At 44.8% G+C, this 72,089-nt stretch overlaps 2 protein-coding genes across 2 annotated transcripts; both read left to right on the plus strand.

Moving 5' to 3' along the window:
• The first annotated feature begins 11,400 nt into the window (after positions 1-11,400).
• Positions 11,401-24,051, plus strand: spon2 (spondin 2). Its single transcript, XM_033034785.1, has 6 exons — positions 11,401-11,635; positions 12,031-12,254; positions 15,260-15,483; positions 16,257-16,448; positions 19,222-19,399; positions 21,554-24,051. The coding sequence occupies exons 2-6, from the start codon at positions 12,065-12,067 to the stop codon at positions 21,730-21,732; spliced, it is 963 nt and encodes a 320-aa protein (XP_032890676.1). The 5' UTR covers positions 11,401-11,635; positions 12,031-12,064; the 3' UTR covers positions 21,733-24,051.
• An 8,071-nt stretch (positions 24,052-32,122) lies between these two features.
• LOC116981740 (transmembrane emp24 domain-containing protein 11-like) lies at positions 32,123-58,517 on the plus strand. The gene is made up of 5 exons (XM_033034795.1): positions 32,123-32,273; positions 36,521-36,621; positions 41,127-41,252; positions 45,330-45,476; positions 57,685-58,517. The coding sequence occupies exons 1-5, from the start codon at positions 32,144-32,146 to the stop codon at positions 57,832-57,834; spliced, it is 654 nt and encodes a 217-aa protein (XP_032890686.1). The 5' UTR covers positions 32,123-32,143; the 3' UTR covers positions 57,835-58,517.
• The last annotated feature ends 13,572 nt before the right edge of the window (positions 58,518-72,089 follow it).

The following is a 72,089-nucleotide window of genomic DNA, read 5'->3' on the forward strand; positions in this document are numbered from 1 at the left end:
ACTTACTGCAAATGGTGGCATGAAGTTGAAAGGCACTACTTACTGCAAATAGTGGCATGGGTGCATTGGCTTGAAGTTGAAAGCATTACTTACAGCAAATGGTGGCTTGGGAGCTTTGGTTTGAAGTTGAAAGGCACTATTACTGCAAATAGTGGCTTGGTTGCTTTGGCTTGAAGTTGAAAGGCACTATTACTGCCAATGGTGGCTTGGTTCCTTTGGCTTGAAGTCGAAAGGCATTACTTACTTCAAATGGTGGCTTGGATGTGGCTTGAAGTTGAAAGGCACTACTTAACGCAAATGGTGGCTTGGGTGTGGCTTGAAGTTGAAAGACACCACTTACTGCAAATGATGGCTTGGGTGTGGCTTGGGTGTGGCTTGAAGTTGAAAGACACCACTTACTGCAAATGGCGGCATGAAGTTGAAAGGCACTACTTACTGCAAATGGAGGCTTGGGAGCTTTATCTTGAAGTTGAAACGCACTATTACTGCAAATGGTGGCTTGGGTGTGGCTTGAAGTTGAAAGACACTACTTACTGCAAATGGTAGCTTGGGTGCTTTGGCTTGAAGTTGAAAGGCACTACTTACTGCAAATGGTGGCATGAGGTTGACAGGCACTACTTACTGCAAATGGTGGCTTGGCTGCATTGGCTTGAAGTTGAAACGCACTATTACTGCAAATGGTGGCTTGGGTGTGGCTTGAAGTTGAAAGACACTATTACTGCCAATGGTGGCTTGGTTGCTTTGGCTTGAAGTTGAAAGGCATTACTTACTTCAAATGGTGGCTTGGATGTGGCTTGAAGTTGAAAGGCACTACTTAACGCAAATGGTGGCTTGGGTGTGGCTTGGGTGTGGCTTGAAGTTGAAAGACACCACTTACTGCAAATGATGGCTTGGGTGTGGCTTGGGTGTGGCTTGAAGTTGAAAGACACCACTTACTGCAAATGGCGGCATGAAGTTGAAAGGCACTACTTACTGCAAATGGAGGCTTGGGAGCTTTATCTTGAAGTTGAAACGCACTATTACTGCAAATGGTGGCTTGGGTGTGGCTTGAAGTTGAAAGACACTACTTACTGCAAATGGTAGCTTGGGTGCTTTGGCTTGAAGTTGAAAGGCACTACTTACTGCAAATGGTGGCATGAGGTTGACAGGCACTACTTACTGCAAATGGTGGCGGGTGCATTGGCTTGAAGTTGAAAGGCACTATTTACTGCTAATGGTAGCATGAAGTTGAAGGGCATTACTTACTGCAAATGGTGGCATGAAGTTGAAATGCACTACTTACTGCAAATGGCGGCTTGGGAGCTTTGAAGTTGAAAGGCACTACTTCCTGCAAATGGTGGCTTGGGTGTGGCTTGAAGTTGAAAGCCACTACTTACTGCAAATGGTGGCTTGGATGCATTGGCTTGAAGTTGAAAGGCACCACTTACTGCAAATGGTGGCATGAAGTTAAAATGCATTACTTACTGCAAATGGTGGCTTGGGTGCTTTGGCTTGAAGTTAAAAGCCACGACTGTAAATGCATTTACTTCCTGTTTGCACTGTATATTAATTTTAGATAAAACGCTACCACATATGGCTGTGATTTTTGGCCATTTTACTCAGTCCCCCTCCGCTGAGCAGGTGCAGAGAATTCTTCCCATCACTGAAAATTAAAAGTGTTATTAGTTAAAAAAAAAAATGTTGAGAATCTCTCTCCTGTCAATCACTCCATGAAAGCCACACCTTTTCCGGTGGGGGGGGGGGGGAGGGGTTATAAAACCCGGAAATGTGGGTGTGGCTCAGTCTCTGCAAGATGGAGGAGGGAGAGGTCACGACTCGCTGTCTTTAGTGGCTTTGCACCCTACTTCAAATGGTATGAAACTGCACTTGAATTTGGTGGCCTTGCGCCCTGCTAGAAGTGGTAAGAAACTGCACTTGAATTTGGTGGCCTTATACCCTGCCTGAAATAGAATTTCAAGGATTAGCCGTGAGTCAACTACCAGCTCACCAGCCGTGAGTGAGTTGGCAACACAACAGGCTTGATTGACTGAGACGCCAGCCCAAGAATCCATTTGGCATACAATTTGCATACTAGCCCTCTGGAAACCAGTCCCTTCAGCCCACAACACCCATACTAGCACTCCAGAAAGCCCCCCCCCCCCCCCCCCCCCCAACTGGCCACCAATAATAGAATTGGTGGAGAGGTGGAATATTGCGTTGGATGACCAGCCCTCCTGTGTGATGCTGGGACCCAACGGGTCCCACTTAGTCTAGTATATGAATACAATTGTAAATGACTAAATAATACCATCTGAAATCCAAGATCATCTTTAATCAATATTCAAACTATAGCGGTACAGCAGGTTGTTAGTTGCTAGAACATCATGACTGCTTCCAAGACTGAGCAGTGCAGGAAGTGGGTGTTAATATAAATCGTACAGTAGGGTGGGGTTAGTGATGCTATTCTACTATGATTGGTTATCATGCATAAACCGGTCTACAACAATCAAGCCATTCAAAGCGCACAGATAAAGGATACGACATTTGATGCAGGATATTTCATTGAAGTCCGATAAAGCCTGATGAAAGATAATTCAAAGGTCTCCAATGAGGTAGATGGGAAGTCAGGACACTCGAATGGGCCTGTCCCACTTCCGCGACTTTTCGGCAACTGCAGGTACCCGTCATAAGTCGTTGCAGGTCGGCGAAGATTTTTAACATGTTGAAAATCCAGCAGCGACCAGAACAAGGTACGACTCTTTGGGCGACTACTCACGACCATACAGGCTTCATCCCGCGACATGTCGCCAGGGTGTCGATGTATGGTCGTGAGTAGTCTCCTCAGTCACCCAATGAATCATAGCGTCTTTCTGGTCGCTGCTGAATTTTCAGCGTTGAAAATTTTCGGTGACCTGCAACGACCTATGATGGGTGCCGGCAGTCGCGGAAAAAGTCGCGGAAGTGGGACAGGCCCATAACTGATGTGAGGACCGTTCAGTTACCTGATAACAGCTGGGAAGAAACTCTCCATGAATCTGGAGGTGTGTGTTTTCAAACTTCTGTACCTCATCTACGCTTGGTTTCATCAATGTAGAGCAGGCCACATCACGAGCATTGAATGATATAGACCATGATGGACAGGACCTGCACGTAAATCACCTGCAAGGGCTGTTTAGGTTCCTGGATGGTAATGAGGGAGGAGGTAAAGTGATAAGTGTTGCCTGATAAATCTATGGCCTCTCTCAGCTACCGCGACCATCAGATTCAGGAACAGCTTCTTCCCCTTTTATCAGGATTCTGAACGGTCCTTCCATAACCATAGGTACCGTCCGATTCACCTCTACGCCATTGTGGACATTGGACTTTGTCTATGGATCTGGTGTGCGACAATGCTGAGAACTATATTCTGCACTCTGTATCTCCCCCTTTGTTCAACCTACTGTATTTGAGTTTGGCTTGACTGTATTTAAGTATAGTAGTGTCTGATTTGACCAGAGAACACACAAAACGAAGCTTCATATGGTTCCTCGGTACACGTGGCAATAGTGAACATAAACCTAACCTAAAGATAATTTTTTAAGAATGACGAAAATGAGGAGAGTGAGGTGGAGTGATTCAAGGAGAGAATCCACCAGCTGAGAGCCGAGAAAGCTGGAAAGCATTACAAGCAATGGTGGTGCAATGAGAAATGAGGACACATGAGAGGCCAGAATCAGAGAAGCATTGGGATCATAATTTGTGAGAGTTGTGTGGTTATAATTAGATCAAAGGGTTCCACTGGCATTCTCCGTGATAGCAGTAAAGCTTGGACCGTTTCTGAATATCACCTTGTGCTGAGATCCAATTACAGGGTATAATGGGTACAAATGCATAATGTTCAACTGTTATCCTTTACATCATAATCATATATGAGTGGTTTCAGTTGAAGAAGAAAATTCAGATCATTTTATTCCAAAATTGCTTCAACAGTATTTCCCATGGTGAGGAACTAACATCTTATGTATAGTTTTATGGAGGAAATTGCATAAATGGATGTCTTGTGATCCTACACCTCACTCTAACATGGAATCGAGCACTCTAACATGGAATCGAGTCTACATCATAGGAGGGCTTTCTGACCTTGGTCCGAGAACACTGATGCAATTATCAAGAAAGCACATCAGCGCCTCTACTTCCTGAGAAGATTATGGAGACATCTCTGAAGATCTTTCCTGGTCCGAGCACACTGATGCAATTATCAAGAAAGCACATCAGCGCCTCCACTTCCTGAGAAGATTATGGAGAGTCGGTTTGTCAAGGAGGACTCTCTCTAACCTCTACAGGTGCACAGTAGAGAGCATGCTGACCGGTTGCATCGTGGTTTGGTTCGGCAACTTGAGCGCCCTGGAGAGGAAGAGACTACAAAAAGTAGTAAACACTGCCCAGTCCATCATTGGCTCTGACCTTCCTTCCATCGAGGGGATTTATCGGTCGCTGCCTTAAAAACGCTGGCAGTATCATCAAAGACCCACACCATCCTGGCCACACACTCATCTCCCTGCTACCTTCAGGTAGAAGGTACAGGAGCCTGAAGACTGCAACAACCAGGTTCAGGATTAGCTACTTCCCCACAGCCATCAGGCTATTAAACATTTGGCTCGGACAAAACTCTGAACATTAATAACCCATTATCTGTTATTTGCACTTTATCAGTTTATTTATTCATGTGTTTGTAGTCAATGTCTACTATGTTCTGTTGTGCTGATGCAAAGCAAGAATGTCATTGTCCTATCAGGGACACATGACAATAAACTCACTTGAACTTGATCCTAAAGCACTTCAAAACCAGTGACATACATTTGATGTATGATCACCGTACTTAAGTAGGGAACAGAGTTCTTGTTCATGATCACTGAAGTTCCAGAAACCACAATAAATAAATCACCTGATAATCCATTTTACTGATGTTGGTTGTGGGATGAATGTTGAATTGTGGTATTACCTGAGTGGATGAGCAGTGAATCCACAAGCTCTGGTTTTATGCATGCGCCAAAAGTGAAAATTATTGACAATCAATTCAGACACTTTCATTGTTGGAAAGTGCTCTTCTAGAGATACCATCTGATGTCCAGAGCAGTTACTAATGCTAACTAAATTGTGTGACAGCAAAGGATAGGAAAGGTTTAGAGGGGTAATATGGGCCAAACACGGGCAAGTGGGGCTAGTCTAATGGGGGATATTGGTCGGCATGAGTAGGTTGGGCTGAATCGTCTGTTTCCATGCTGTATAACTCTCTGACTGTTTTTAGCTATAACCATGTTGCTCATTACATTATACTTTGTCAACATTCTAGCTATTTGGTCAACATTCAATTGTTCAAATATACCAATCTTCATCCTTCCTTACTCAATTTAAAATATCTATATCTAACTAAAAGTCTCATCTTGTATATATGTATATATGTATGTATGCTCCCGAAATACAGCCAAAATGGTACATGATATAGCAACAATTTTAGGGGCGCCTTACTCGCCATTCGCCTAGGGTGTGCAGGAGCAAGTTTTGTTTGATTTGACAAAGTCATTCCCTTTATGAACTTTAATGAACTTTATTTTTTATCTAATACTTGACTGGCGTCACAAAGAGCACCCAACGGGTCCTTAACCACACCTGCACAGTTGGGGGAGGGTTGCCTTTGGCGATTTTCAGATCGCCATTTTTATCTCATACTTACGTGTGTACTTGATTGGCCTCACACAATTGGGACCCGACGGGTCCACGGGTTAGTTTTGTTCTATTTTACAAAGTAATTAGCTTTATAAACTTGAATTTACATTCTACCGTCAACGGCACAAGTTTGAACGCGGCAGTCGCACCTGCGCAGTGCGCTCCCACATGCCGGGCCCAACTTGCGCACCTACAACCATGGACATCTCTAGGCTTCTTTAGTTGCACGAAGGACTTTGGAGTCTTTTGCGTTTGTATTGTGGTTTTTAACTATTATGACCAATGATTATTGAGTGAACATTAACTATGTTTCACTCTCCATGGATGCTTCCTGACCTGCTGAGTATTTCCAGCATTTTCTCTTTTAATTTCGGATTTATAGCAATTTCCTTCTGCTTTCGAGGATGGATTGGCAGGAAGGATGCTGAGAGTTATTTGCTCAGTCTGAAGAATCTAGAACCAAGGTTTTGTCAGTAGGTGCATTTCTGACAAATGAATAGACGCTTGTTGACTCAGTAGGGAGGGGAAAAGGTTGGTGTTACTGGCCAAAAACATCTCATGATGGGAGATCATCGAGCAGGATCATTTCTCCTTCCACAGCATTTTCTACTTTTATTTCAGGCGGTATTTTTCACTTTAAATTGGCTAATCATGAATTGAGATTAATAGATTTTAGGACTTGGGAAATCAAGGGACATGAGGAAGTTGAATGAGCATAATAAATCAGTAATCAAAGTTAGAACAGTACTGCACAGGAACAGGCCATTTTAAGCCCACAATATCTCTGCCGAACATAATGCCAAGATAAACTAATCTCATCTGCTTGCACATGTTCTATGTCCCTCTATTCACTGCATATCCATGTGCTTAACTAAAAGCCTCTTTAATGCCACTGTTCTATCTGCCCCCCACCAACACTCGGCTGTGCATTCCAGGCACACTGCCATCTATGTAAAAAAACTTGTTCTGCACATTCTTCTTTCAACTTTGCCCCTTTCACCTTAAAGCTATGCCCTCTAGTATTCGATACGTTCATCCTAAGCAAAAGGGACTGACTGTCTACCGAATGCATGCTTCTCATAATTTAATATACTCAGATCTTCCCTCAATCTCTGGTGTTCCAGGGAAAACAATCCAAATGTGTACAATCTTGTCCAATAGCCGATACTCCCTAATCCAGGCATCCATCATTCTAGTAAACCTCATGACCCTCTACGGAGGCTACAGATCCTTCCTGTAATGGGGCAACAAGAAATGCATGCAATACTCCAGATGCGGCCTAACCAAAGTCCTATAAAACTGGATCATGACTTCCTGACTCTAACACTCAATGTGGACCAATGAAAGCAAGCATGTCATCTATCTACTTGTGTTGCCATTTTCAGAGAGTTATGGACTTGGATTCCAGGATTACTCTGTACATCAATGCTGTTGAGGGTCTTGCCATTAACTGTATATATTCCATTTACATTCAACCTCTTACTTAGCTATCAAGCCATCTGAAGTTTGATCAATTGGCCTTTAAACCACTCCCACGTGTCAGATGTGGACGTACCCAATAACAACTGCTACCAATGTGCCCTGTCGAACTCCTCCGGAATAACATTGTAATTTGCCTTATTCCAAATTAGTATCTTCCCACAAGATCCAGGCATGCCTAGTCTAGCAATCTTAATTGAATTGAATTTATTTGTCATTCAAAAACAAATAGAGTTGTGATCATTATCCCCAAAATGCTCTTCCACCGAAACACCAGTCACCTGGCTTGGCTCATTTCCCAACACAGCGCCCAGTCTGCTCCCTTCTCCTGTTGAACTAACCACATACTGTTTTAAAAAGCCCTTCAGGAAGCACCTAAGCAAATGATGCCCCTTCTATGTGTTATGCTGGATGGAGGGGGTGATTGAACATATCCTGCTCATGTCTGGCACATTCTCAACTCGAAGCAACCAAGAAGGTGAAACTGATTTGGGAATAACCATAACAAAATGCTGGAGGAGCTCAGCGGGCCAGGCAGCGACTGTGAAGGGAAACACCCGTCCTCCAGACATAATCCCGTCTAGATCAAGGGTCCCAACCCGAAACGCCGACTGTCCATTTCCTTCCTTGGGTGCTGCCCGGTCTGCTGAGTTCCTCCACTTTGATTTTTGCTCTGGACTTCAGTTTATTGGTTCTCCATTGGAACGATGATCAACCGTCTGCAACGCGATACATTTTTCTTAAATTCCTTCCGCCATGTGTATTTGCCTTCCAATATATCGGTTTGAAATTACAGCTAACATATTCTCAGAAGGACATTAATCTGAGGATTGTTTTCTTGGGCTATGTGTGAGATTCATGAGGGCATCGTGTGTAGCGTCTGAGGGAAACAAAAACAGTGTTTATAAACACTAATTTTATGGAAGGAGTCACGGTGGCTTCTTTCCAAGAGTTTAATTCGCCCGAAGAGTTTCCTGAGGTCGAGTTGGTGTAAATCCAATGTATAACGTCCGACAGAGACAGACTACTGGGGATAGACACAACATGCTGCAGTAACTCAGCATCTCTGGAGATAAGGAATGGGCGACGTTTCGGGTCGAGACCCTTCTTCAGACTGAGAAGACACCAGTCAGACTCCAGTCTGAAGAAGCGTCTCGACTCGAAACGTCGCCCATTCCTTCTCTCCAGAGATGTTGCCTGTCCCGCTGAGTTACTCCAGTTTTTTGTGTCTACCTACAGTTTAAATCAGCATCTACAGTTCACTGACAGGGCTACTGGGGTTGCTCTGAGAAATCGGAGAACAAGCAAAGATTTACAATCAGGTTAAAGGGCCAGGCGACCCCAAGCGATTTTCCAGCCAGCGGTGCTCCTCACACTGAAAGTTTACACAGAATAAATTAAATGTTCCGCCAAGATTTGGCTGGCGAACGGCCTCATGCGGCGGGAGCGCCAGATAGCCGCACTATTCCAGACTATTTCTCGCTGGCCGCGCAGTAAATTGTCTCGGATAAGTCTGTGTTAAAGGTTCCACAAACACAACGCGAAGTGGTGGATGAAGTCGGCGGGCCAGACAATGGACAGGCGCCGTTTTGGGTTTGGGATCCTTCTTTAGTAAAGGTTCTACAGTTACACAAAATGCTGGAGTAACTCAGCGGGACAGGCAGCATGTTTAAGAAGGAACTGCAGATGCAGGAAAATCGAAGGTACACAAACATGCTGGAGAAACTCAGCGGGTGAGGCAGCATCTATGGAGCGAAAGGAAATAGGCAACGTTTCAAATCGACAGTCAGCATCTCTGGATAGAAGGAATGGGTGACGTTTCTCCAGCATTTTGTGACTATCTTCGGTGTAAACCAGCATATGCAGTTCCTTGCTATACAGCAGGACCTCTGTGTTGTCAGTGGAGGGGAGTGGGTGGAGTAATCCAGAGTTTTGAAATAATGCTGGTGATATTCAGTAGGTCATACGACATCTGTGGAGAGAGAGAGAGAGAGAGAGAGAGAGAGAGAGAGAGAGAGAGAGTTCAAGTGAGTTTATTGTCATGTGTCCCTGATAGGACAATGAAATTCTTGCTTTGCTTCAGCACACAGAACATAGTAGGCATTTACTACAAAACAGATCCATTGTTTCAGTCTGAGGAAGGGTCCCGACCTGAAACGTCACCTACCCATGTACTTCAGAGATGCTGTGTGACCCGCTGAGTTACTCCAGCATTTTGTGTTTTAATGAAGACTCCTGTATATGTAGTTCCTCATGTTTTGGAAAAGCGTCGGTCCATTTCATCCACAGATGCTATCTAACATTTTATTAACCAGGATCCCAGTTCCTTGTCACTAAACCCCCCCCCCCCCCCCCCCCCAATCCCATTACATTAAAATCCATCGCTGTGAAATTGTGTCAGGAACACATTGTCTGCAGAAGTGTCCAGACCAGAAACGTCGTCAGTTCCTGTCCTCCACGGCTGCTGCCTGACCCCGTAGAGTACCTCCAGCACGTTGTGTTTTGGTCCAGCACACACATCGCCTCTTTGGCGGACATCCGCGGCCTGGACAATTGTGGGATGAATGGTCTCAGCACGGCGGGCCAGTCACTGTCAGATTCCAGCACTCCAGACAATGTCACCAGCGGACAAAGTCACCAAAGCGGCCGTTTTCTCTTTCAACATTATGGGGGATGACTGCATTATAAATGGGAGCTGGGCGGGTGAGACGTTGAAAATATACATCTCGCAGATACCAGTAAATCTATTAGATTGACACAAAATGCTGGAGTAACTCAGCGGGCCAGGCTCTTCATCCATTCCTTCAACCCAGAGAGCCTGTCTGACCCGGTGAGCTACTCCAGCATTTTGTTTCTATCTTCGGTGTAAACCAGCATCTGCAATTCCTTCCTACACCAGTAAATCTATTTACTTGGTCTGCGCCAACATTTCTCAACATATTCACCCCATGTCCACAGATTAATGTCAATACTGTACAATAATGATGTAGAATCATTCGATGCCGCAAGCGATGGCATTCCTGCTACCGAATATCTATTTGAAAAGAATATCAATGGCACAGTTCACAAATTCAGATCCAGCAGCCCAACCGTTTTCCAGGTTGTCCATATGGAGTTTGCACGTTCTCCATGTGTGACCGCGTGGGTTTCCTCCGAGTGCTCCGGTTTCCTCCCACATCCTAAGGACGTGCGGGTTCGTAGGCGTCTGTAAATTGTCCCTGGTGTACATGGAGTGGATGCAATAACATAAAACTAGTGTGAACTATTCCCAGTCAACCAATTGCGCCGAATTTATGTAACATCCAATTCTTTTAGTTGTTGCAGTTTTAGGATCATACAGCACAGAAACATGGCCTTCGGCCCAATTCGTCCATGCCGAACAAGATGGCTAACCTGAGCCTCTAACCGTACCTGATCATGACATTAAAAAACTAAGTATATATATAGTTCCCTATAACGTTCAACTGGTATAATAGGAATTTAATAGGAATGTGAAGGGTAACTTTTTCACACACAGGATGATGGGTGTATGGAACGAACTGCCAGAAGAGGTAGTTGAGGCAGGTACTATTGCAACGTTTAAGAACCAATTAGACAGGTACGAGGATAGGACATATTTAGAGGGATATGGGCCAAACGCAGGCAGGTGGGACTAGTGTAGATTTGATATGTTGGTCGGTGTGGGCAAGTTTGATCAAAGAGCCTGTTTCCACGCTGAATTACTCTATGGCCTTAGATGATCGATGGTCAACGTGGACATGGTGGGGCAAAAGGGCCTGTTTTCTTGCTGTGTCGTCCAATGAATCAATTAAACAGACGCTTCAGCCCAACTCGTCCATGACAACTAAGATGAATTTCTCCAGTATTTTTGTCTACGTTCCATACACCCATTCCGATTGTTCCAGCATCTGCAGTTCCTTCTTAAACAAATATGCTTCATCTAGTCCCATTTGCATGTGTTTGGTCCATTTCCCGCTCAAATCTATCCTATACATGTACCTGATAAACATGATTTGTTTAGCCAAAAAAGTACACATCGTTCCCTATCACATTTAACTGGTAGTACTGTGGAACTCATTAAGCCACATAAATGGCAGAGACAGTTCGCTAGAATCGTGTTACAACAGAACCATGTCAGATCGAAGGCGGTAACAAACTGCCCCAGAGTGGAAGATGATCTATTGCAGTAGGTTGATTTATGTTTTACACTCTCGTTTTTAAACCTATCACCCGCAAGGGTGTTTTAGACATTATAGAGAGAAATAAATAAATAATCATTTTCATGTCAACGCGCCGCGCACACCCTTAAATGCGAGGTCGAAAGGTTACAATAATTGTTTGAGTAACGAGGGTTCGGTGGAAGCATAAATACCAGGCAGTTACTGTCGATTTCTGCAGAGGTCCCGCCGCAGCCCTACCGAACACCTGCAAACATTGGCAGTTAGCAGACTCCACTAAAGCTCGTCATTCAGTGAGTATACGGTGCAGCGAGCGAGCGAGCCACGCGACCAGGCTCGGTTTGCAGAGAGCTGCATGCATTCACCAAATTTTCTGCTTTGCATCGTTTCTGCTTTTCCATTATTTACCAAAGAACAATAAATGCCGATAAGTCACTATTTACAAAAAAGGTCCCACTTGCTTCTTTGCATTTGCCTCGAGCTTAAACCACTTAATTAACATCAGCCTAAATAAATTGCGAATGCAAAGTTTGCATTGAGATAACTATCGGGTTTTATGTGTAAATGCAAACACTTTTTAAATAGTAACATGTAATTTATTTTTAAATGGTTGTAAATAAAAGTCAAAGGGGTGAAACGTTCTTTGAATAAGATACATTCACGTCGATCTCTTTTTTTTTTACCGCAGTACCTAAACATCTTCTCCAGAAACAGATACCACGATGTGCAAAGTTTGGAAAGTTTTGTGTACGCTGTGTGCCGCGGTGCTGGGCTGCGTGGACGGGGAGCCACTGTGTGCGGCGAAGGGCCGCGCCAAGTACAGCCTTATCTTCTCGGGCAAGTGGAGCCGCACTGCCTTCCCCAAACAGTATCCGCTCTACCGGCCTCCGGCGCAGTGGTCCCCGCTCATCGGTGAGTGTGCGCGCCCCTGCAAAACCCTCCTCCCACACTGAGTTACTCCATCATTTTTTTGGTCCCATTCCTTCTCTCCAGAGATGCTGCTTGTCCCGCTGAGTTATCTTCTATCTCACACTGGCTTGGTTTAATTGAACTAAACTGATAGCACCTCGCCCACAGCCACAAATGGACCACTGTGGGCATCGCCTTTCCTTGATTGCCGTTACTTTTAGCACATCTTTCATTAATTTGTTCTACATCTTTCTGTAGCACAGTCTATCTCTCGTTCCTTTCCCCCTGACTCTCAGGCTGAAGGATCTCGACTCGAAATTTCACCTATTCCTTTTCTCCAGAGATGCTGTCTGACCCGCTGAGTTACTCCAGCTTTTTGTGTCTAACTTCAGTTAATCGGGGTCGAGTTTGTCTGTTGTAAAATACGATCAATTATGCCCGAATGTCTCTGATCGTCTTGACTGCCTCTAACAATGAGTTACAAAGTGAAAACAATAACGTCTATTTTTGTTACAATGGAGAATGTTTCTTCCCAGTTCAAGCCGTTTTCAGTCGACTGTTGAAACTATGTCTTAAGAAGGGTCTCGACCCGAAACGTCACCCATTCCTTCTCTCCAGAGATGCTGCCTGTCCCGCTGAGTTACTCCAGCTTTTTGTGTCTATCTTCTGTTGAAACTATGGATCGCACTGCCCCCTGGTGGGATTTTTACCATCACCATTTCCCTCCCTATTTTTAATTTGCAGTATATGGGCATTGCAATAATATTCTCCCACCCTAATGCACACTGAAGATTGTTACTATTCACCTTGAATCGTTGTAGTCCCAGGAAAGATATTCCCATTGTGCTGATGGTTAGGGAGTACATAATAACATTTCCACATAAGAGCATAAGACATAGAAGTAAAATTCAGTCCATCGAGTTGACTGAATCAATCATAGCTGATCGATTTTTCTCCCTCAACCCCATTCTCCCTGTAACCTTTAACACCCTTCCTAATCAAGAAACTATCCATCTCCATCCTAAAAATACCCGATGTCTTGGCCTTCACAGCCGTTTGTGGCAATGAATTCCACAGATTCGCCACTGTCTGGCCAATGAAATTCCTCCTCATCTCCTTTCTAAAGGTTCATCCTTTTATTCTGAGGCTGTCCCGTATGGTCCTAGACTTTACCACTATTGGGAACATCGTATCCATGTCCATTCTATCCAGTCCTTTTGTTATTCAGTAGGTTTCAATGAGATCCTTCATCATCGTTGGTTAGAAATCTGTAAGCGTAAGGGACAATCCAAGCCATTGCTAGCTTTGTAGCACAGGTCTTCAGCGCTTGAGCGAGATGTTGTGCCGTGTCTGATGCTTACACATGGATTAAAATGAATTAAAGGTAGGCACAAAATGCTGGAGAAACTCAGCAGGTGAGGCAGCATCGATGGAGAGAAGGAACGTTTCGGGTCGAGATGTTTTGGGTTGAGACCCTTCTTCAGACTCAACCCGAAACGTTGCCAATTCCTTCTCTCCTTAAATGCTGCCTCACCCGCTGAGTTTCTCCAGCATTTTGTATCTAACTTCGATTTTGTCAGCATCTGCAGTTCTTTCTTAAAATGAATTAACTTGAGGGAATGTGGGAACTCAGAAGGAGACTCAATAATGGCATCCGCTTTGCATGACTGTCATACAGCAAGGAAACAGGCCCTTCGGCCCACAGAGACCACGGCGACCAGTGATCCCTGCACATTAACACTATCCTACATACACCAAGAACAATTTACAATTTTCACCAAGCCAATTAACTTACAATCCTGTACATCTTTGGAGTGTGAGAGGAAACCAGAGCTCCCGGAGAAAACCCATGCATATCCTGGGGAGAACGTACAAACTCCGTACAGACAGTACCTGTAGTCGGGATTCGGACCCGGGTCTCTTTGCGGTAAGGCAGCAACTCTACCGCTGCGTCACCGTGCCGCCCTTATGTTGGCATTCAAAAAGATTACTGATCATTGTCTTAAATATGTTCACTATCTGAGCATTCACAATGTCTGTAATCAATAATTCGCAAAACTCGCAACTCTCTGTTTAAATAAACTTCTCGTCTTGTCCCTCGAATTAAATAATATTTATGCACAAGATATTATCATGTGTTGGAAAGATATTTCGGGATTGGTAATGACACAAAGATAATACTCATGTCATGTCATGCCAATCTCAAAGGCAAGCTCACATTTTGGGTTGACAATTCAATGAGGGAGACCTGCATAATCGGACATTATATCTTTTGAACTTCTGCCTGCTCTTGGATGGATGCTAAAAAAAAAAGCAATGCTACTATTTGGGAGAGTAAAGTAAGTTGCCCTGTCGTCATTCAACCCCCATCCAAAATGATCGTTTCCATTGGCAGGAAGGTCAAGAAATAGTGGGTACAGGATAACCTGATTGGCAAAAGAATCGGACATGATGAGAAAAATTGTCTTATGCAGTTGGTGGTTAGGATCGAGAATGCAATGTCGGGGGAATAGTGGATTCAATTGTAGTGCTTATAAATGGGGTCACATGAATAATTCATAAGTTATAGGAGTATAATTGGGCTATTCTACCCCTCAAGGCCACTCCGCTATTCCCCATGACTGATCTATCTTTTCCTCACAATCCCCTTCTTCTGCCTTCTCCCCATAACTCTTGACATCCGTACTAATCAAGAATCTGTCAATCTCTTGCCTTAAAAATATGCATTTTGTCTTGGCCTCCACAGCCGTCTGTGGCAATAATAAATTCCTTGATGGGAAAGGAGCAGCTTTGGGGGAAGCAGGAATAACTGAATTGCTTTTGCATGGAGCCAAATGGCTTCCTGTAATGTACTGATAGTGGTGTAGTAATGGAGACTCTCCTTAATGTACAATTGTATTTCTGGATTCTGGTCATTGGACACATTTTTCTTTAGATGTTTTACTTTTGATTTGCATGAAAAACCCTAAAATAAATGCTCTTGAGCAACGTTTGTGATCTTTATTCAGTCGTCAGCCACAGCAGTGACTACCACATGTGGAGGGTGGGAGAATATGCCAGTAACGGAGTGCGGGAGTTTGTGGAGAAAAGTGAGGCCTGGACATTAATGCGAGAGGTTGAAGCATCGGGCGAGAAAATCCAAAGTGTCTACGGCGTTTTCTCAACTCCAGCTATCCCGAATGGTGTGGAACAGACTTCGACTGAATTTGAGGTGCACGCCAGACATTCTCTGGTGAGTATTTACTTATTTGTGTCAACCAACCTTCTCTTCTCTTGTAATTTAAACTGGATAATTTACAAACTTTTTCCCAAGAAACCAACTCATTCATTTGGATGAACTTTTGGATCATATCCATGCCAATATTAAAACACTATGACTGTATGCATGCAAATAGATTTATTTATTGAAATCATATTCTATGTCGCTCTTCCAGGGAGATGCTAACTGCATTTCGTTGTCTCTGTACTGTACACTGACAATGACAATATTAAAGTTGAATCTGAATCTGAATCTGAAAACAAACTAGTGGTGGCACAGAGGTAGAGTTGCTGCCTTATAGCAACAGAGACCTGCGTTCGATCCTGATTATGGGTGCTGTCTGTACGGAGTTTGGACGATCTCGCTGTGACTACGCGCGTTTCCTCCTGGTGCTCCGCTTTTTACCCACAGTCCATATATGTACAGGTTTGTAGACTAATTGGCAGTCGATACAAATTGTAAATTGTCCCTAGTGTGAACGATTGTTCTAGTGTACTGGAATCGCTGGTCGGCACGGATTCGGAAGGCTGAAGGGTCTGTTTCCACTATGAATCACTAAACTAAACTAAGCACAGGTTTCACCTGCACTTTACTACCCAGCCTAATGACTGCAAGGGAACCTCTTAAAAAAATCCCATAGAAATACTCGTACCTTCATTCTATTGGCATAGAGTGAGATCATCGCAGAACATTTTGGCACGCATTATAGTAATAGGATTAACCAAGTTCCTTGTGCTTATTTGCAGATGTCATTCATTGCTCGCATTGTGCCAAGTCCAGACTGGTTCGTGGGTAGTGACAGTTTTGATCTGTGTGAAGAAGACACTTGGAAGGAGCAAGTCTCTGTAGATCTGTATCCTTACGATGCTGGAACAGACAGTGGCTTCACGTTCTCTTCTCCAAATTTTGCCACTATTCCCCAAGACACGATCACTGAGGTAACAGCACAATGGAAAGCATCCATACAAAGTACAGCCATGGAAATCCTTCCAGTATGGTGTAAAAAGTTAATTTCCCAATATCTACCTGTATTTCCTAATGGCTTGGCAGATATGATATTGTACAAATCATGTGGTTTTCAACCTGCCAATGTCCACATTAGTTGCTGTGGTATTTGAAGGGTTCAGCTTGGTCAGAGTGCCACATGTATTGATGACAGCATTGAGCTTGACTCCGATGCATCTGTAGTCATGGAAATCATTGTTGAGGATATCTGATTGAGGCAACATTGTGGCTCTGAAAGTCAGTAGATGTGAGTGGCACTGCTCCCCATCGCAGAACAGTGCTTCGAGGAGCTGAGCTAGTGGGTAATTGTGGGACTGTACTGGCTGCCAGGAGATGAAAGTCAGAGTACATCTGAGGGAAATAAAAGCAGAAAATTATGGAAACACTCTTCAGGGTAGCAGAAAGAGAAACTAAGTCAGAACTAAGGGCCTCAGATCTGAAGCATTAACTGCTTTTTTTTCGACTCGTGCTGACTAAGATGCCCCATCTTCACGTCCCACCTGCCCTTTTTGAAGGGTGGCACGATGTGTGCAGTGGTAGAGTTGCAGCCTTACAGCGCTGGAGAGCTGGGTTCGATCCTGACCACAGGTGCTGTCCATACGGAGTTTGTACGTTCTCCCCGTGACCACGTGGGTTTTCTCTGGGTACTCGGGTTTCCTCCCACGCTCCAAAAACGTATAGGTTTGTAGGTTACTTGGCTTCGGTAAAAATTGTAGATTGTCCCTAGTGTGTAGGATAGTGTTAGTGTACAGGGATCGCTGATCGGCGTGGACTCGGTGGGCCGAAGGGCTTGTTTCCACATTGCATCTCTTAACTAAACTACTGATCCAACCTCACCTGATTTGTTTACAGCATTTTCTGGCTTTGTTTTGGATTTCTAACATTTAGTTTTTTTATTTTCATATACCTCCAGAATGCATTCTATAGGGTCAATACCATAGTCAGCAAGAACCAACGTGTATCCACAGGTCTATACTCTGACACAAGAGGAGAGTTTCCAACCACAATTAAGTAGGTCACCCTACTATAGGAAGGATGTTGTTAAGCAGGAATGAGTGCAGAGAAGATTTACGAGGATGTTACTAGGACTTGATGGCCTGAGCTATAGGGAGAGGTTGGGCAGGCTAGGACTTATTCCTTAGAGTGCAGGAGGTTGAGGGGTGATGCTACAGAGGTGTATAAGATCATTAGAGGAATCTATAGGAATCTAAAGGGTAATTTTTTTCAGACAGATGATGGTGGGTATATGGAACGCACTGACAGAGGGGATAGTGGAGGCTGGTACTATAGGGGGGTTGCACGTAAGGTAGTAAGGTCAAAGGGCGTGACGCACGGTGTAGCTCAATCCTTCCGGAGTACAAGGCAGCTTCCGGCATTCACTAGTAACACACAAAACACGTCCGTTCTTACCTGTTAAAAACTGCCAAAATGGTCAATTTTTACGCTGTAAAAAAATTGTGGAAATAGGTGTAACCGTGAGGGAAAACTGCCAAAATCACTGCTGCTCACTGACATGCGAAAGAGCAGCGTGCCGGCGGATTGAGGGCAAGTCTTGACAGCTAGGGCTTGGAGGGTGACCAAGCGACCGATGGAGCGCATCCCTCGGGACAGCCCCCCACTCTCCCCCCCCGGGTCAGCGCTGTCTGGCCACGGCTGCCCTCTGTTCCGTCTTCTGTGGGGCACACACACGGGGCCGGGTGGAGTGGGTTCGTGGCTCCGAGCAGCAGACACACGGGGACAAAAACTCAGCGACGTCCCCGTCAGCTGCAGCAGAGTTGGGGACAGTCTGGTCCCTCCGCCCACCCAGAGTCACTGACAGCGATGCACCGGCACCGGACCCTGACCCCCACCACGAGGTAATTCACCCACCCGACCCCCGGACTCCCCCCTCCACACGTGGTGATTCACCCCCTCGGACCCTGACCCACACACAGGTTGATTCAACCCCCCCGACCCACACACGGGTTGATTCACCCCCCTCCCCCCCTGACCCCCACACGGGGGGACAGACGGCCTGGGGTCCGTGTGTGTGGAACCAGTCAGCGTGGAGTCCGGATGCTGGGACAGAAGATGGGCCCGCTATACTGGCAGCCATAGTAAGTGCTTACCTGACGTTCACCGCTTGTACTCCAGAAGGCATTGCGTGTCAACAGTACGGGCCACGGGTCGTGACCTCGACTGCCGTGCAACCTCCCTTTAACAACATTTATGACATTTGGACAGGTACATGGATAGGCAAGGTTCAGAGGGATATGGGCCAAACGTGGGTAGGTGGGACATGTAGATGGGGCATCTTGGTCAGCATGAGCAAGGTGGCCGAAATGCCTGTTTCCATGTTATATGACTCTGTCTTGCATTTGTTTTACACTTACCATCTTGTAATTGTCCATTTATATCAGAATATAGCACCATTCTGTCTTAACACTAATTTGTGAGTTGATTCAGGATCATGCTTTCAAATGTGTATATATTAGAAATGAATGATCTATTATTTGACATCTACTACCTGACATCCAATATTTCTTTATACTTTTACACATGAACATGTCAAAATAATATAATTTAAATAAATCTCCATGATTTCAGAAATATTTTGTACATTACTTGCCCCCGATGTAGTTGTGTCAACATTTTAGTGATTGAGTGACAGATGTATTATTGCCAATAACTCTGTACGTACTTGTTGAATGTGTTTCCATCATTTAGATAACGTCGAGTTCACCAAGACACCCTGCAAACTCTTTCTTCTATCCCAGACTGAAGCAACTGCCGGCAATTGCAAGAGTAACACTGACGAGGCTGAAGGATAGCCAGTTAATTGGCATTTCAACAGTTCAGTCCAACCTTTTGCCCATGGGAAATGAAATAGATGATTCTGTCTCGGGTATGTTATAAATTGCTCCTAATGCAAATATAAGTAGGAAATAATTATCTACTGATCTGCTATCTGCGTGTACGGGATTGGCTCCAGCACTCATTGCAAATTTTGTTTTTCCATGTCTTTCTTCATCCATATTATTCACATCCAGCAAGATTATATACCCAGAGAGTGAATAATTAGGAGGCTTCATTCAAAGGGCTGACACAGGCCAAGAGGGCCGGATGACTTCCTCTTGGGCTGCATCATTCTAGGATTTATTTAAGCTTTAACTGCGGTTTCAGTTTCAAGTCATTGTTGTCAAGTTTATTTCAATTAATTCCACAACTACACTGTACCATTTTAAAATTTGTTTTAGCTAGATATTTATCTAATCAAGTCAACGAATGAAAATCTTGTTATCTGTGCTATAACGAGATTAGCCCAGAATTCATCTCTTTGTTTTTGGGAAGACTATATCTATACTCATTAAGGAATCAACTTTGCACGTAGAAATGGGAATGCTTTTTCAGATTAGAGCCTCATTGCTCCCTGCTGGGTGCTGTTCCAACAAAGAACTGTGCTTGGTGATTATAAAGCAAATCACTGTTAGAACGTCTCAGTACGTTCAATAGCAGTAATTTGCTAGTCAATGTCAAGCTACTTCCATTGGCTTCTAAAATTAGGAGGGACATAGATACAATTGTGCCTCCTCTATTTTTCCTGTGGTAGGGGCATTAATAACAAGAAGGTTTAGGTAGAAGGCAAAAGGAAAGAGTTCTAAGGGGTATTTTTAGAGTAATCGAGTGTGGAAACAGGCCCTTCGGCCCAACTTGCCCACACCGACCAACATGTTTCATCTACACTATGGGCAGCACGATGGCGCAGTGGTAGAGTTGCTACCTTATAGCGCCAGAGACCCAGGTTCGATCCCGACTGCGGGTACTTGAGAGTTTGTATGTTCTCCCTGTGACCTGCGTGGGTTTTCTCCGAGATCTTCGGTTTGACGATATACATTGTCGATACATTTGACGATATATATATGCCCTAGTATGGAACACCTCCTCCTGGGAGCGGAGGAATTGGGAGTAGGCGATAGAGTCTTTACAGGAAGCAGGGTGGAAAGAAGTGTAGTCTAGATAGCTATGGGAGTATGGGCAGTTATTCATGTTAGGCTAATCATGATAAACTGCTACACACCCATCATTGTGTAAACCATATTTGTGTCAATTATTTTCTTGTTCATAGGATCCATGAGGTGTGAGAAAATCGATGGTTTTAAAAGGCTTTTTGGCATAAAACAATTTGTACTTTGGTAAATTGTTGAGAAAGGATAGAATTTGATCCTTGTCATTTTATCAATTAATAAGCAATGGTTGTGTTTTGCATTTTATGTGTCTAAAACTTTTATTTCCTAATGCGGCATCTTTTTTGTTTGTGTCTAATGTTTGGGAAGTAGTGTGGCACAGCGGTAGAGCTGCTGTCTCACAACGCCAGAGACCCGGGTTTGATCCTGAACACGGGTGGTCTGTGTGGAGTTTGTTCGTTCTCTATGTGACCTTTTCGGTTTTCTCCGGGTGCTCCAATTTCCTCCCAGATTCCAAAGATGTGCAGGTTTGTAGATAAATTAGCCGCCGTCAATTACCCTTAAGGGTCTGTCCCACTGTACGAGGTAATTCAAGAGCTCTCCCGAGTTTTAAAAAAAAAATCAAATTCGTGGTGAGCACGTAGAATGTACGTCGGAGCTCAGGACGTCTCTTCGCGGCTCGTAACGCTAACGGCAGGTACTTGGGAAACGCAGTAAGCTCGTGAAGACTCATGAAGATTTTTCAACATGTTGAAAATTGTCCACGAGAGCCCCGAGTACCTACGAGGGGCTATTACCGTAATTCTCCGAGTACGAATCAGGGGAAACTCGGGAGAACTCTTGAATTAGTTCGTACAGTGGGACAGCCCCATTAGTGTGTAGGATGCAAAAGTGGGATAACATAGAACTAGATTATGGGTGATCGATGGTCAGTGTGTTTTGGTGGGCCGAAGGGCCTGTTTCCACGCTGTATCTCTAAACTATATAAGGGTGTAATGGTTAGGATTCAAAGAAAGCTTGCATTGATTGTTCATGCTTTTAGATTATTGAACCATAGAAAAAATAATTGTAACTGATTTCTGTGTTCATTACAGAGACCCCACTGGATTGTGAAGTTTCCAATTGGTCCTCCTGGGGCTTATGCATGGGGAAATGCACAGAGATGGGTATTAAGCACCGTACCCGTTACATCAGGTTGAAACCAGCCAACAGTGGTAACCCATGCCCAGTGCTGGAGAAAGAGGAGCAATGTGTTCTGCACAACTGTGTGTAACAGCACCACCGAGTGGTGACAGTGTATATCGTCAACCTTTATTGGATTTTAAGGGCTGAATCTTGTCAAAGATTGGATCACCATACAATACCAGTGATTTCAGATAATTGTTAGTAATTCCAGGTTTTAAATGCCGTCTGCATTGACAGTTTTTCCACACTAACCCTATTTTTATTCTGCCAGGTTTTGTCGTCTACGAAATGAAAAATTAAGTTTCTCTCCACCTTGTTTATCATCAGTAATTAGTGTAAGCCGTGATTCAAAACAGTAGTCATGGATACACAGCGGTAAACACATCTCATGAGCAAACTCATAGATTAGACTGCAGCTTGGAAGTCACTACCAGATCTTGCATTATTTATACTGTGCACCATTTTAATTTACAGGAACTTCTGGGTTCTATGCTGCTTTATGGTGTTGATGGCAATAATTAAATGCCTTCCTCTGTGATGGTATTTATACAAGGTGATTGAAGACTGACTGTTTAATAACGCTCATTTTACAATCTGAATTTAATTACCTGGCAGTACTGTGTGCAGTAGCTAGTTAGCGGTTCTAAGATAATAACCAAAGGAATTGATTTGAAAATAGGAATGTTAATTTGCCTTATGCCCATGTGTTCTTATTTAAGTCACACTGCTCCATAAATTTACCGGATGAGTGAGTGGGTCTTAAAGAGATTGCAATCACTTTTCTTAGGCAAACAACATACTATGTGGAGACCTTGAGCATTAACAAATAACAGTTCCCTGATTAGTCATGAAGAGTGATTACATTATTCACATGCACAACTTTCCCCTGAGAATGCATTACCTACAAGCACTTTTCAACAAATTGCAGTTTCCCTTTACCCAGTTCTATCTTTTGCCTAGATGTCCAACCAAAATGTTACAAAAATCAATATGGTGCTTGAATTAAAGGGCTGTTTCAACCCAGCTTTTCTCTTGTAAATATCTTTGTTGCAAGTTAAGGAGATTAATGTATCTTAATGCAATGTTTTACAAATCCTGTTTTTCATTAGAAGAGAAAGACATAAAAAGCTGGAGTAACTCAGCGGGTCAGACAGCATCCCTGGAGAAAAGGAATATGTGACGTTTTTGGTTTTTCATTCTTTGGCTTGTGGAGACTTTGCCTCCTGAATCGTTGTACTAGTATTCATTTCAAACCTTGCATTAGATTAACCAAAGTTACAAATTTCAACCAAAAGTTGGAATATGGAATTGAAATTGATTGCATTGGCAATACAATTGCTTCAGCTTTGAACATTTCAGAGAATGAAATAAAATCCGAAGCCAGAAAAAACAATATCTATATAACAAGATATATATACATTTATTCTTGACACATGAACAATTTAAGTATTTCCATAATCAATGACTCGGTCACTCAAACCAAAAATGCTCTCTGGAATTTACCAATTAACTAATGATTAAAATGTATAGATTTGGGTGATATGTTGAATGGACACTGTGGAGTGCAACAAAAGTGATAGGATTTGAGGTTATTTCTTAAGAAACTTGAATTAAAATCATTGGTTTATAATGCATTGTTTGTGGGCTAGTATCAAAAGTAGCAGTGATGGCTTTTCACTAAAAGGGAAAGAAAATCTGTCGAAGAGTCACCCTGAATATATGCAGTCTTATTGAACAATCATAGAATAAAATTAAGGAAAACAAAGTGCTGGAGTAACTCAAAGGTCCAGACCTGAAACTCCACCTATCCAATCCTTCCATAGATGCTGTCTGAACCATTGAGTTAATCCAGCACTTTACATTTAGCTCAAGATTCCAGCATCTGCAGTCTCTTGTGTCTCCATCGAATAGAATTAGTTGGGATACCATCGCTAGGCTTCCCCAGGTTGTTTTTTTTTGTCAGTAAATTGATAGGTCCCCAATTATTACCTATGTTGCTGACTTGTGAAGACACTTCTGGAGATTATCAGATGTCCACATTATTGTGTGACTGGAGCCCAATGTTGGGCAAACTGGGACAGGACAGCATAGTTCTGTTTCTAAATGACATTAGTGAACTAGTTAGGTTTTTGAATTTTTTTACCACATTCCTTGTGATTCCTGCTACCAAGAACATGACGGAAAATTGGTATATTCATTAAAGTCCCACTTCGAAAAAAGTATCCCATGGAAATTAGGCATTGTGAAATAATGAGGTATAAGGGAATTTTATTTCATTTGTTGAGAAGAGAACGTGTTGCTTACTAGCAACTGCTGGTAGGATAGATCATTGGTCTTTTAAACAAGTGGAATACATGTGAATTATATGCAGAGCGAAAAAAAAAAAAAACCTGCAGATACTGGAAATCTGAAACAAAAAGAATGCTAGAAACACTCGGCAGATGAGGCAGCATCTGTGGAAGGAAAAGCATTTAACATAGCCTTTCATCGGTGGGCCGTGAGTATAGAAAATGGGATGTTGTGTTACAGTTGTACAAGACATTAGTGAGGACACACTTGGAGTATTGGTGTTCAGTTTTGGTTGCTCTGTTATAGCAGAGATACCATTAAGTTGGATGGGGGCAGAGAAAATTAATGAGGATGTTGCCAGGACATGAGAACTTGAGCTATAGGCAGAGATTGGGCAGGCTGTGACATTCTTTCTTGGAGTGAAGGGTGAATTTACAAAGGTATAATATGATGAGACATAGATAAGGTAAATGCAGTTTTTCCTAGGGTAGGGTATTCATGAAATAGAGGATATAAGTTTAAGCTGGGAGGGGAAACATTTAATAGGAACCAAAAGGACAAATATTTACATAGTTCGGTGGCTATATGGAAAGATCTGCCAGAGGAAGTGGTTGAGGTACAGTAACAATTGTACCTCAACAATATGTAAATATTGTTTTATAATCTCCAATCTTATAAATATATGGTATGGTATTGTTTGATCCTGACTATGGATGCTTGTGTGTATGGAGTTTGTACGTTCTCCGTCTGACTGCGTGGGTTTCCTCCGGGAAGCTCCAGTTTCATCCCACGCTCCAAAGACGTACAGGTTCGTAGGTTAATTGGCTTGGTATAAGTGTAAATTTTCCTAAGTGTGTGTAGGATAGCGTTAGTTTGCAAGGATTGCAGGTCGGCACGGACTCGGTGGGCCGAAAGGCCTGTTTCCGCGCTGTATCTCTAAACCAAACTAAAACTAAACAACGTTTAAGGGACATTTGGACCGGTATATTGGATAGGGAATGTTCATAGTGATATGATTCACACACAGACTGGATTTGATGGCTATCTTGGGCAGCATGGACAAGTTGGGCTGAAGGGCTTGATTCCGTACTGTATGACCATATTCAGCTGATTTCCTCTTAAAATGCATTAAGGAGCTGTATTGTGCTCTGATTTGTATTTTGTGAAATGGGATGCACAAAATCAATTTGCACTTGCACTTGAGGGTTCTTAATTTTGAATTCTAGCAATGTGCAGTATTATTATTATTATTATTATTATTATTATTATTATTATTATTATACTGAAAGGACTACTGGAACATGCATAGCTACAAATTCTAATATCCTCTGCTTTTGTGCCACAATCTATGCTTTCAAAAGTTGCTAAGTTTATTGTTATCTAATTTCCCACTTTATTTCCAATGAACATGTATTTGTATATACTTGATTGCTTGTACATTGTTGTATTTAATTCTATCGTTGCCTAAACTGCATCTTTTATACTTGTTTAATAAATGTTCTGACTGCTTGTTCTAAATGTTGGGGGCAAGAAACACATGTTCTGAATAATAAAAAAAATTAAAAGCCAGAACTAAACTTGCATCATTCTTTGATTACTTTTACATATGCGTTACAGCCCTGCACCATCAGTCTTTGAGAAACTTTCAGGCCTAGTGGTGAAACTAACTAGTGCAGCACCGTGGCGCAGCGCTAGAGTTGGTCCCTAACAGCGCCAGAGACTAGGGTTCGATCCGACTACGGGTGCTTGTCTGTATAGTTTGTACTTTCTCCCCGCGACCTGTGTGGGTTTTCTCAGGGGTCTCAGGCTTCCTCCCACACTCCAATCTGCAGGTTTACAGATGTACAGGTTTATAGGTGTAATTGTAAAAATTGTCCCTAGTGTGCGTAAGATAGTGTAAGTGTGCGGGGATCGCTAGTTGGCGTGGACCCAGTGGGCCAAAGAGCCTGTTTTCACACCATATCTTTAAACTAAACGAAAGGTCCACATTTTGCTTCTATTAACATGAATGGAACCAAATTCCAAAGGTAACGTATGGTATACGATAGATTGTCAAGCACATCATGCAAGTAAATTAGGTCTGGAGCTGTGTTTCTGGTGATCCTTTGTAAAAATAGTGCTGGATGACTTCTCCATTTCATTAAAACAAGAAACAGAAGTAGAAGATCCTTATTTCTGTTCTGCTGTTAGATTGTTGTCACATGTACTAAGGTACAGTGAAAAGCTTTGTTTTGCATGCTATCCAAACAGATCAGATCTACAATATATAAATACAATCAGGTCAAACTCAAATACAATAGATGGAACAAAGGAAAAGATAGAGTGCAGAATATAGTTCTCAACATTGTAGCGCATCATATTGCAATATCCTCAATGAGGTAGAGGAAAATCAGACAATACCCTAGCTTCTGGAGGAGCCTGCTAACAGAGGGGAAAAGCTGTCTGAAGAAGTGTCTCGACCCAAAACGTCATCCATTCCCTCTCCAGAGATGCTGCTTGTCCCGCTGAATTACTCCAGTTCTTTGTGTCTATCTTCCGAAGAAGCTGTTCATGAGTTTGGTGGTGCGTGCTTTCAAGCTGCTGTATCTTCTGCCAGATAGGAGCAGGGAGAAGGAATGATTGGGGTGGACAAGTCTTTGAATATGTTGGCTTTTTCTATGGCAGTGTGAAGTGTGGATGAATTCAATCGCAAGGCAGCGTGAAGTGTAGATGGAGTCAATAGTGGGAAGACTAGTCTATGTAATGGACTGAGCTACACCCACAACTCTGCAATTTCTTGCTGTCTTGGACAGAACTGTTCCCAAATCAAGCTGTGATGCATCCCGACAGTATACTTTCTATAGTGCATCTGTAGACATTTTTAAGAGTCTGTTTTATCAAGTGTGTTTCATGGTCATATGTACTGGAATGGAAAAATGAAATTCTTACTTACAGCGGCACAACAGGTAAACACGGAACACAATAGATAGCATAATATATAAATAAAAGTTCAATAAGTAAAAAACTCAATATAGTGCAAAATTGTGTGTAGTGCAATAAAGTTTGTAGTTCTGAATTTGGTTGGAGTTCATAGCATTTAATAGCCTGATGGTTGTTGGGAAAATGCAGTTCCTGAACCTGGAGGTCATGGTTTTCAGACTCCGTTACCTTCTTCCCAATGGCAGGAGTAAAATGAGAGCATGGCCAGAGTGGTGTTACTGGTGTATGATTTTCTGCTCCGTTCATGATGCCGGTTGCCTTTTTGCGACGCCGCCGCCTGTAGATCCCTTCAATTTTGGAGAGTTCAGTTCCCGTGCTGAACTGGGCAGTGTTCACCACTTCTTGCATTCTCCTTCTTTCCTAGACCAGACTGTGTCGCAAGCGGTCAGTATGCTCTCTACTGTACTTCCGTGGATCATCAAGCGAGTATTCACCATACCAAATCTCCTCAATCTTCTAAGGAAGTAGAGGCATTGATGGGCTTTCCTTATGATTGCATTGATGCGCTGGGTCCAGGACAGATCTTCAGAGATATGCATTCCCAGCAATTTAAAGTTGTTGACCTTCTCCTCCACCTCCAGGTTTGTGGATTCTCAGCCTTCCTCTTCTAAAGTCAACAATCAGTTTGTTTTACTGCTGTTGAGATCAAGGTTGTTGTTCTGGCACCATTCTATCAGAAGATTGATCTCCCTCCTATACTCTGACTTATCATTATCTGTACTTTGTCCAACAATTATGGTATCTTCGGCAAATTAAAAATGGAGTTGCAACCTTGTCGGCCTACACAGTCATAGGTATAAAGGGAGAAGAGCAGGGGGCTGAGCCTTGAGGTGCCCCTGTTATGATTGTCGAGGAGGAAGTGTTGTTGCTACTTTGTACCAATTATGTTCTGTTGATGCGAAAGTTGAGGATCCATCTACAAAGGGATGCACAAAGACCCAGTTCCCTGGTTCAGAGGGGATGATTGTGTTGAACGCTGATCTGTAGTCTATAATCAGCAGTCTAAGATCTATTCTGCTATTCAAGGTGTTTATGGCTGATCTGTCTCCGTTGTATCTTCTTGCAGACCCCATAGCTCTGAGTTTATAGAAAATCATTAATCTAATGTACAATTGCCTCTCTGTTCTAAATTCATGTTGGTTTTCTAAGTGTCCTGTATCAAGGTCATTACATTCATATGTGCCCACCACTGAAACCTGTGAAAAAATTTTTGCTAGCAGTTTAATCAGGAGTTGGTGGGATGTTGCATCTGCAAAAAACAGAAGGTTCCAACCATTGATCTTGCATTGATCTCACTCCAGCATTTTGTGTCTATCTTCAGCGTTACCTTACTTCAATTTGTGTGACAGTAGGGATAGAAATTAATCCCGAGTATCCTGAGAGGCTGAAAGAAGAGGCAATCCCACCCATCGTTGTCCCCCCGCAACACCTGGTGGAACCATGGATGTCAGATGGTGGATGGTAGAATGGGATGTCCTCACCTTTAAATAGATACTAATAATCATTGTCGTGGCACACACAAGAAAGAGTAGGATATCAGGCAAAGCTGGGAAAATAATTTCAGGCACACAAACACAAAGGAGTCGTTACAATAATTTTTTTTTTCATCAATTCGATACTATAACAACATTTAAAAGACGTTTGAACAGGTACATAGACAGGAAGGGTTTAGAGGGATATAGGTTAAACACGGGCAAGTGGGACCAATGAAGATGGGACAGCTTGGTCTGCATAGGCAATTTGGGCCGAAGGGCCTGTTTCTGTGCTGTATGACTCATTTAAGATTTTTATTGAGGGATTACCACAATATATTGCCACTGGGTGGTGCTCTTGTACAATGTGAGTATTTTCACCTATTTATCTCATCAAATGCCTGTTTTAAATTGATTCTGCACTCTACTCATCTATAGTATTACTGTTGAGTTATTTGTATTTCTTAAAATTCAAGCATACATTTTCTTTTCTCAATTGAACATATTTTAACACAAATGTTTGGCATCCTTAACTGCATGGTCGTGATCCTTTGTACTTAAGCACAAATGTTATATAAACTTATCTGTTCTAAAAGTGAAACAAATATTTCCTTTACCAAGATATTGAAAAACTGCTGCTTGTCATCTGCAACATGCTCACCAAAGAACATGCTCACCTTGTTTAGAGATACAGTGCAAAAACAGGCCCTTCGTCCCACCGACCAGCGATCCCCGCACAGTAACACTATCCAACACACACCAAGGGCAATTCACATAAACACCAAGCCAATTTACCTAGTTTGGAGTATGGGAGGAAACCGAAGATCTCACAGAAAACCACGCGGACATGGGAAGAATGTACAAACTCTGGAGTCAGGATCGAACCAGGTTCTCTGGAGATATTCCTTAGATCACCTCTAAACCTTTTCCACATTACTCAATACCTTGGTCTTCTGTTTTTTTACACCTTTGTTATAAGAAACAAATCCTACTTTCTACCTTGCTCCCCATAATTTTGTACACCTTTACCAAGTCATCGTCAGGCATCTTTGCCTTGAGGAAACAAACCCAGCCTTTAAGTGAAATGCTCCATTCCAGGCAACATTCTGGTGAATTCTCTCTACACTCTTCAATGCAATCAGGTCTTGCCTCTAGTGTCGTGATCAGAACAACATGCAGTACTTCAGCTGTGGCCAAACCAACATTTATAAGTTGTTGTTCCTATATTCTGTACCTTGCCTATAAACCAAAGTCTGATTCATGACTTCCTGACACTTATACTCAATGCCCGACCAATAATAACAAGCATACCATACACCTCCTTTGCCATTAAGTGTTGCCACTTTCAGGAAGTTATCGACTTGGACCCGAATATCCCTCTACACATCAATGCTGTTTAAGGTCTTACTATTAAATTTCACCTTACATTTGACCTTCCAAAGTGCAACACCTCACATTTGCACAAATTAAATTCTATATTCGATCTCTCTGCTCATATCTGTAACTTATCCTACCATTGATGGCATTTGTCCTACTCCTTTCAATCCTCCTCTTCTGTGAATATAAATAAGAAGTATTTATTTAAGGAATGGTAACCTGTTTGGCACTTACCTTGATTTTCTATCTTTCTAACTCTGTACCATCATTAAACTTAGAAGACGCTAAGAATAATGTATCCACATTATTGGTTTGTAAATAACTAAGACTGAAGTACTGATCTTTGAATTACTCACTAGATAGATATTGCTCTATGCTTTCTGTACATTAGCTGATCAAACAATGCACTTATATTAGTTCACATCATACAACTCATAATTTGAGTGTAATAAACTCACATGGCAACTTCATAAAAGACTGTTTTTTGAAAATCCAATTAGTTACATGCCTTGGATTAGTCTTATTTATGTGGTTAATTATATAACTCAACAATATCAATAACAAGACATAAGAAACTGCAGATACTAGCATCTTGAGCGAAAAGGCTGAAGGAACTCAGCAGGTCAGGCAGCATCAGCGAAGGAAATAGGCAGGCGATGTTTAGGGTCAGAATCCATCTTCAGACTGCACAGTTCATCCAGAATATTGCTAATAAGTTTGAAAACCATGTCCTTTTTATACATTTTTCTCTGTTACAGGGTCATTGCATTCTAAATTATCTGGTCAATAAACTCGTCGGTTATTCTACTTAGTTGAAGTGTGGAGCTATGTTTTTTGTTTTTTTGCTGGCAGTCTAATCAAGTTGGTGTGATATTGTGTCAGCCTAAAAGGGAGGTGCCAAGTCCAAACATTGAGTCTCAAGAAGGGTCTCGACCCGAAACGTCACCCATTCCTTCTACCCACAGGTGCTGCCTGTCCCGCTGAGTTACTCCAGCATTTTGTGTCTATCTTCAGTTAACTGCATTCAATTTGAGTGGCAGTAGGAATAGAAATTAGTCCAGAAATTTCTAGAGACTAAAAGAAGAGACAATCCCACCCATCACTGTCCAGCAACACAGTGGAACCATGGATGTCAGATGGTGGAATGGGGTGTCTCAGGGCAGCACGGTGGCGCAGTGGTAGAGTTGCTGCCTTACAGAGCTTGTAGCGCCGAAGACCCGGGTTTGATCCCGACTACGGGTTTTGTCTGTATGGAGTTTGTATGCTCTCCCCGTGACCGCATGGATTTTCTCCGAAATGTTCGGTTTCCTCCCACGCTCCAAAGACGTACAGGTATGTGGGTAAATTGGCTTGGTGTAAATGTAAATTGTCCCTAGTGTATGCAGGATAGTGTTATTATGCGGGGATCGCTGGCCGACGCAGACCCGGAGGGCCAAAGGGCCTGTTTCCGCGCTATATCTCAAAACTAAACTAAACATTTAAATAGATACTAATAATCATTGTCATGGCACACACAAACGAGTAGGATATTAGGAAAACCTCAAGGTGTGCCTACTTTGAAGAAGTTCTCCTCCTCCCTCCGAAGACAGTTTAACAACCTCCTCCCTCACTGCCACCCCTCTGTGATTCCCCGTTCCCTCCAACTCTCTGTCCTCGGCCTCCTCCATGGCCAGAGTGAGGACCACCGTAAATTGGAGGAGCAGCACTCATATTTCGCTTGGGCAGTTTGCACCCCAGCGGTATGAACATTGGCTTCTCTAATTTCAGGTAGTCCTTACTTTCTCCTCCCCTTCTCAGCTCTCCCTCAGCCCACTGGCTCCACCTCTTCCTTTCTTCTTCCCAACCCCCCACCCTCATATCAGTCTGAAGCCCTTGTGGCTAAAGGGATCAGAGGGTATGGAGAGAAGGCAGGTACAGGATACTGAGTTGGATGATCAGCCATGATCATATTGAATGGCGGTGCAGGCTCGAAGGGGCGAATGGCCTACTCCTGCACCTATTTTCTATGTTTCTATGTTTCTAAGAAGGGTTTCGGCCCGAAACGTTACCTATTTCCTTCGCTCCATAGATGCTGCCTCACCCGCTGAGTTTCTCCAGCATTTTTGTCTACCTAGGATATTAGGCAAAACTGGCAAAATAATGTCAGGCATGCAAACATGTTTAACTTTAAATAAAACTAAATTTCCAGCAATTCCTGTAAGAATTTTATTGAGGGATCACCATAATTAACTGCCACTGGGTGGTGTTCTTATACAATGTGAGAGTATTTTCACCTAACCTTCCCAAAGCTGGTCTGAAGTGCCCCAGTTAAATCAGTAGACAGGCTTTGTGTGACGTGTCTTTCAACTGTGTTCTGCTTATGTTACTGAATCAGAAATTGAAATGAAGGCTCTAGTCAAGGGATTTCTGTTCACTTTGAGCTGCAGTCTCTCCTTTGCCTTCTATTTTCATCAGGGGGAAAAAGAGGAAAAATGCATCATAGAGGACATCCCAGGTGATACTCTAGTTACAGGTGAGCATGTGTTCATGTGTTGTTCAGGTGAGCGTGGATTTGTTTTTCTTTAAATAAAACAAAATGAACAATGTTTGCAACCATACAAAGGGATTTTCATTTCTAACAACTTCTACATATCACAATGTGATTCAGAAAAATACCAATGGGATTGTGGGTTATAGGCGTGAAGTACAGTGCAATATTTCCATTTATCTTGTCAAATCCCTGTTTTATATTGACACTTATTTTATATTAACACTACTTATTTATGATTTTACTTTTAAGCTATTTTACTTATGATTCAAGTGCACTTTTCCTTTTTTCAATTGAACATATTTTAAATACAAATGTTTGGCATCGTTAATTGCATAATCATGACCCCTTGATATTCACAAGTGATAATATATTATATAAAACTATCTCTATTAAAATGAAACTAATATAGACTTTAACAAGATGTTAAAAAAAAAACGCTGTTTGTCACCTGCAACATTCTCACCAAAGGAGGTCACCTTGTTTATTCATTTAGCGTCCTTGGAATTGTGACTATTAGCTTCTTGTGCAAATACTTCTTTGTTATTGTGCCAAAATACATAAGCCATTAATGATTATTGCACAGTATTCACCAGTTATCAAACAAAGGAGACCAGGAAGACTGAAGACCTCTATATACTCCATCCAATTAATTACATTTAATTTACTTCATTTTCAAATCAATGGAAGGACCTTTCCTTCCAAAATTGCAGCACCATGATGGGAATATATGGGGGGGGAAATACAACCTATAAAAAGAGCTGGGTTGGGCATGACAATGTAATTGAGTATCATAAAATGTCTGGTAACGTTTTACATTAACAAGAAAATCGTTGTTGAATTTTCTTTGATCATTTGAATTGAAAACAACACTAAATATGATTGCATGAGCTTATTTCTGGATTGAGCTAAAAGGCTGCCTGACACAATCATTTGTTTTGGAAAAAGCAGGTTATGTGTTCATAATGAGAATGTATATAATAAGTTCCAGACTTCTCTTCAATTAAAACAATAACCTTTCACACATGATGTGATACGTTCCATATAATCACATTTGACGTAATCTAAACTGTCCATTCTAATTGTTCTAGAATTTGAGATTGCAATGATGCAAAACTTTTGAGTCAAAGTACGGGAAATGTTAAAAGTGGAAAATTAAATGTACTGCATCAAAATGCACGCACCATTAATAACCAGATAGACAAACTATTGACTTAAATAGAAGTAAATGATCTCATTTCCAATACAGAAAGGTGGATGCAGGAGTTCCAAAGTTGGGAACTGAATGTTCAAGGTAACGACATTTGGGAAGAAAGGCACAAAGGAAAAGGAGGTGGGGTAGTGCTATTAAAAACAGTTGTGATCTGTGCAGTAGCAAGAAATAATTTTGGCTCAATATATTCTTATATAGAATTAAAATCAGTTTGAAGGTAGACACAAAATGCTGGAGTATCTCAGCGGGACAGGTAGCATCTCTGGAGAGAAGGAATGGGTGATGTTTCGGGTCGAGACCCTTCTTCAGTTTGAGTTGAGCTAGGAAAATGCAAGAGGCAGGAAACACTTCTGACATTTATATAGACACCCCCACAAATATTATCTGTAACATTGGTCATGACAGACATCAGAAAAGTAGAGATGTAAATAACTAGAGTAATTCAATAATCTTGCGAAAGTCTAATCTGCACATTATTTGGAGAATGGAGACGAGGAAAAACTTTTTCACCCAGTTGTGAATCTGTGGAATTCTCTGCCTCAGAAGGTAGTGGAGGCCAATTCTCTGGATGCTTTCACGAGAGAGTTGGATAGAGCTCTTAAAGATAGCGGAGTCAGAAGGCAGGAACGGGGTACTGATTGTGGATGATCAGCCATGATCATATTGAATGGCGGTGCTGGCTTGAAGGGCGAAATGGCCTACTCCTGCACCTATTGTCCAAGTCAAATAAGCAGTAATAAAGTAGACAAGTTCATAAAATGTGTATGAAATGTCTTTTCTAGATCAGTACATTGGGGAAACAACCAGAAAAAGGCTTAATTAATATCATTACAGAGGGTCCTTTAAGAAAAAAGTGAATGCAACATGAGAGCATTTAATAATGAATTTGTAAATTATGTAATGAAAAAAGTAAATACTGAGAAATAAATCTGCAGGTTTGGTGGCATCTATGGAAAGAGAAACTGTTAACGTTTCAGGTCTGGGACTCTACGTCAGAACTGGAAGGAGAGAAAGTACATTAGAGTCATAGAGCAGAGATACAGGCTCTTCGGTCCATCTCGTACATGCCAACCATGATGCCCCATCTAAGCTCGTCCCATTTGCATGTGTTATGCCCAAATCCCTCCAAACCTTACCTATCAATGTGCCTGTCCAAGATAATTTTAAATGCTGCTATAGTACCTGCCTCAACTATCTCTTCCGGCAGCTTGTTCCAAATACCCACCACCTCTGTGTGAAAAGGTTGGCCCTCAGGTTCCTATTAAATGTTGCCCCTCTTTAAACCTCTGTCCTCTGGTTCTTGATTTCCCTGACCCTGGGTAAGATACAGTGTATTTACTTTCTCTATTCCCCTCATGATTTTACATACCCGAGATAACCCTCAGTTTCCTGCACTCCAATAAATAAAGTCCCAGCCTGCCCAACCTCTCCCTACAACTCAGACCATCGAGTCCTGGCGATGTCCTCGTAAATCTTCTCTGTATACTTTCCAATTTAATTATTTATTTTAATTAGCAGGGGTGCTTGGAACAAAGGGAGCATCCCTGATAGAATGAGACATCATGTGGTAGTTAAGTAGCAATTAAATTCACATTGAGCTTCTTTGCTTTGTAGTATGTTGTTAATGGCAAGCCCATTGTTGAATAAATACGGCAGACCAGACTAAAATAAAAGGAACTTGACCAAAAATGCCCAATCCAATTTAGTGATTAGCACAATATGATCCATAAGTGAATGCTAATGTCATTTATTCTGGTTTACATTGTTAGTGTACTATATCATGATGAAATACCCAAAGCTTTGCAATCAAATTTCTTGGCTTATGTTGTTCCAACAATGTCTTGAAAATCTTTTTTCAAGGGATAATCACTGTAAATTATTGTAGACAGATGGTCTCATTTCTAAAGTACATAATTAGAGGTCGGTTGAGGGTAAGTGCGTCAGATTTTGTGTTATATGTCTCTTGGGGAGATTCACATTGCTTATCCTTCCACTCTCTTAGGAATCTATTTATGTTATTAAGCACACAAAGTGCTGGAGTAACTCAACGGGTCAGGCAGCATCCCTGGAGAGGGAGTTACGGAGGGAATGGTCTCTGCGGAAAGCAGAAATGGGTGGAGATGGGAAGATATGGCCAGTAGTGGGATCCCATTGGAGGTGGCGAAAATGTTGGAGGATTATATGTTGTATGCGACGGCTGATGGGGTGGAACGTGAGGATAAGGGCGACTCTGTCCTTGTTACGAATAGGGGGAGGGGAAGTAAAAGGGACTAGAGGAGACCCGAGTGAGACCCTCATCTATAATGGAAGAGGGGAACCCCCGTCACCTAAAGAATGAGAACTTCACCGATGCCCTAGTATGGAACACCTCATCCTGGGCGTAGATGCGGCGTAGACAGAGGAATTGGGAGTATGGGATAGAATTCTAGGAGCAGAATTAGGTCATTCGGTCCATCAAGTCTACTCCGTCATTCAATCATGGCTGATCTATCTTTCCCTCTCAACTCCATTCTCCTGCCTTCGCCCCATAACTCCCAACACTGTTACTTATCAAGAATCTGTCAATCTCCGCCTTACAAATATCCATTGACTTGGCATCCACAGCCGTCTGTGGCAATGAATTTCAGATTCACTACCCTCTGACTAAATACATTCCTTCTCATCTCCAAAGGTACATCTTTTTATTCTGAGGCTATGTCTTCTAGTCATAGACTCTCTCACTAGTGGAAACATCCTCTCAACAATCACTCTATCCAAGCCTTTCACTATTCGGTAAGTTTCAATGAGGTCCCACCTCATCCTTCTAAACTCCAGCGAGTACAGGCCCAGTGCCTTCAAACGCTCATCATATGTTTGCCCAATCATTGCTGGGATCATTCGCGTAAACCTCCTCTGGAACCTCTCCAATGCCAGGACATCCTTCCTCAGATATGGGGCCCAAAACAAGACCAGAAACATTAACTGAAAACAGTAATTGACTCTAGTATATTCCAACCGTAAATCTCCTTTATCTTTTCAGGACGATATAAAATGCAATCTTGGAATTTTGCTACACATGATTTCCTTCCTTCTGCCCCAGGTTTGGGTTTGGTTGTGAACATCAAGGGTCCAGGTGAACAGGTAAAATAACACTTTAGATTATGGATTTTAATAAACTATTACAATGCAGTATCTGCTGAAATATGCAAACAAGCAATTGAATGAATAATGGGTCAGATGTAATTGTTTATTAGAACTGGAAGGATAAATTTGAAATGTGAATATATCCTTCTGACTCAGATGCTAATAGTACCTGCCCTCCTTTATGTTTTTAATGCAAAATAATAGCATTTATGATTGGTTTTGCTTCTCTACTGCAATACTGTTGCTGAGTAATCAGCATCATGATACTGTGAGACTGTTTTCCTTTTGACCAGCCTCTATATTCTCAGACTGTCAAAATTCAATCAACATATCGATAAATTGGTTTCTCCATTTCTGGAGTAGTTTCAGATCACAGCCACAAATTGGTTAAAAATAATATAATCACGAGCTGCTTGACGTCACTTGACGTTATTATCTAAATGGTGGCCGACTAGGAAAAGGGGAGATGCAGCGAGACCTGGGTGTCATGGTACACCAGTCATTGAAAGTGGGCATGCAGGTGCAGCAGGCAGTGAAGAAAGCGAATGGTATGTTAGCTTTCATAGCAAAAGGATTTGAGTATAGGAGCAGGGAGGTTCTACTGCAGTTGTACAGGGTCTTGGTGAGACCACACCTGGAGTATTGCGTACAGTTTTGGTCTCCAAATCTGAGGAAGGACATTATTGCCATAGAGGGAGTGCAGAGAAGGTTCACCAGACTGATTCCTGGGATGTCAGGACTGTCTTATGAAGAAAGACTGGATAGACTTGGTTTATACTCTCTAGAATTTAGGAGATTGAGAGGGGATCTTATAGAAACTTACAAAATTCTTAAGGGGTTGGACAGGCTAGATGCAGGAAGATTGCTCCCGATGTTGGGGAAGTCCAGGACAAGGGGTCACAGCTTAAGGATAAGGGGGAAATCCTTTAAAACCGAGATGAGAAGAACTTTTTTCACTCAGAGAGTGGTGAATCTCTGGAACTCCCTGCCACAGAGGGTAGTCGAGGCCAGTTCATTGGCTATATTTAAGAGGGAGTTAGATGTGGCCCTTGTGGCTAAGGGGATCAGAGGGTATGGAGAGAAGGCAGGTACGGGATACTGAGTTGGATGATCAGCCATGATCATATTGAATGGCGGTGCAGGCTCGAAGGGCCGGATGGCCTACTCCTGCACCTAATTTCTATGTTTCTATGTCACAATGCCAACCTATCCAGGCCCACCTGCCTCCAGGCCCCCCCCCCCCCCCCCCCCCCGCTGCTGTGGATTAAAGGCGCAGAGAGATGGAGAGACTTCAGCAGAACAAACATTCTACAGCTCCGTTCCGCTGTAGCTTCTTTGTTCTACACATACACAATATATATTAATGATCTGGATGAGGGTATTGAAGGCAACATCTTCAAGTTTGCGGATGACACTAAGCTGGGGGGCAGTGTTAGCTGTGAGGAGGATGCTAGGAGACTGCAAGGTGACTTGGATAGGCTTGGTGAGTGGGAAAATGTTTGGCAGATGCAGTATAATGTGGATAAATTTGAGGTTATCCACTTTGGTGGCAAAAACAGGAAAGCAGACTATTATCTAAATGGTGGCCGATTAGCAAAAGGGGAGATGCAACGAGACCTGGGTGTCATGGTACACCAGTCATTGAAAGTAGGCATGCAGGTGCAGCAGGCAGTGAAGAAAGCGAATGGTATGTTAGCTTTCATAGCAAAAGGATGTCAAGTATGCTCGAGACACGCCTCCCGCAGCTCAACTCATGCACGCCCGCTCCAACCCCCCCTCCTCCCACTTCACCTCTCTCCCCCATCCTCCCCTTCCTCTTCCCTTCACCCCCACTCGCCCTCTCCCCCCAGACAGAGCAGAACGCCGGTTGTTGACACAACCGCCGCCGCAGTTTTTCAGCTTCTGGCAACCGACCTGCTTCAGGGGAGAATTCCCGCCCGCCCGCCTGCCTTGTGTTTGTGACTGTTTGTGGGGCGGGCACGCGCTCTCCATTCAAGCAGACGCTCTCATGTTTGTGGGGGCGGGTGCTTAGTGTGTGTGACGACACACGATCCTCCCCCCGAACTCCAGGGTCTTCACTGTGTGCCCCTCTCTTTGTGTCCCTGTGTCCCCACACCCGCCCGCCCGCCCGCCCACTCCCCCCTCTCTCTCCCCCTCTCCCTCGCCCCACTCCCTTTGTCTCTCCCCCTTCCTCTCTCCTACCCCCCTGCCCTCCCCTAAATCCCCCCCCCTCCCCTACCCCCTTCCCTCCACCCCCTCCCTTCCCCCCACCTCTCCCCCTCCCTTCCCCCGACCTCTCGCCCTCCCTTCCCCCCCACCTCACCCCCTCCCTTCTCACCCATCTCACCCCTTCCCTCACTCTCTACCCCCCTCTCCCTCTCTAGACGTGCCTGCGAGTTGGGGGCTATGCGTCAGTGGATAGGACGGTTATAGGGTAACAGGATCTAATTAATATTAATATATCAAGGGGGTAGTTAGTGTGTGTGACGCCACATGCTGCCCCCCCCCCCCCTTAAATGTGCATTGGGGGAACAGACCCAACGGGTCTGCACTTGGTCTAGTATACTTTTAAAACTCTGTGGGTTTGTGGGTGTACGGCGTTTTGCATTTGATTCGTTACTCCGCATAAACCAGTCGGAAAAACGCCGACATTTTTACCATTTCGCTAGCGATTTTAATTTTACATTCGCACATCCATTCCATGGTCAATTATTTCCCCAGATTTTGAGTTAAATTGATCACAAAACTCAAACAAAACTTACTTTTTATGATCTGAACGGCTCTTATCAGCTGACGTCACAATGCCCATATGCCGACCAATCCAGGCCCACAGATCGTGGGGCAGCGACTCCTCACGCGCTGAATTTCTCCATATAAGTTCCGCTGAACTCACAGCTGGACTCCGACGCCCGCCCTCCCTCCTTCTCAAAATGCTCAGCAGATCGGGAGGTCACCGGAGGTCACAGCCGGTCACCGGAGGACATCGCCTTGAACATGGCGGTGGCAGTTATTGTCGCGCGGGGCATAAAGGGCCTGTCCCACCAGCATCATACTCACCAATCAGCTGGGCAGGAGGCGGGCCGACTGAATTTGGACGTCGCACGGCGAAGTCATCACGCTACGGCACACCGGGTGGTGACGTCACCGTGCAACACCACGTGTTAGGCGTACGGCGTCAAGAAGCTGCGTATGACTTCAAGACGCTGCGTACGCCCGTCGAGATGCTGCATACGCCCTCAATGCGCCTGCGGGCTGACAGGCCATTGACGCGCGGGATTTTCGGACAGTACAAGATTTTTGGAGCCCCGCACGATGTCGGGACCAGCCCCGTACAACTCCATACGCCGATCGAAGTGGGACAAGCCCCACGAGGCCGTTCCCCCCCTCCCTGTCCCACCCCCTCCCTGTCCCACCCCCTCCCTGTCCCCCCTCCCTCTCTCCTCCCCCCCCCTCCCTCACTCTCCCCCTCCCTCCCTCTCCCCCTCCCTCCCTCTGCCCCTCCCTCCCTCTCCCCCTCCCTCTCCCCCTCCCTCCCTCTCCCTCTCCCCCCCATCCCTCACTCTCCCCCTCCCTCCCTCTCCCTCTCCCCCCGTCCCTCTCTCTCCCCCTCCCTCTCTCCCCTCTTCTCTCTCTGCCCTCACCCACTACCTCTCTTGACGCGCCTGCGAGTTGGGGGCTATGCGTCAGTAGATAGGGCGATTATGGGGGAAAAGGAGCAAATTAATAATATTAATATATTAACAAGGGGGGTAGTTAACGTGTGTGCGGGGGGGTAGTTACTTTGTGTAGGGGGGTGGTTAATGTGTGTGACGCCGCATGCCGCTTCCCCCCCCCCCCGTTACCTGGGATAACAGACCCAACGGGTCTGCACTTGGTCTAGTAACTATTAAAACTCTGATTTTGTATGTGGATTTGTGTGTGTGTGTGTGTATATAATCACATCTTCTCGACAAAACAACGTGCTAACGGTAAAAAAATTTCATATTCCGGTAAAGATTTATCCCGTGGACTCCAAAATCGTCTTACATGAAAAATTATTGCATTATTTCTCGAGTTATTAATTAAAATGTTCAGAAATCTGAAAAAAATTAAAAAACAAAAGTCTGGCTATGGCTGATGACGTCCCAATGGTTCTGAGTGCTGCTGTCTTGGATCTGTGTGCTTCGAGTGATGCCCCCCCTCCCCCCCACTCCTCCCCCGTTATTCAAAAGATGCAGCCCGCTCACCCCCCCCACCTCTCCGTCCTATCCCCTCCTCTCCTCCCACCCCTCCTCTCCTTCTCCCCCCTCCTCTCCCACCCGCCACCCCCCGCAACCGCGGATTGACAGGACACCCAACGGGTCCCATTTTGTCTAGTTATTTCTTAAATATGGAGTGCAAAATTTTGCACAGTGTTCCAGGTGTGGTCATATCAGCTCTCTGTAAAGCTGTAAGAAAAACAAGAAAAAAGTATAAATGATTTCATCATTGACTAAATAATGAATGTTTCTCTCTTAAAACAGATTTTGCTACATAAATTATATGGTCCAGAAAGTCATTTTACATTTCATTCGCACTCTCCAGGGGAGCACTACATCTGCCTGTCTTCCAACTCCACCAAAGTAGCAGTGTTTGCTGAAGAGAAATTGGTATGTGCATCATATTGGCAACATATTTTATTTTAGTAAACTGTGAACGAATGATAAATTATCAGAACAATGACTCTAATGCCAATTATACTTAATAAATGCAGCACAAAGCTTCACAATGCTATAGAAAAAGCAACTAAATTCATAAAATCTTCTGCTTACCTTGTTTTCTAATGAAATGTGGCCATTAGTGGTAATGTTGAGATCTAATCCAGGGCGGCACAGCGGGGCAGCGGTAGAGTTGCTGCCTTGTACCTCCAGAGACCTCGGTTCGATCCAGAAGACGGGTGCTGTGTGTATGGAGTTTGTAACTCACTGGCCTATAGTTCCCAGCAATTTCCCTGCAAACACATCGAAAGTGTTTTGCTCTTTACTTTAGGAAGGGAATTCAATTTAAGACCATAAGATGTGATAACAAAAGTAAAACATCTTGCTGTTTCTAACCTTTCAATAGGATTGTGGCTGATTCGGCATTCCTCGTCCTTTTTTCCTGTTCTTTCTTGTATAAGCCTTGTTCCCTCACTGATTAGAAATCTAAATAGCTTTAAATACACACAATAACCCTGTGGAAAGGAGTTCCTAAGATTCGGAACCCTCTCAAGGAAGAAATTATTCCTCACGTCTGTTGGTGAGGAATGAAATTCAGTCCTTTGCAAGGGGTGACATTGAAACAGGAGATGTGGAGTCAGTATGGATAGAACTAAGAAATTGTAAGGGTAAAAAGACCCTAATGGGACTAATCGACAGGCCCCCAAACAGTAGCCTGGACATAGGGCGCAAGTTGAATCAGGAGTTAAAATTGGCATGTAGCAAAAGTAATGCTGTGGTTGTTATAGGAGATTTCAACATGCAGGTAGACAGGGAAAATCAGTTTGGTACTGGACCCCAAGAAAGGGACTTTGTAGAGTGCCTTCCTGATGGATTCTTTGAACAGCTTGTATTGGAGCCTACCAGGGAGAAGGCAATTCTGGATTTAGTGTTATGTAATGAACCGGATTTGATAAAGGACCTCGAGGTTAATGAGCCATTAGTAGGCAGTGACCATAACATGGTCAGGTTTAATCTACAATTGGAGAGGGAGAAGAGTAGATCGGAGGTGTCAATGTTGCAGTTGAATAAAGGGGACTATGGGGCCATGAGGGAGGAGCTGGCCAAAGTTGACGGGAAAGATACACTAGCAGGGATGACAGTGAAAAAAAAATGGCAGGTGTTTCTAGGAATTATACAGAAGGTGCAGGATCAGTTCATTCCTAGGAGGAAAAAAGATTCCAAGGGGAGAAAGGGACGACCATGGCTGACAAGGAACGTCAGGGACAGTATAAAAATTAAAGCAAAGAAGTACAACGTAGCAAAGATGAGCGGGAAGCAAGAGGATTGGGTAATGTTTAAATAACAACAGAAGATAACCAATAGGACAATACGGGGAGAAAAGATGAGGTACGAAGGTAAGCTAGCCAAGAATGTTAAGCAGGATAGTAAAAGCTTCTTTAGGTATCCGAAGAGGAAAAAAATAGTTAAGACCAAAGTTGGACCCTTGAAGACCGAAAATGGTGAATTTATTATGGGGAACAAGGAATGGCAGATGAGTTGAACAGGTACTTTGGATCTGTCTTCACTAAGGAGGACACAAACAATCTTCCTGATATAGTAGTGGCCAGAGGATCTGGGGTGACAGAGGAACTGAAGGAAATCCACATTAGGCAGGAAATGGTGTTGGGTGGACTGATGGGACTGAAGGCTGATAAATCCCCAGGGCCTGATGGTCTGCATCCCAGGGTACTTAAGGAAGTGGCTCTAGAAATCGTGGATGCATTGGTGATAATTTTCCAATGTTCTATAGACTCAGGATCAGTTCCTGTGGATTGGAGGGTAGCTAATGTTATTCCTCTTTTTAAGAAAGGCAGGAGAGAGAAAATGGGGAATTATAGACCAGTTAGCCTGACATCAGTGGTGGGGAAGATGCTGGAGTCAATTATAAAAGATGAGATAGCCGGACATTTGGGTAGCAGTAACAGGATCGGTCCGAGTCAGCATGGATTTACGAAGGGGAAATCATGCTTGACTAATCTTCTGGAATATTTTGAAGATATAACTAGGAAAATGGACATGGGAAAGCCAGTGAATGTAGTGTACCTGGACTTTCAGAAAGCATTTGATAAGGTCCCACATAGGCGATTAGAGGGCAAAATTAGGTCACATGGTATTGGGGGTAGAGTGCTGACATGGATAGAGAAGTGGTTGGCAGATAGGAAACAAAGAGTAGGGATTAACGGGTCCCTTTCAGAATGGCAGGCAGTGACTAGTGGGGTACTGCAAGGCTCGGTGCTGGGACCGCAGCTATTTACAATATACATCAATGATTTGGATGAAGGGATTCAAAGTAACATTAGCAAATTTGCAGATGACACAAAGCTGGGTGGCAGTGTGAACTGTGAGGAGGATGCTATGCGAATGCAGGGTGACTTGGACAGGTTGGGGGAGTGGGCAGATGCATGGCAGATGAAGTTTAATGCAGATAAATGTGAGGTTATCCACTTTGGTAGCAAAAACAGGAAGGCAGATTACTAAATGGCGCCAAGTTGGGAAAAGGGGAAGTACAACGGGATCTGGGGGTCCTTGCGCATCAGTCTATGAAAGTAAGCATGCAGATACAGCAGCCAGTGAAGAAAACAAATGGCATGTTGGTCTTTCTAACAAGAGGAATTGAATATAGGAGCAAAGAGGTTCTTCTGCAGTTGTACAGAGCCCTAGTGAGACCACACCTGGAGTATTGTGTGCAGTTTTGGTCCCCTAATTTGAGGAAGGACATTCTTGCTATTGAGGGAGTGCAGCGTAGGTTTACAAGGTTAATTCCCGGGATTGCGGGACTGTCATATGCTGAGAGAATGAAGCAGCTGGGCTTGTACACTCTGGAGTTTAGAAGGATGAGAGGGCATCTCATTGAAACATATAAGATTGTTTAGGGCTTAGACACGCTAGAGGCAGGAAACATGTTCCCGATGTTGGGGGGGTCCAGAACCAGGGGCCACAGTTTAAGAATAAGGAGTAAGCCATTTAGAACGGAGACGAGGAAACGCTTTTTCTCACAGAGTGGTGAGTCTGTGGAATTCTCTGCCTTAGAGGGCAGTGGAGGCAGGTTCTCTGGATGCTTTCAAGAGAGAGTTAGATAGGGCTCTTAAAAATAGCGGAGTCAGGGAATATGGGGAGAAGGCAGGAATGGGGTACTGATTGGGGATGATCAGCCATGATCACATTGAGTGGCGGTGCTGGCTCGAAGGGCCAAATGGCCTACTCCTGCACCTATTGTCTATTGTCAAAATTAAATGGGTGCCTCTCTATAAGGAGAGTGTTTTCTGGTTCTGGTATTTCCTTTGAGATTAAGTAGTCCCTCAGCAATTCTTCCATCTCATTCTCATTCTCTTCAATTTTGAATAAGATTGCCTCTCAGTGAGATTTCAATAAGATTACTTCTCAATAACTTGTTTAACCTCTCCTCGTAAGGTAACCCCCCCCCCCCCCCCCCCCTTTCCAGGATCATCCTATTGAATCCTCTCTGAACTGCCTTCGATGTGACACTATTTTTACTAAAATGGGAGAACCAAAATTATTTGCAGTACTTTTGATGTCTCATTAGTGGCTTCTGCATCTGCTGTAACACTTCCATACTTTAACCTCCAACACCCTTGAAATAACAGTCAGCGTACCATTAGTCCTCCTTATTACTGCCACAATTGTGTACTAGCTTTCTGTGTTCAGTGTGCGAGAACCCACAAATCCCATTGTTCAGCAGCTTTCTGCAGTTTATCTCAATTGAAATAACATTTGCTCCTTTCTTCCTTCCAAAATGATCTTCATGTTTTTTTTCGCACATAATACTCCACTTGCCGACTTTACTTAACCGATCTCTGTTTATAACACTGGTTATATTCTCTTCACAACTTGTCTTTCCATCTAATTTTGTGGTTCCATGAACTTAATTCAAAATGTTCAATACTGAACGAACAAAAGGTAATTTCTTCATCGTGGCCATTGTATCTAAATGTAATTCCGTCAGGTTATAGTGTTTTTATTTTACAGCGCATCAATTTGGACATTCAGGTTGGTGAACATACAAATGAAGCATCTCTTGATGGAGCCAAGGACACAATGAATGATGTGCAGAAATTAATTCATCATTTGATTGGGCAGATGCAATATATCAACAAACAACAGGACTACCAGAGGGTATGTCAACAGGTTTTTAAATGCAAAGGAGTTTTGGCAAGTTTTTTCTTGTTACCGTTCCTTGTCTGATAGGCCTGCAAGTCAAAAGGTGTAGGTCTTCAATCATTATGGTAATAGCTCCTCTGATGCAATGGACATTTTAGCTTTGAACTTCTTAAAATGGAGATGGGACTGTATGGTCTCCGCAGGTAACCGTTGCATAAAAGAGGACCAGTGGACATAGGTTCAAGGTGAAGGGGAAAAGATTTAATAGGAATCTGAGGGGTAACATTTTCACACAAAGGTTGGTGGGTGTATGGAACAAGCTCTCAAATGAGGTAGTTGAGGCTGGGACTATCCCATCATTTAAGAAACAATTAGACAGGTACATGGACAGGACAGGTTTGGAGGGATATGGACCCAGCGCAAGCAGGTTGGGCTAGTGTAGCTGGGACATGGTGGTTTATGTGGGCAAGTTGGGCCGAAGGGCCTGATTGCATGCTGTATGACTCTATGACTTTTGACACCATGCTGTACTCAAGCAGTGGAAATTTCAGAGGCTATTCTGCCCTCCCTTACATGAAGTTTAAATTGAGGTTTCCTTCACAATGTCAAAAAAGTGTGTGACTGAAAAACTGGAGTTGGCCACTGTTGTGTTTATTTACTGACCTCTTGGAGCCCAGCAGGAAATATGATTCCTGACTTTCTGGCAGGATTTTTCTAAATACCATAAAAGTTTGGTGTGAAGTTCCCTAAAATGACATGAACAATAAGGTAATACCCAAAAAATCCTCCAGCATGATTTTCAACCTCAATGGTGTCAATAATTCATATTGACTTACAGAACCAACCCTTCACCGTGATGCCACGCTCTTCTCTGCTCCTCCCCCCAATCTCTGCCCCCTCTCTCTCTACCACCCTTCCCTCTCTAGGGAGTGGTGAGTATTGGGACCTATGGTTGAGTGGTGGAGTATTGCATTCGGGGACCAGCCCTCCCCTATGATGCTGTGCACCCCCCCTCAATCTCTACCCCCCACGTCCTCCGTCTACCCACCTCACCCTCTCCCTTTCTACCCACTCCCCCTCCCTCTCCCTCTAGCCGTGCCTGCACAGTTGGGGAATATGCTTGAGTGGATAGGGCGGGGGATGGGGGAAGGAGCAAATTAATAATAATATATCAGGAGGGGTTAGTGTGTGTGTGTGGGGGTGGTTAGTGTGTGTGTGTGTGTGATGCCGCAGCCCCCCCCCCCTCCCCCCCCCCCAAACGCGCGTTGAGGGGACAGGACCCAACAGGTCCCACTTGGTATAGTGCTTTATAAAAGGCCAATACTAAAACTGCATTCTTTACCAGGCTGGAGACACAGGAAACTGCAGATGCTGGAATCTTGCATAATAAAACAAAGTGCTGAAGTAACTCAACATGTTCAACAGCATCTGTTGAAGGAATGGATAGGCAGTGCTTCGGGTCGGGTTCTTTCTTCAGACTGACTGCAAGCTTTACCTGGCAGCTCCACAGCACTCTGCAGCCTCACTACTCACAACACACTGATCACATTTATGAACCTTCCTTCAGTTTTGAGTGTTGTATAAACTTCTAGTGGGGATATGTCTATAACTATACCTAACCTTTCCCTTGCTGGGTGGTGTGTAGATAGCATTAAGAACCATGTGCAAGAAATCGTTGAAGGAGACAAATTGTAAATATAAGGATGGAGTTAAAGGGAAAGAAAGTATAGGAAAAGTTAAGAAAGACACCAGAATTAACAGGACAGAAAGCTCACAAAGGGATAGCAGAGTATGGCAAAGTGAAATAGGAATTGATGTGAAAGGTGAGGTGAGTAAGGGATTAAAAGTATATATGAATGCACGAAGTATAAGAAGTAAAGTGGATGAGCTTGAGGCTCAGTTAGAGATTGGTATAAATGACATTGTGAGGATTACAGATAGAGATGAAATTGTAGTCCCTAGCGAGGGGTGACATAGGGACTGACAATGTATAGTTGCTATGGATAGAATTTAGGAATTGTAAAGGTAAGAAGACACGAATGGAAGTTATCTACAGGCCCCCAGACGGTAGCCTGGATATAGGGTGCAAGTTGCAGCACAAGTTAAAATTGCAGGAGTATCGGGACTGGGAACTGAATATCCAGGGTTATATATCCTATAGAGAGGACAGGCAGGTGGGCAGAGGAGGTGGGGTATCTCTGTTGGTGAGGGTTGAAATTCAGTCCCTAGCGAGGGAAGACATAGGGACTGACAATGTAGAGTCGCTGTGGACAGAACTGAGGAATTGTAAAGGTAAGAAGACATGAATAGGAGTTACCTACAGGCCTCCAAACAGTAGCCTGGATATAGGGTGCATGTTGTAGCACGAGTTAAAATTGACATGCAACAAAGGTTATGCCACTGTGGTTATGGGAGATTTCAATATGCAGGTAGACTGGGAAAATCAGGTTGGTTCTGGACACCAAGAAAGGGAGTTTGTAGAGTGCCTCCGAGATGGATTCTTAGAACAGCTTGTACTGGAGCCTACCAGAGAGACGGCAATTCTGGATTTAGTATAATGAACCAGATTTAATGAGGGAACTCAAGGTAGAGGAACCGCTAGGAGGCAGTGGCCATAATATGATAAGTATTAAGAGAAAAAGAGAAACAGGTGAAATTATTATGGGGAACAAGGAAATGGCAGAAGAGTTGAACAGGAACTTTGGTTCTGTCTTCACTAAGGAAAACACAAACAATCTCCAAGATGTACGAGAGGACAGAGGATCTAGGTAGGCAGAGGAACTGAAAGAAATGTGCATTAAGCAAGAAATAGTATTGGGTAGACTGATGGGACTGAAGGCTGATAAATCCCCAGGGCCTGATGATCTGCATCCCAGGGTACTCAAGGAGGTGGCTCTCGAAATCATCAAGTTCAAGTTCAAATTTTATTTGGTCACGTACACCTTTAGGTGTAGTGAAATTCTTTTTGCCATGCAGCACATAAAAAAAAGAATACAACATGACAGTAATAGATAGTTTCAACATCAAAACATCCCCCCACAATGGTTCCCATTGTGGGGAAAGGCACAAAGTCCAGTCCCATCCCCATGTCCACCCATAGTCGGGCCTCCTTACTCGAGACCGTGGCTTCCGGAGCCGACAGGGCCGCGCCGAATGGAGCTCAACTGGCGATCTCATCAAGAGATCCCAGGCTCCCGATGGAAAGTTCAGCGCCGCCGCCCGCAGCCGCTCCACAGACCCGCAGCTCCGCAACGGACCCAGCTCCAGTTACCGGAGTTTCAGCGAAGTCACCGCCAGCCCCGCAATGGCGCTGCACCGCCGTCCTCCGACCCGCAGCTCCGCTGCCGCCGAGCCGGTACCGCCGCAGCCGCTGCTGAGCTGGTGCCGCCGCCGCTGCTGAGCCGGTGCCGGTGCCGTCGCTGAGCCGGTGCCGTCGCCGGTGCCGCCTCTGAGCCGGTGCCGCCGCCGCCGCTGCTGCCGCTGCTGAGTCGGTGCCGCCGCCGCTGAGCCGGTGCCGCCGCCGCTGTTGAGCCGGTGCCGGTGCCGCCACCGATGCCGAAGCTCCAGGAGACGCCGCTCCAGGCCCGCTGGTAGGCCGCGGGGACGGGTCGAAGCTGCAGCCCGGAGAAAAGCTGCATCTCCGACCAGGTAGGGACCCTGAAAATTAGTTTCCCCCCCCCCCCCCCCCCCCCCCACACATAAAAAAGCTAGAACTCCTCAAAACAAAACACTAAACTAAATAAAAATAAGAAAGAGATGAAAAAAAACAGACAGCTGCAGGCTAGGCAGCCATACCCCCTACAGGACGGCGCCGAAATCATGGACGCATTGGTGATCATTTTTCCAATGTTCTATAGATTCAGAATCTGTTCTGTGGATTGGAGGGTAGCTAATGTTATCCCACTTTTCAAGAAAGTAGCGAGAGAGAAAACGGGAAATTATAGACCAGTTAGCCTGAAGTCAGTGGTAGGGAAGATGCTGGAGTCAATTATTAAAGATAATTGGATTTGCCACATTTGGATAGCAGTAAAAGGATTGGTCCAAGTCAGCATTGATTTATGAAGGGGAAATCCTGCTTGACTAATCTTCTGGAATTTTTGAGGATGTGACAAGTAAAATGGATGAAGTAGAGCCAGTGGATGTAGTTTATCTGGACTTTCAGAAAGCCTTTGATAAGGCTCCACGCAGGAGATTAGTGAGCAAAATTAGAGAACATGGTAATGGCGGTAGGATATTGACATGTAAGAGAATTGGTTAGCAGACAAGAAACAAAGAGTAGGATTAAACGGGTCCCTGTCAGAATGGCAGGCATTGGTGAGTGGAGTGCCGCAAAGCTCAGTGCTGGGGCCGCAACTATTTACAATATATATTAATGATTTAGATGATGGGATTAAAAGTAAGACTAGCAAATTTGCAGAGGACACAAAGCTGGGTGGCAGTGTGAACTGTGAAGAGGATGCTAGGAGGTTGCAGGGTGACTTGGACTGGTTGAGTGAGTGGGCAGATGCAGTATAATGTAAACAAATGTGACGGCAAGAACAAGTATGCAGATTATTATCACCATGGTGTCAGATTAGGAAAAAGGGAAGTGCAACGAGATCTGGGTGTCCTTGTACACCAGTCACTGAAAGTAAGTACACCAGTCAGTCTGAAGAAGGGTTTTGGCCCAAAACGTTGCGTATTTCCTTCACTCCATAGATGCTGCTGCACCCGCTGAGTTTCTCCAGCACTTTTGTCTACCTTCGATTTTCCAGCATCTGCAGTTCCTTCTTAAACACTGAAAGTAAACATGCAGGTACAGCGGGCAGTGAAGAAAGCTAATGGTATGTTGGCCTTCATAATGATTTCAGTATAGGAGTAAAGAGGTCTTGCTGCAGTTGTACAGTGCCCAGGTGAGACCACATGTGGAATATCGTTTGCAATTTTGGTCTCCTAATTTGAGGAAGCTCATCCTTGCAATTGGGGCAATACAGCATAGATTCACAAGGTTAATCCCCGTGATGGCGGGACTGTCATATGAGGAAAGATTGGAAAGACTGGGCTTGTATTTACTAGAATGTAGAAGAATGAGTGGGGATCTTATAGAAACATATAAAATCACTAGTTGGGTCCCAGCGTCACACGGGAGGGCTGGTCCCCCAACGCAATATTCCACCTCTCCACCAATTCCAATATTGGTGGCCAGTGGGGGGGGGGCTTTCTAGATTGCTAGTATGGGTGTTGTGCGCTGAAGGGACTGGTTTCCAGAGGGCTAGTATGCACATTGTGGGCCGAATGAATTCTTGGGCTGGCGGCTCTGTCACTCAAGCCTGTTGTGCTGGCAGTTCACTCACTCATGGCTGGTGGGCTCACAGTTGACACAGCTATTCCTTGAAATTCCATTTCAAGCAGGGTGCAAGGGCACCAAATTCAAGTGGTTTCATACCATTTCAAGCAGGGTGCAAGGCCACTAAAGACAGCGGGTCGTAACCTCTCCCTCCCCATCTTGCAGAGACTGAGCCACGCCCACACTTCCGGGTTTTATAGTCCCGCCCCCCCTCCCGTGATTGACAGGAGAATCTCAACATTTTTTAAACACTAATAACTCTTTTATTTTTCATCAATGGGAAAAATCCTCGGCACCTGATGAGCGGAGGGGGACTCCAAGTAAGATGGCCAAAAATCACAGCCGTATGTGGTAGCATTTTTTCTAAAATCAATATAAAGCGTAAACAGGAAGTGGTCAAGATTAGACTTTTAATTATATAGAAGAAGGCAAGGCAGCTCTAATTAGGCAAGGGAGCTCTAATTAGGCAAGGCAGCTTGCTTGAGCACTTTCAAAACCAAAGACAAGGCAGCTCGCTTTTGCACTTTCAAAACCATGGGGAAGGCAGCTCGCTTTAGCACTTTCAAAACCAAAGGCAAGGCAGCTCGTTTAGCACTTTCAAAACCAAAGGCAAGGCAGCTCACGTTAGCACTTTCAAAACCAAAGGCAAGGCAGCTTGCTTTAGCACTTTCAAAACCAAAGGCAAGGCAGCTTGCTTTAGCACTTTCAAAACCAAAGGCAACGCAGCTGGGTCAGATGAACCTCAGGAATTTTGGAAAATTAAAACCAGTATATCAACTGTCTGATTAAGGGTCTTCAAGCTGAAATGTTAATTCTGTTTCTCTATTCAGAAATGTTCATTGATTTGCAGATTGTTAATATATACCATTTTTATTTACAATATCCAGCATTTATGATTTGATTTGCAATATCTATCTCACCAAGACTTCATAAAAACATAGAAAATAGGTGCAGGAGGAGGCCATTTATCCCTTCGAGCCAGCCGCCATTCATTCTGATCATGGCTGATCATCCAAAATCAGTAACCCATGCCTGCCTTCTCCTCATATCCCTTGATTCCGCTAGCCCTAGAGCTCCATCTAACTCTTTTAAATTAATTCAGTAAATTGGCCTCGACTGGGGTGGGAGATTGCAACCTTCACGTGGTCTGTCCTGTTTCAACGAATGCAATCAACCTGGCATGCACAATCGAATAAGATCAAATAGGACAAGTTATGAGTATAGAAGTTGGGATGTAATGTTAAAATTGTACAAGGCATTGGTGAGGCCAATTCTGGAGTATGGTGTACAATTTTGGTCGCCTAATTATAGGAAGGATGTCAACAAAATAGAGAGAGTACAGAGGAGATTTACTAGAATGTTGCCTGGGTTTCAGCAACTAAGTTACAGAGAAAGGTTGAACAAGTTAGGTGTTTTTTCTTTGGAGCGCAGAAGGTTAAGGGGGGACTTGATAGAGGTCTTTAAAATGATGATAGGGATAGACAGAGTTGACGTGGATGAGCTTTTTCCATTGAGAGTAGGGAAGATCCAAACAAGAGGATATGACTTGAGAATTAAGGGACAGAAGTTTAGGGGTAACATGAGGGGGAACTTCTTTACTCAGAGAGTAGTAGCTGTGTGGAATGAGCTTCCAGTGGAAGTGGTGGAGGCAGGTTCGATTTTATCATTTAAAAATAAATTGGATAGGTATATGGACGGGAAAGGAATGGAGGGTTATGGTCTGAGTGCAGGTAGATGGGACTAGGGGAGAATAAGTGTTTGGCACGGACTAGAAGGGCCGAGATGGCCTGTTTCCGTGCTGTAATTGTTATATGGTTAAATGGTTATATGGTCCCACAACTTTAGGCTGTGCACGCCATACGCAAGAAGAAGAAGCCCCTACTGCCTTCTGTGGCAGAAAATTCCACAAATTCACAACTCTCTGGATGAATAAGAGTTTTTGTTTTCATCTCAGTTTTAAATGGTCTTCCCTTTATTCTTAGACTGTGGCCTAAATATTATTTAATGATTGGTAATTTGTCATTGCACCAGATATGATCCATAACAGTGACATTCGTAATTGCTGCAGCTTGACAAACATTAGACACAACAACAACAATAAATATACGATAAATTATCGGAGTAAACCACAACAAAGTGCAAATCTATAGTACATAGAGCAACTGTTGTAGTACATGTCTGTAAGGGTTAGTTGCTGAAGTAGGGTTGAGGTCAGGGTTGTCCAGGATGGTTCAAGAAATCCAATGGTTGATGGGAAGAAGCTGTTTTTGAAACTGGAGGTCGTGGTTTTCGGGCTCCTGTACTTACTTCCTCAAGGTAGCAACGAGAAGAGAGCATCCCCAGCAAGATGTAAGTGTTTGATGATTTTTTATTGCCTGAGGCAGTGATTCTTCTAGATCCCTTTGATGGTAGGATGTGCAGCATCCATGAAGGACTGGGCAATATCCACCACTGTCTGCAGCTTCCTTTGTTTTTGAACGCTTGGAGTTACCAAACTAGGCTGTGATGCAACAAATCAATATATTTCACTATATATCAATATATTTCCAGCACAATAGGGTTGGGGGGGGGGGGGGGGAGGTTGTATGAATCAGTGCAAGATGGATAGATGGTGGTGGGTGGGGGGCTTGAGAAGGCAATCGGTGCGTATGTATTTGTAGAAATTCAATAGAGTATTCGGTTACATGCCAAATCATCTCAAACTTCTGAGGAAGTGGAGATTTGTGATTGCATCAATGCGCTGGGCCAGGACAGATCAGAGATGTATACGTCCGGAAACTTGAAGCTTATGACTCTCTCCAGCACAGTTTAGTCAATGAAGGTAGTGCATGGATCCTTGGCTTTCCCTTCCTGTAGTCAGCAATCAGTTACTTGGTTTTGTTAAAGTAGAGAGCAAGATTGTTGCTCTGGCAGTACTCAGACCATTGAGGTCCCTCCTGTACTCTGAATTATCAGGGCTCTCGCTTAACTTTTTTTCCCTGTTGCCAGCCGGGCAACCTTGGCAGCTTTTTAGGTTGCCAAATGACAGTTTAGGTGGTCATTTAAGATGGCTTGCATGACGCCTGCTCGGACGAAGTGCGTAGTTACCAGTCGGAATTATGTTCAATGAAGCATTCACATATTATTTCTGCTTCAGAAAAAGTCACAAACTAACATATTCATCAATCAAGACATGATATATACCACAATGACATGCAGCAAAATTATAATACGGTATCTCAACTCTTTTTACACATTGCAGTTAATGCAATTTTTATTATTTCTTTCCATTTCCAAACAAAAATGTGGTTGGATTATTCAGCGTATGATCAACGTCTCAATAAATCCTGGACCTTGATAACATATATGCTTAACCATGCTTAACATGCAAGCATGTTTTCTGTGAAGGACCGAAAATTATCATGACATGGCCATAGCATGGGTCGTTATTGCTATTGGTACAGAAACACTCTCGCTTCCCACATAATTTATCCACAACAAAATATACAGGTTGAAAGGAATTTTCTAAAGGCATTTTATGATAATAGCTGTTAAAACTGACTATACCCACCTGACAAGTTAAACATTACACTAACTGACAAGAGATGGCCAAAGGACATAAATGCAGCATATGTTGTTTTGGTAATATATTTAAAGGTGTCAAGACGCCACATTACCGGACATTCAGATTAGATGTATGTGGCAATGAAGATACCCAGTTTGTAAGCAACAATTTAAAAAAAAATTGGTGATAAACGCTTTTTCCATCATTCCCTCTTCAGAATTAACATTAAAATTTCAACTGAAATATCTCCTGACCAAATTTGTGATATATATGACTGACTGTAGAAGTAAAACCTGGATATATCCAACGTATAGTTGTGAATGTTGCTCATTAAATAACTACGGTACTGATACTCCATATATAGAGCATTGATTTGCCATTAAAATGAATTCTGTAATAATGTGTCAGTGACAATCGAACACTGCGGTTTTAATGTTTCACGTGTTCACAATTTAATTAATCTTTTTGGATTAAAACAAATAATAACATTGGGAATTTAAACATATTTGATTGCATTCCGTTTTCAAACATAGTCAATGTTAGCTCTGAAGACATTTCCAGCACAATAGGGTTGGGGGGGGGGGGGGCGGTTGTATGAATCAGTGCAAGATGGATAGATGGTGGTGGGTGGGGGGCTTGAGAAGGCAATCGGTGCGGATTGGATAGATTGAGGCAGGGGAATTAGTGCGTGTTGGTTGGAGTAGGTAAAATTGTACGGGGAGAGCACGGGGGATGTCAGTGAGGTTGAATGGGGGGATCTGTGAAGGATGGATGGGGGAGCAGTGCAGGATGAAGAGAGGGAGCAGTGCAGGATGGATGGGAAGGGGGGTCAGTACAGGATGAATTGGGGGTCCAGTGTAGGATTGATGGGGAGTGGCAGGAGAATCAATGCGAGGTGGATAGGGAGATCGGTGCAGGATGAATAGATGGGGGAGGGGGGGGTAGATGAGGAAGGGAGGGGATAATGGGAGTGGAGGGGGCGTACGAGAGAGAGAGAGAGAGGAAGGGGCAAAGGATGTGGGAAGGAAGGCCAGCGCTCTTCGGACAACACCTGTCAGGCACGGAAATCGCAATCAAAATATGGAGGGGACCGCAGACAGAATATCTTGGTGGCCGCGCACACATGCGCACACTCACACACACACGCGAGGCTTTCGGAGGCTTCTGTGAATGGTAATTTCAGCTTAATCCAGCGCTAAATGCAGCTCAACTGTGCCTGTCTCGCCTACAGCCCTGTCTCAATCCAGACAGGGACAGGCAGAGTTGAGCAGCGCTGCTTCTCTGCGCTGGCTGGGGGCACCGTCCCCTTCTGACTCCCGACGCCTCTGGCCAACCTCGGGCGTGGGGTGGCTCTCGGGGTGGGGATGGGGATGGTCCAGTGGCAGTTCGGCAGCGATTGCAAGGTCTGTTTTGAAAGCGCCGTTGGCGGAGTAGCAGCAGCGGCGGCTATCAGCAAAGATCCTATATAGCGTTATCAGGCCGGGTGGGGTGCGGGAGGAGGAGGAAATGGAGCCGCCGCTGCTGCTGCTGTGCGGGGCCTGTCATTTGCTCCGACTCTCCGTCACGCCACACTTAGCATCTTTCCCACAACCGTCGCCGACACAAAACGTCACGTTCCTTTTCTCCAGAGATGCTGCCGGATCCGCGGAGTTACTCCAGTTTTTTGTGTCTTTTGTGCCGGGCAAAATGACTCGCGGTTTAGGTTGCCCGGCAGCACTTTGAGTGGTCAGTGGCACCCGGGCAACCGTTAATTTCAAGCCCTGCTTATCGTTACCAGTTATTCTCCAATTACAGTGGTATGGTTGGCTAATTTAAACATGGCATTGATGCTCTGTCTGACTACACAGTCATAGGTAAAGGGAGAGTAGTTCAGGACCTGAGCACTGAGGTGATTGGTGAGGAGGCACTGCTGCTCCCATTCCAACTCATTGAGGTATGCTGATGGCAAGCTCAAGAGAGGATTGAGAGGAGCAGAGACCTAGTTCTCTGAGTTTCATGATGCGTTTGGGAGGGATGATTGTGTTGAACGCCAAATGTAGTCGATAAACAACAGCCTGATATATTCCCCTTCCCATACTCACCTCTCTGTCCTGGATCTCCTTCAATGCCAGAGTGAGGCCACAGGCAAATTGCAAGAACTGCACCTCATATTTCACTTGGGTAGCTTACAATCCAGCGATATGAACATTGAATTATTTACCAGTTCCACAGTTCTCCACATTGTTTTCCTCTTGAGATCATACCTTCCCTAGCCAACCAGGGGCTTACCGGGCACCACTGTGCCCAAGGTCAATTGTAGCTTGCCTTGATTATTGCTGATCTTCTCTCACCTCTAGCTCTTCAACCCAACCCTACTTAGTCTGTAGAAGGGTCCCGACCCAAAATATCACCCTGACCGGCTGAGTTACTCCAACACTTTGTGTCTATCAGTGGTATAAACTAGCATCTACAGTTCCTTGTTTCTACAGAGCCTGATGTGTGTGTTCCTATTATTCACGTGGTTCAGTGCAGAGTAGAGGGTTCATGAAATTGCATCTGTTGTTGATCTATTATGCCTGTACAGGAATTGAAGTTGGTCTAGGTCATTTATGAGGCAGGAAGTTATATGTCTCATACTAAACCTTTCAAAGCACTTCATCACAATGGACATCTCATCGGTCGGTAGTAATTTAAGCAGGACACCTTGGTTTCCCTTGAGAATACTTTGAATAAAAATAGAACTTTAAAACATTTTCCATGGACTTAAGCAAAACTGTATTTTGCAATTTGATGATATATAAGAAAATACTACTTCTACTATTCAATTATATTGACCGCTTTAAATCATCATCATTGTTGAAAACATCAGCGGGCACGGTGCCTTACAATGCTATGTATGACAGTGATCGCAACTTCTACTGAAGTGTGGATGGCCGTTGGCTCGCTAGGAGCTCATCCACCCTTTGACAGGTCTTGTTTTTGGTCCTGCTGGGGGTCCACAGCCCCCTCCTCACCTGGCAAAGCAGGTGGGGGAGACAGTTTAGTCGCCGACTATCCGACCATGGAGCAGGTGGCACATGGTACCCATGGAGGGGGGAACTCCCCCGACCTGACTGTGAAGATACAACATTAAATCAATCCAACTGATAAAAAGTTTTCCTTTTTTTAAAATCATTTATCAAGGATACCATTTTACATGGAAAGCTACTTAAATATTACCAACAACATCTTTGTAGTAAACTTTACATTTCATTAATTCAAAATTGTGCATATAAATAATGTCCTTATGTTAAGATGATTTGATGCGGTATTCAAATAAAATCCTATTATGTACGTTCATTTAACTAATACTTTGAGTCTCCTTTGATCTACAGGAACGTGAAGAAAAATTTCGGCAAGTCAGTGAATGGACTAACAACAGCATCTTATGGTGGGCTTTGATTCAGACCTCAATCCTTCTCACAATGGGAGTCTGGCAAATGAAGCACATGAAAAATTTATTTATAGCCAAGAAATTAGTGTAAAAGTAACTGCCTTACAGGGTAGAATTTCCACTGAAGGCTTCCCAATTTATCTTCCACGCTTCTGCAGAAGAGCTTTAAAAAGGCAGAATAATTACATGAAAACTCATTTATCAAAATGTACCAGAATTTCCTTAGATCTACAAATGGTTGTTGTGCAGAGGGTGGCTGCTATGGAAAATCAACAGTTGTATGTTTTTAAAATTATGACACATTTAAAACAAATTCATTTTAATCACTTAGTCATACATTTCATAGATTCCCTAATAATTAACTAAAGATGGATATTTGTCCTCCAAAAGCCAACCAATTTGAATTCATGTGTCATGCCTAAGGCACAGAGGCTATTTCTTCCTGGTCAACCAAGCAAGGGTAAACAGTTTGAGGATCTCACTGGGTTCGGGAGGCTGGGTCAGTGGATTAGTGTGGTATAGAAACCTTAGAAAATCACCAATCTGCACAGTATTTTCTTTGAGCTCAACACTGCAGTATTACTGAATAATGCTTTGCCATTTTGATTCAGGACTTTTATCTGTCACAGGTAATTTCTTATGTGATTGAGTGTTTAGAGAATGCATTATGAGTTTGTGTTAATGTAATTTCCAAAATGATCCATACTAAAATTTAAATTGTTATTCCATATGTGCATTGAAAAAGGTAATAAAACACTGAGGTTTTTCTGAGAACATATACAATACTGTGGTTATGTTACTGAATTTTAGTATTAATTTTATTTTAATGGCCTTCGATTTATTTTCCATTCTCTTCCTTCAATATTTCTTTCTATATTACTTCTTGTTCTTTTCACAACTCCCTTGTAACAGTTTATTGCTTATTACAGATGAATATTACCATTTTTAATTGTACAGGTGCACAACCTTTTATCCGAAAGCCTGGGGACCAGACACTTCTCGGATTTCGGGATTTTTCGGTTTTCCGAACGGAAGGTTTTTAGCGTAGATTTTAACATGTGGCTCAGTGGTAGAGTGCTCGGCTCGTGGCCGCAAGGTCGCGAGTTTGCGCCTCGATCCCGGCAGTTACCCGGTCAGGGCCGGCCTTTAGCCGATAGGACCTATTTCTCCCAATTGGGCTCCGCGCCTAAGGGGGCCCCGCGCTAGAGTAATCAAATCAATTGGAGCAAAGATCTTATAAGCGCGCAAGATGGTCCACTCCTGCGAAATACAATGAACTGACGCGTAACCTCCGTCATTTCAGTAACCCCGACCCGACTTCAGTTATGCCTCTCGCAGCGTTGCGGGGGAACAGTTTAGGTGTTGTTAAATGTTTTAAATGTAGATATCGGCATATCTTCCATTCACTTGTCCTTAGTACCTTCCATAGCTCTTGCTCCTCTTTCCCCTGAGTCAGTCAGAAGAGGGGTCTCGACCCGAAATGTCACCTACAAAGATCTTTGGTCACCTATTCCGACCTATGATCGTTGCTTTTGTCCGTTCTGTCCGCGCGTTCGCTCGCTCTTAGTGCCGGCGTTTCTCCCCTCAGACTCCGCCAAACAAACAAACACACACACACACACACACACACAGCATGTCCGGCAGATCGCTGCGGGCCGAGAGAGAGTAGAGAGGTAGAGGGGGAAGAAAGGGGTAGATGGGGAGGGGGGTGTGAGGGGGAATGGAGAATGGGGAGGTGCCCTCACGCTCCCGGGGCAGCTCTCCCGTCCCTCTAGTCGCCGTGCTTCACGCACCAAGCCCCGGCTCCCGCCCTCCCCCCTCTCTCCAGGAAGACGCAGTGAACAATACACGAAGGGCCGGGCCGGGGGTTGCACAAACCTCGGACTCGGCTCACGCGAGGACCCAGGCATCAATTCCCGCCGCTGGACCTCTCCCTCCCTTTCCTCCCTCCCTTCCCTTCTTCTCTCCCTTCTCTCCTTCTCCCCTCAGACTCCGCCAAACAAACACACACACACACACACACACACACACACACACACACACAGCATGTCCGGCAGATCCTTCCTCTCTCTTTTCCCTTCTCTCCCCTCCCTTTGCCGAAACCCTTCCTCAGACTGATAGGGGGGACTGATAGGGCAGTCTGAGGAAGGGTTTCGGCCCGAAGCGTTACCTATTTCCTTCGCTCCATAGATGCTGCTGCACCCGCGGAGTTTCTCCAGCATTTTTGTGAATCCCTAGACCTAGTTCAGTGAGCGTCCACCGAGGGTCACCCGGAGAGGTGACCGCGGAACCTCTCCGGGCGACCCTCGATGGACGCTCACTGTACTAGGTCTAGGGATTCCTACTCTCCCAGGCAATATACCCTCCCTTTTTTCCAGGACCGAAAATGTCCGATTTTCGGAGCTTTTCGGTTTCCGGAATTTCGGATAAAAGTTTGTGCACCTGAAATACCATTTTATTTTGGCATGATACCGATCACTTAATTTTTGGACAGTTGTTGAGTGACTACAAGATACAAGTATTTCTAAAAGGAGGATGTTTCACACAATAACATAGAACACAGAACTGTTCTATGCACAAGAACAGGCTGTCGGCCCACATTGTCTGTGTCAAATATGATGCCAAATAAGGTAATCTCTTATCTACCTGTGCATAATACATATCCATATGCCTATCCAAAAGGGGCTTAAATGCCACTATCATGTCTCCCTCAACCACCAACCCTGGTAGCACATTTCAGGCATTTACCAGCTTCTGAGTAAAAAATATCTGCCCTGCATATCTCCTTTAAACTTTGCCCTCTCACCTTATAGTCATGCCCTCCGGTATTTAATTTTTCCATCCAGGGAAAAATATTCTGACAATCTACCCTATCTATGCCTCTGATAATTTTATAAATTGCTATCAGGTCTCCTCGCAACCAATAACAAATGTAAATTTGAACAGACTCATGACAAGTATGATTTTACTGAATTGTATGAAAAACGTAGAATTTCACTCGAAGTTCACGTGCCAAAAAGTACCATTGAATGTTCATGGGTTGCATGACATTTTCTAACTTTTATTTCTAATGTTCTCTTTTCTCATAGAGAAATGCTTCGTACGCATGTATCACAATGTAAAAACGACTCTAACCAAGTTTTGGGGGCATTCCAACACATTTAATAGACAACTAGACCAAGTGCAGGGTCTGCTCCCCCAATGTAAGATTCCACCACTCACCCATTCCCCCAACGCAAGATGTTCCCCCAACACAATATTGCACCACTCACACATAGCCCCCCAACGGCGCAGGCGCAGCACATATCCCCTCATCCCCCAGCACTCCCTCCTCCTCCTCTTCACCCTTCCTCTTCAATCCCTAGAGGGGGGGGGTAGAGATAGGGTTAGAGAGGGAGGGGTGGCAGAGAGGGAGAGGGAGGGGGTAGCGAGGGAGGGGGAGGGGGGTAGAGAGGGAGGGCGAAGGGGGTAGAGAGGGGGGGTAGAGGGGGAGGGGGTAGGGAGGGAGGGGCGTAGAAAGGGAGAGAGACGGGGGTAGAGAGGGAGAGAGAGAGAGGGGTAGAGAGGGAGGGGGTAGAGGGAGAGGGGAGTAGAGAGGGAGGTTAGAGGGAGGGGGGTAGTAGAGGGGCAAAGAGGGAGGGGGTAGAGAGGGAGGGGGTAGAGGGAGAGGGGTAGAGAGAGAGAGAGTGGGGTAGAGAGAGAGAGGGCGAGGGAGGGGAGGTAGATATGGTGGGAGTGAGGGTAGATATGGAGGGGGCATCTCCCTCCACCCTGCCCCATCTCCCTCCTCCACCCCTCCACATCTCCCTCCTCCTCATTTCCCTCATTGTCCTCCCCTCACTAACATTCCAGGTATGCTCCAGGATCTATCCAGGTCATAGAGCAGCGCCAGGGCCTGGAACTCGGCCTGGTTCTCATACACGGCCCCGCCCTGGCTGTAGACTCCAGCCGTTAGCTCGGCCGCCGCCAGGGCTCCAGTGCAGGCCCGACTTCATCTCCAGGCTCGTCTCTGACCCTGGACCCAGACTCGTCCTTGAGTCCAGCGGAGGCTGCTTTCTCGGCCCCGGTCACGGTCCCATCCCAAGCCCCGGGCTCGGCCCTCACTCCAGCTCCAACACCAAGCTCGGCTCCAGCAGCACCACCCTCCCCACCAAGCAATCGGGTGTCAGGCGCCGGCAGCTGCCGCCACTCCTCGTTCACCGCGAGCGCTGAAGTGCCCCTCCCTCCCGGAGTGTCCCGTCCTGCCTTGCGAGTGCATTTTTCTTAAATGGGTGTTTTTGTTGCTGTTTTTCAAATTTAAAGGATTAATAACTTCGGAAATATAGGTGAGAATGCAACGGGAAGATGTTTATCGCCACAACGGGAAAATGGGAAGCCTGTGGCCTAGCGTTTGGAAGAAGATAGGAAAAACAGATCGACATATCGTGGGCACAAACAAGACAAAGACTTTTAGTTATATAGAGAACTTCTTCTTCTTGCATATGGAGTTCACAGCCTAAAATTGTAAAACAACTTGTTCTGTTTGATCTTTCATTTGTGCACACCAGATTGATTGCCTTCGTCGAAACAGGGTGGACCACGTGATGGTTGCAATCTCCCACCCCAGTTATATAGAGATGAACTACTTTTGATGTCGTCAGTGTAGTGATGTAAGAAACCAAGCCACAATGATTTGCACTCACTATATCCTACCTATTGCTTAACATCTCAAATTCCATCGCCTTCCAAAGGATTCATCTTAACAGCAAAACAAACTCATCAGGGAAGGGATCATCTGCCTGGTGAAAAACTACCCCTATACTCTTAACCTCAATTAATCGTTGAGTAGGGCACTTTGAGGTGGTGGCAATCTTACTAATGAGACTGAACAATATGAATAGACTTGTCCATGGCAGATTAAAACAACAGAAAACAACTTCCCCCCCCACCCTTCAATATCTGAATAACGACCCCGACCTAAAGCGTCACCAGGGATGCTGCATGACCCGCTGAGTTGCTCCAGTATTTTGTGTTTTACCTTGGTAAACCAGCATCTGCAATTCCTTGTTTCCAGAAAATTACAAGGATCATCATATTTTCACCAATTTACCTGTTGCAGAATTGATTGCTGCACTGCCCGAAACATGAAGCCTTCACTTGGATTTTCCTCATCGTTCAGTGTAGCGGTAACACTGTGCTTGGTGGGACATACCAACAACAGAGTTATCAATCCATAACTGATCACTCAGCTTTGGGCTATCAGAAGTGTGACTGTACACTGCAATCAGGTTGTGCATTTCTGTCATTAATACTGCTGCTACTGATATACGGATGTGGATCTCATCATTGCTTGGTTAAAGGTAGTGCCTATTGAAGCTTGATACAAAATAAAATTCTAACTATCCAAAAGGTGATCAAAAACATGGAATATACAATTACACTTTTGTTCATTAACTGCAGAATAATCAACATGATTGTTTAACCGTATTGTTTATCTATTGAAGGACACTACTTCTCTCAATATAGCTAGATGTACTTAGACATACAATGTGGAAAGAGGCCCTTTGGCTTGCAAAGTCCACACCGACTATCAATCAATCACCCGTTCTATCAGTTCTATGTCATTCCACTTTCACAACCACTCACCACACACTTGGGCAATTTACAGCAGCCAAACATGCACGCTTTTGGGTTGTGGGAGGAAACCACAGCACCCGGAAGAAACCAACACAGCCACAGGGAGAATTTGTAAATCCACAGACAGCACAAGGTCAGGATTGTGCCCGGGTTGCTGGCACTGTGAGGCAGCAGCTCTACCAGCTGCACCACGCTAGATGCTAGCAATGGATCGACTGGAATAAATGCGACATGAATGAGCAAATTCCAATCCCAATCCAGAGATGAGTGAAAGTGCCATCTTTCAGAGACATTTAAATAAATCTTCACCCGCTTTTTTCAGATGTATGCAAACACTCATGCCACTCATGTTTTAAAGATGAGCTTTCCTTGGCATCCTGGTAGTCCTTTCTTCATTACCCATAAAACTGCTCATCTGCTCATTAATACATCGCAGATTGCATAAATTGTGTCCATATAGTTATTTGTCAAATTTAAAAGCATCGACTGATTCTTTTCTCCACTCCACATTTGCTGTCTTTCCTGATCCAGTATTTTCAAATTTTTTTAAATGGCCTATTAGGTTGTGACCAATCTTCAGACTGTTTTCCAGATATGCTGCCTGACCCGCTCAGTTATTCCAGCATTTTGTGTTTTGTAAACCAGCATCTGCAGTTCCTTGTACCCACATTTATCACCATCCAGATCCCTCATTTCCCTTTCCCCTGATTCTCAGTCTGAAGAAAGGTCTCGACCCGAAATATCACCTATTCCTTTTCTCATTATAAAAAAAAAGAGCAAACCATACGTGGGTTTTGAATCACTTTTTACTAAGATGCAAGCCAAGGAATGGCATAATTGTTAGCCGTTAATTGGACATAATCAACCTCAGCAAATTGACAATATTGTGGCGGCTCCCAAGGGTCGTGCCATCCTAACTGTCGAACCCCTCGGCACGGGAGTGGTTCAGTCCAGAGGAGGCCCTTAACCAGAGGGTTTAAAGGCGGGGGTATTGGGTGTCATCTTTCTCTCGTGTGAACTTCCCTACAACCGGAAGGAACACAAATAAAGGTGCCTCTCGAAATACCTGACTCCTCTCTTTCATTTCGAGACCTACGTACCACATTGGTGACCCCGACACTCCATTGTCGTCATGATGGAGAAAGCAGATAGCCCTACCACCTCACAGGCCGGCCCGGCCCTGTCTCTGGACGCGGCCTCGGTAAAATTGCCCACCTTCTGGACCACCCGGCCGCACATCTGGTTCCAGCAGGCGGAGGCCCAATTCAACCTGCGGGGCATCACAGTCGATGCCACCCATTTCTATTACCAGGCGGGGGCCCTCAACCAGGACACGGTTGAAGAGGTCACAGACTTCCTCGCAGCCCCCCCGGCCACCGATAAATACCTCGGCCTTAAGGAGCTCCTGCTCCAGATTTATGGACTCAGCAGGATGGAGCGTGCTGCCAGGCTCCTTCTTATGGAGGGCCTAGGCGACTGACGGCCATCAAGCCTCCTAAAGGAGATGGTTGCTCTCCTGGATGGGTACACGCCGTGCCTATTGTTTGCGTATACTTACCTCCATCTGCTGCCAGCCTACATTCGTCTGCAGCTTACGGACGCCTCCTTCGCCGACATCAGGGCCCTTGGTAGGCGCGCCGACGCGCAGTGGATGACACGCCCTGATGACGTCAATGCGCTGGCCGTCAGCAGAGACGGGGACGCGCTGAGGACGACGCGCCCTGATGACGTCACCCCGGCAGCTCCCGATTTCCTCCGGTGGGGCGGGGGAGTTGTGGAAGGAGTGACAGCTCCAGCCCGGCGGCCTGTAAGATCGCCCCCCCTGCGGCCGTGCCGGGTACTGCACCTGCAGTCCAGCACCAGCAAGCTGCAAATGCCACCAACAGGAGTCAGCAAGGTCCAAGTGCCACCAACAGGAGGCGCTGGTGCTATTACCATCAGCGCAGGGGTGCTGCAGCACGACAATGCCGCCAGCCGTGCACGTTCCCGGAAAATGCCTGGGCTGGCTGCCAATAGTCCCCGCGGCGGCCGGCCAAATTCACCGCCTCTTCGCCTGGGATCGGCGCTCCGGGACCCGCTTCCTCGTCGATACTGGAGCGGAGCACAGAGTCCTGCCCCCTTCGCTGGCTGACATTCGTTCCGGTAAGCGGGGGCCCGTCCTCACCGCGGCGAATGGCAGCCCCATCCGCACGTATGGAGCGCGCATGGTCCCGATCGTGTTCGGCTCCTGCCATTCCTCGTGGCGGTTCACCATTGCTGATGTTTCCCAGCCGTTGCTCGGGGCCGACTTCCTCCGGGTGCATTCCCTCCTGTTGGACGTCAGGCGTCAGCGCTTGGTCAACGCCGCTACGATGGAGCCGATCACGTTACGTTTGGATCAGCCGGTGGGACGCCCCCTGTCGTCCGTGGATTCCCGCTTCGCACGGATCTTGGCCGCGTTCCCAGATATCCTGACCCCACAGTTTCGGTCATCGATCCCCAGTCACGGAGTGGTACACTTTATACAGACTACCGTCCCACCTATCCACGCACGAGCACGCTGACTTCCGCCGGATAAACTGCGTCTGCCACGGCGGGAATTCCGCACGATGGAGTCCTTGGGGATCGTCCTCCCTTCAAGCAGCCCATGGGCATCCCCACTCCTCATGGTCCCTAAGGCAAGCGGGGCTGGCGGCCTTGCGGGGATTACCGGCGGCTGAGTGCCGCAACAACCGCGGATCAATACCCCGTACCCAACATCCAGGACTTCACCGCCCATTTGGCTGGGGCTACAATATTTTCCAAAGTTGATCTGGTACGGGGTTATAACCAGATCCCGGTCCACCCGGAGGATGTACCCAAGACGGCAATCATCACACCGTTCGGACTGTATGAATTCACGCGGATGCCGTTCGGCCTCAAGAACGCTGCGCGGGCTTTTCAACGCTTGATGGACAGGGTGTGTCGTGAACTTGATTTTGTGTTTGTTTACCTAGACGACATCCTGGTGGCCAGCCGCTCGCAGCAGGAGCACTGCGCCCACCTCCGGCAGCTCTGTCAGCGGCTCAGCGAGCCTGGCTTGGCTATCAACCTCGCCATGTGCCGTTTTGGGATAACTGAGATCGACTTCCTTGGCCACCGCGTGACTTCGCAAGGCGCGGTTCCCCTGCCGGACAGGGTCGACGCCATCCGTCGGTTTCCCCGCCCACGCACGGTGAGCGGCCTGCAGGAGTTTGTCGGGATGGTGGCATTTTATCATCGTTTTGTGCCATCCGTGGCCCAGATCATGCGACCGCTGTATCAACTTCTGGCGGGTGGGCAGCATAAACGTCGAGTGGACCCACGAGGCAGTGGCATTTGGCGGTGCGAAGGAGGCCCTTGCTCTAGCAATGTTACAAAATTTTGAGATTTTAAAAATCAAGTCTGTAATTTATCCCATCAGATAAAGCATAAAAATAAGTTTAATTTGACATCTAATTCACTTTCATATCTCAAGTATTTAAAAAGTTATGGCCATTTTCATACTCGGAAATGAGCATCTTGTTCCCTATTGATTTTCTATGGACATAACAAAAAAGTTGTGATCGTGAACAGTCAAAAGCCCATAACTTTCTTAAAAATTAAGAGAACTGAATGAAATTTTCAGTTATCATAGATTGAAGCATTCTGAAACAAATATAAAATAATCTTACTTGGATGACCTGAAATTAAAGCATATAATTAGTTAGTTACCTAATTGTAGCTAATTTCAGACTTCAATTACTAGATCTAAACATCTATCCATTTCTTAATAAATGATTAACATTTTTAAATAGCCTAAATGTCCAAATAATATTCACAAATAATTCACAATAAAACATGATTTTTAAATCTCATTTACATTAATTTATAGGCCAAATGGAAGGAATTCAGTGTTCAATTGCTGTAAATAAATGCCCATTTAAATCAGCTTTCCAGTGGGTCCCTGTGGAACGCGCTGGTTTAGAACGTTCACATTGCGGTAGATTTGTGCCTCAAATGCCGAGAAAAATACTGCGCGATATAATGGGCCCAAATTGAGCTACTCGCAATATTAAATTTTGTATAAAAGGATCTTTAGAAGCCCTTTTGAATGTAAAAATATACAACCTACCTTCTGCTATTTTCTTTATGAGACCCTGCGGTTGCTGACGGTCGCGGGTTTAAAGATTGATTTTTAAACTACTATAACTATTATTCAAGGCCTTTAAACCTAATAATAGCTTTTGCGACGGGGTTTATCAGCGATTTTTCGTTAATAATTAACTAGGCTGAACATTTTCGATTGGAACAGCTTAGAGAAAATCGCGTTTTAAACCCGCCCCCTCTAAACGGCGCCAAAATCGCGCACAACCTCAGCGGCAGATATTCAGCGACGCTTCAGGTAGGCTTTGCAACATACCTACTTGCTCGGGCTGTACTGCTGGTGCACCCACGGGAAGATGCCCCGACTGCTCTCATGGTAGACGCCTCGGAGTCGGCGGTTGGTGCCGTGCTGGAGCAACTGACGGACGGAGGTTGGCGGCCCCTGGCCTTCTTCAGCCGGCACCTCAACCGCGCGCAGACCAAATACAGCACGTTCGATCGCGAGCTCCTGGCTCTGTACCTGGCAGTGCACCACTTCCGCTACTTTTGGTTGGCGGCGCGACTCACCCGTTGCAGCGGCCCTTTTCCCTGTCGGGTCTCCGTTGTCGTTGGGGCCTAGCACCGTGGAGCGGCCTCAAACCTGAATGACCCGGGGGCTCGGGAGACTGCGGAGCTGCGGACTACTCACCATCGTCGGGCTGGCCGGCCTCGGAGCGTGGGGAGTGGTGGTGACTCGCTGCTGCGACTCGACTCCTGGGGCTCGGAGGCTCCAGCAACGCAGCCGCAGGTTCGGTGGACTGGGACATCGGGAGCTCGCGGGTCCAGGGGGAGAGAGAGACCGCTTCCCGGAGCTCCCGCAACGCAACTTCTCCAGCCCGTGTCGCGGGGTTGGAACGACCGGCACGGCTTCATGGCCGTGGGACATTCCAGTGCCCACCGGGGGCTCCAACTCTGTGACTTTTGGATCGGGAGCGGGGTCGTAAATCGCCCGGCACGGCCTAAAATGGCCGTGGGACTTATCATCGCCCGCCTGGGGCTTGGACATCGTGAGAGAAGTGGTGAACAGGGGAGAGAAAAGACTTTGCCTTCCATCACAGTGGCCCACGGCCTAAAATGGCCATGGGCAATCACTACCAAAGTGTCTGCACACAGTCAGTACACCTCTCCTACACTTGCCTCCCGTACTAAGTCACCCCAACCCCAATGAGATATCACGTTTTATTGTGAATTCTTGTGTGAATGTTATTTGGACACTTAGACTATTTAAAAATGTTAACCTTTTCTTAAGAAATGGATATATGTTTAGATCTAGTAATTGAATTTTGTAATTAGCTACAATTAGGTAACTAACTAATTATATGCTTTAATTTCAGGTCATCCAAGTACGATTGTTTTATATTTGTTTCAGAATGCTTCAATCTATAATAACTGAACATTTCTTTCAGTTTTCCTAATTTTTAAGAAAGTTATGGGCTTTTGACTGTCCTCGATCACAGCTTTTGTGTTGTCAATGGAAAAGCAATAGGGAACAAGATGCTAATTTCCGAGTATGAAAATGGCCACTTTTTTAATACTGAAGATATGAAAGTGAATTAGGTGTCAAATTAAACTTCTTTTTATGCTTTATCTGATGGGATAAATTGCAGACTTGATTTTTTAAATCTCAAAATTTTGTAACATTGCTACGTTATCAGTCGCTAAGTTACGTCCACGAGTTCCGACGTTCCCGCTGCGTTAATTCTACGTGATTACTTTGTTTTAAATTCGGGATCACTCCTGGATGGACTCGCAGTGAGACAGGGGTTTGAGGCAGCATCTATGGAGTGAAGGAATAGGTGACGTTTCGGGTCGAGACCCTTCTTCAGACCATGTCTGTTCTCATCCAAAGAAGACACGACACGCTGGTCTTCCGTCTGAAGAAGGGTCTCGACCCGAAACGTCGCCATTTATCTCTTCTCTCCAGAGATGCTGCCCGTCCCGCTGAGTTACTCCAGCTTTTTGTGTCTATCTTCGGTTTAAACCCGCATCTACAGTTCCTTCCTACACATATGCTCTCATCCAAATGGTCCTGAGATGTTTCTCAGTGCTCATGTATAGTGACACCTGTACTGGACTGGAAATAAACATTAATTTCACAATACCTCGATGGTACATGAGATGCCGTCGTGGTCACTTTGCTCAGGCGAGTCAGGCGGCTCTATAATGTCTTCTGCGCATGCGACCTCAGGCGCCTGCGGGCGGCAGTTTGGGGCAAAGCCCGAGCAGGGCGCCCGACTGCGCATGCGGGTTTCACAGACGGTTGAGAGGGCGGGGCGAGTTTCCCGCCCGCCGAGAGCCGATTACGCATGCGCTTAACCGCCGCAGCCTTGTCGGCGAGTAAGAAAGTGCGCACGCGCAGACGGCTCCTACCGCTCAATGATGGGGGCGGGAGCGATGCGCATGCGTTGCGAGGACCATGTGGGGGGAGGGGAGGCGTTCTGCGAAGGTGGAAGGTCGTGGTCTCCCTGGGAAACGGGAGCTGTCCGGTCACCTGTTGTCCCAGCAGCTTGAACCAACGCCGCTGCACTAAAGGGTAATCCCTACTCATTCTGGAGGAGCGGAGTGCGAGGAAACGTTTGGGAAAGGTGAGTCTGTGTCAAGGATGTGCAATGAGACCTAAACCTCGAGGGACAGTAGAGTTAGAAACGAAGTACTGCTGATGTTTAAATCTGCAGTAAAGCAGGACATGTTGGAGTGTAGCGTTGAAGGGTGAGGGTACTGATCACTACATTCACTTGTGTGTGTGTGTGACCCAAAGCCTGCGTTGCCGCCCATTGTGCCGTTAATGACATCTCCACGGGCTGGAGAGGAATCTGAAGTGGTTGGGGAAAGTTCCAATTAGAGTGGACTCTTGGGTCCAAATTATAAAGCAAAGTTACAGCAAAAAAAAGGTGACAATCTTGAGGTTACACCAAGACGAGAGTCATATCCAAATCGGTTTCATAGAACAAACACGGGTCCTTTGGCCTACCTTGTTCATTGTGACCATTATCACATATTTGGCTAGTCTAATTTGTCTGTATTTGACCGTCTAAACCAATAGACAATAGGTGCAGGAGTAGGCCATTCGGCCCTTCGAGCCGTTCAATGTGATCATGGCTGATCATCCCCAATCAGTACCCCGTTCCTGCCTGCTCCTCATATCCCCTGATTCCGCTATCTTTAAGAGCCCTATCTAGCTTTTTCTTAAAAGTATCCAGAGAACTGGACTCCACTGAGGCAGAGAATTCCACAGACTCACAACACTCTGTGAGAAAAAGTGTTTCTTCGTCTCCATTCTAAATGGCTTACCCCTCATTCTTAAACTGTGGCCCCTGGTTCTGAACTCCCCCAACATCGGGAACATGTTTCCTGCCTCTAGCGTGTCCAAACCCTTAACAATCTTATACGTTTCAATAAGATCTCCTCACATCCTTCTAAGCTCCAGAGTGTACATGCCCAGCCGCTCCAATCTCTCAGCATATGACAGTCCCGCCATCCCGGGAATTAACCTTGTAAACCAACGCTGCACGTTAGTTTACAAACAATAGCAAGAATGTTCTTCCTCGAATTAGGGGACCAAAACTGCACACAATACTCCAGGTGTGGTCTCACTAGGGGCCTCTACAACTGCAGAAGGACCTCTTTGCTCCTGTACTTGACTCGTCTTGTTATAAAGGCCAACATGCCAGCTGTACCTGCATACTTACTTTCATGGACTGATGAACAAGGAGAAAAGAAATGGGTTTCAGATTATTCAGTCTTATTTGTACCTGCTTCCATAGCTTCCTCTGACAGCTCATTCCTTGAAACTCAATTTCAAGTTTTTGTGTACCTTGTTGTTTGTTATGACTGTTGGCAGACCAATTTCCCTCCGGGGATGAATAAAGTTTCTGTCGTATCGTAATGCAGATTGCCTCTAGAAAAAGTTGCTTGTGAGGTCCCTCTTAAATCTTTCCCCTCTCACCTCCAGCCTATGCCATCTATATTACTAAATCTCTGATCTTGACCGCTTTTGGCCCACTGTGCTGCGATTTTCATTTTTGGCCACCTCGCTCAGAGCCCCCCTCCGCCTAACGGGTGCGGAGGATTTTTCCCATCGATGACAAATCAGAGAGATATTAATGTTTTAAAAAAATTCACCATTCTCTCTGCTGCCCCTGCTGGAGGGAGGGGGAGGGACTATAAAACCAGGAAGTGGTGTTCCTCACTCAATCTCTGCAAGATGGATGAAGCCAAGGGTCACGTCTCTCTGAGCTCTGAATAACACTGAACAAATGTCTACACATCTGTGAGTACCCTTAATGTGGTTTGAAAATGAAAATATGGTTTGTTTGAAGTAAAATGGCACTGCCTGCAAATGGTTGTTTGGGTGATTTGGCCTGAAGTTGAAAGGCATTACTTACTGCAAATGGTGGCTCGGGTGCTTTGACTTGAAGTTGAAAGGCACTACTTACTGCAAATGGTGGCTTGGGAGCTTTGGTTTAAAGTTGAAAGGCACTACTTACTGCAAATGGTGGCTTGGGAGCTTTGGCTTGAAGTTGAAATGCACTACTTACTGCAAATGGTGGCTTGGGTGCTTCAACATGAGGTTGAAAGGCACTACTTACTGCAAATGGTGGCTTGGGT

The sequence above is a fragment of the Amblyraja radiata genome, chromosome 1, assembly GCF_010909765.2.
Source record: "Amblyraja radiata isolate CabotCenter1 chromosome 1, sAmbRad1.1.pri, whole genome shotgun sequence".
Lineage (NCBI taxonomy): Eukaryota > Metazoa > Chordata > Chondrichthyes > Rajiformes > Rajidae > Amblyraja > Amblyraja radiata.

Excerpts from the sequence above, each read along its gene's own strand:
- spon2 (XM_033034785.1), top strand. The coding sequence starts at position 12,065 with ATGTGCAAAGTTTGGAAAGTTTTGTGTACGCTGTGTGCCGCGGTGCTG. Across the intron at positions 12,255-15,259 it reads GCAGTGGTCCCCGCTCATCG|TCGTCAGCCACAGCAGTGAC; the intron begins GTGAGTGTGCGC and ends ATCTTTATTCAG. Across the intron at positions 19,400-21,553 it reads AATAGATGATTCTGTCTCGG|AGACCCCACTGGATTGTGAA; the intron begins GTATGTTATAAA and ends TGTTCATTACAG.
- LOC116981740 (XM_033034795.1), top strand. The coding sequence starts at position 32,144 with ATGAAGGCTCTAGTCAAGGGATTTCTGTTCACTTTGAGCTGCAGTCTC. Across the intron at positions 36,622-41,126 it reads TCAAGGGTCCAGGTGAACAG|ATTTTGCTACATAAATTATA; the intron begins GTAAAATAACAC and ends CTCTTAAAACAG. Across the intron at positions 41,253-45,329 it reads TGTTTGCTGAAGAGAAATTG|CGCATCAATTTGGACATTCA; the intron begins GTATGTGCATCA and ends TTTATTTTACAG.